This window comes from Ornithodoros turicata, chromosome 4 (assembly GCF_037126465.1).
Source record: "Ornithodoros turicata isolate Travis chromosome 4, ASM3712646v1, whole genome shotgun sequence".
Lineage (NCBI taxonomy): Eukaryota > Metazoa > Arthropoda > Arachnida > Ixodida > Argasidae > Ornithodoros > Ornithodoros turicata.
This window is the reverse complement of record NC_088204.1, coordinates 52,067,940-52,140,028: the sequence shown is the minus strand read 5'-3', so window position 1 is coordinate 52,140,028 and position 72,089 is coordinate 52,067,940. Positions and strand designations below refer to the sequence as shown.

General features: G+C 45.4%; 1 long non-coding RNA gene across 1 annotated transcript; it reads right to left on the bottom strand.

Moving 5' to 3' along the window:
* Positions 1 to 50,232: 50,232 nt before the first annotated feature.
* LOC135393167 (uncharacterized) lies at positions 50,233 to 55,591 on the bottom strand. The gene is made up of 3 exons (XR_010422501.1): positions 55,046 to 55,591; positions 54,724 to 54,860; positions 50,233 to 50,426 (listed from the first exon to the last, which is right to left on the bottom strand). It is a non-coding gene; the product is annotated as an uncharacterized LOC135393167 (long non-coding RNA).
* Positions 55,592 to 72,089: the final 16,498 nt, after the last annotated feature.

Here is a 72,089-nt window from a genome sequence, read left to right as displayed (position 1 = left end):
GTTTTCAGCGGTCAGGTACTCGCTTTAGGGAGAGAAAGGAGAAATGGATGAACAGTTATTGCAAATAGAGCCCACGCCGATGAAGCGGTGTAGTCCTGCTACTTTCTGTTCCCAAAATCTCTTTGTTTCACACGCACGGTTCCAGCAAGATACACTTAAAGGAAGCCTAACAAGATGGACAACGTTGCATAGACGACGGTACTTGCAGACAGACTGCATTCACAGCGTGAATCGATCAGAAACATACTGAACCATGTCGTAAATTAGCCTGCCAGCCTTACTGTGTCCGAGCTCACAACAGTGCACCAGGTAATTCACAACCGAAAAGCAATGTGTAACGACAAAATTGCACTACCAATAAGCAGAACTGCATTTACTTTTCAAACCACGACCAATCAAACAGGCACGTACCATTCTGCGTACGCTCCTTCTCCACTTCTCATGTTTCTTGTTGTCATGTTTAATTGTTACTGCTCACGTGTAAACGGAAATGTTGGGGGCTCACTTAATCACATATTCGTCCTATAGAGCTACATAACTGGCCTACTCCATTCCTGTTTCATTCGGTCGCGTGGGGCCTCGTCTCTGAAGAGTAGACGCCGCTGCTCGTGCGTGGGGCGCTACTCGTGTCGGACGATTCAACGTGTTAAAAAGCCACTGAAAGTATACTTACTATACGTCCTCGTTTGACTGCTAGATGAAAATTTCCGAAATCCATGATATGGACGCGTGATGATGATAGCAATGTCTCTTCGTTCGGGGATTGAGAGGAACTCTTATGCTGACTTCTTTTACGTCCGAACCGTTTTGTTGCGAACCGGTTACCGCTATTATTTTTTACGGCTGCTCCGGTTCGTGTTCAACAGTGTCACGAAAATTTCGGTTCCTGTTCGGTTTTGTAAAAAAATAACGGTTTTTAAAAAAGGTACGGTTTTCGGTTCGAGTTCGGTTCGATACCCTGATTTAAATTTTGTTAACTATTGATGATTTTGTGTCGAGTGGCTGTGTGAAGACGCAATGATGTTAGAGTGTTTGTCATTACAAATGTGGTCTAGAATTGTTGTAAAAAAAGAACACGTTTGGTTACCAAATAACCACGCTTCAGTTACTTTGACATTATTCGAGGAAATACATGCCAAGCAATTCAACAGGTAGTTTTTTCCAAGATGAAATCAATTGCAATATAGCATATGCTGAAGGGCACTCCCTAGGAGGGCATTAGCAAAGTCCAAAGGCAATGTCTTAATTAACTTTCATTAATTAACTTGTTAATTATAAAAGCTACAAAGTTGTCCCAATGAGAACATCTGTTCCTTTCGGTCACCTGATATCGTAACTGTTTTCAGATCAAAAATTCGTTACATAGATCGCCCGCAAAAAATTACTGAAGGAACGCCATTTTTTTCTTTATTTTGTTCATTGCGCATCTTCGCAGACGCGTATTTCCTTCATCCCCAACGTGAGAGGGGGAAGGAGCACAGTGCCGCCTCATGCGTCGAAGATGAGCTTTAACTTGCGGAAACAAAACAAAAACAAATGTATCGGGTGACCCTATCGGAACTGGCCTTATCTTGGGTTGCATGTTCTGTTTCTTTTAACCTTTTTCCAGGCCGCGAGAGGCGATAATGTGCTCTTTCTTCCTCTCACATTGGGGATGAAGGAAAGACGCGTCTTCTAAGAAACGCAATGAACAAAAGAAAGAAAAAAAATGGCGTTCCTTCACGAATTTTTTGTGGGCGATCTATCGAAGGGATTTTTGTTCTGGAAACGGCTAGGACATCAGGTGACCGAAAGGAACAGATGTTCTCATTGGGACAACTTTGTAGCTTTTATAATTAGCAAGTTAATTAATGAAAGTTAATTAAGACATTGCCTTTGAACTTTGCTAATGCCCTCCTAGGGAGTGCCCTTCAGCATATGTATTGCAATTGATTTCATCTTGGAAAAAGTGTTATATATATTTAAAAAAATCTCTATACACTTAGCTGGGACACCCTGTATGTGTAAAACGAAAGAATCAGCACGCCGTCGGTGAAGCAAGTATATGTTTTTACTTTTGGTGACTAGTGCCACGGGTGATGTATGCAGGAATGAAATGGATAGCTTATAGCAAATCACTGCACTAATCTCACCGTGCGCCAGAAAATTGCACGCCTGTGTTTTTTCCATAAAATATGTGCCACATAATTTCGCTGCACCTTAACGTCCTTCATAATGCCACATGCACGTCCCGCACAGTACTACTCATCACAAAAAAAAAAAAAAGAAAAAGGGAGAGAAAGCACACAATTTCCATGTTGAACCTAACACTGATGTCTTTGTTCCGAGCGCAAATCACGATTGGAACCACCTCCCCGTTTGCCTCGCATCCATTTTACCCACTAATTGCAATTACGTTGCATCAGTATAACATTTTGGGATCAAAGTGGATTTTCTTTACTAGTGAGATTTTAGACTATAGTCATAACAAATAAACAACTTTGTAATGCATTCTGGATGAATAAATACTGTGGAGACCAGAGCACAGCATCGTAGTGCACCAGCCTTACAGAGGGTACCATACTTTCTTACTGATAGGGAGAAACAGAAGCTCTCAATATATTAAAATAGGCAGCTACATCTACTAGCCAGCGACCGGTAGCTTTACTCAACGACTTTGTCTCTGACAAAAAATAAGGAGAGGGACAGCGAACGTTATCCGTCATGCTATGCACTTATTGCAGCAAATTTTAAGTGGTTAAGAAACCGCGATTTCAATCGCGAAGGAATGCTAATGTTCAAGGGTGGACAAGAAGCATGCCAACCCAACAAAATGCCCTAACTGCACGTGAAGTTATAAGGGACACCAGCTCCTTCGGTTTTACCTTTCTAGACATAGGTGAGACATTTAAGTTATGAACACTACAAACATATGTTACAGTCACTAAAGAACGGCGGTACATCCGGCTAAAGAAAGAAAGGAAGATCATTTAAGTGCTGCTGCAGAGTGAAGAAGTGAAACGATAAAGTGATGCAAGTCTGATCGATGGTAAAAAATTGAAATACTCACTCAGTGGCACGAGAAACCATGCAACAGAGATGGCCCCCTCCTGGGCTTTCTTTCAGCAAGTGACCCAAGGCCAAGCGTGTCTGGATGCCTTTCCACGCCACTTGGCCAGGAAGGATGGTGCGCCCAGAAGTGAACCAAACAAAGCAGGCAGGGGTCAAAAACACATAAAACATGTTTAATAATCACGACATCTTACAAGTAACACCACATCGACAAGTACGTACGCATATGAAGCGCATGATATGTCGTATACACATGTTCTTAGATCTTTTCACATAGAATACAAAATTTTCAGCACAACAGTTTAGCGTTTAGTACCTTGAAGCACTGAAGTGGGACCCAGAAGTAATCTAACACATCAGTAAGATAATTTACCTCCAGGCTACATCAGTGAGCATATACGCGCGGAGCTTGCTCAGTTTCTTCTAGCCGGCAGCTGTTTGCAGGCAAGTAACGGTACCTGGAAATAATACACGGGATCATTTTCCTTTTCGCGTGCAATAAGGCGAAAGTACCCGTCTTCTTGGAGTATAGTTTTTTATTAAGGAGTATAGTGTTAAGGAGTATAGTACTTTTATTTTTTGCTCCGCCAGTGGGGTTTGAATTTCTAATCTGCTTCGTGAAGTGCCTCCGTTTTGCCCAGTGAGGAAGACGTAATCGTGCAATGATTAAAGGAACTGTAAAGTGAAATTTGACCCCCCTGTTTCTATGTGCGACCTGGTAGTGTTTGCCCGTGTGATGCCTCACATAGAGCCTAAGCACTCAAAGCGCGTTATATAAAGCATAAATTATAAATATTAAATCGGACGGTAGGTTGCGCCCCGACACACCTAAAAAAAGTCATGATGTACTCCCATCACGTGATACCTATACACAATGAACTTATGACCGGCTACTAATCTCCAATAAACACTACTTTTACAATCACAAGAATTACTGGGACAATTCTTCAAAATATCGAAGAAACTGTATCCCAAAATATTGTCGCGGTTAGCGCCCTCTGTTTGTTCTCCTCGAAACCATATTGCACGGCGACGGCGTTTGCTGCGGCGTTGCGAAGTTTGCGTGCGCAAAAAATTTCATTTCCTGCCGAAATTGAATAAAGCTTTACCTGACAGCGATGCCAGGTATCTACTGGAACGTTCGCGGATACGTCAAGTGTGCTCTTCCGACAAGGGACGTCGTGTACCACAAGATTCCAACGGAAAATGCACGGAAACGAAAGTTGTTGCAAGCGCTTGGTCAAGACATTCGTGAGCCACGCCGTATTTGCTCAACCCATTTCTCTGACGAGTCGTACGAAATGGTAGCAGCGGATTGTCGAAAACTTCTCACACGGACCCAAGCCCCGACCAGAGGCGGAGAGTTTTCATTTCCCCGGAGGGGGCAAGGGCGCACCGCGAAATAAGTACTCTGGCAGGGGGGGGGGGGGGGAGGGTATGCTTATTAAGAAAAAAAAAAAGAAAGGAAAGGTAATCCAGATGGATGTCGGCTTGCTATTCCAAAAAAAGTGAAAGGGGGAAGTCAAAAAAGGCAAAGACAATAAGAAAACGAAAAGAAGGAAAGAAACGGAAAGAGAAATGAAGAACACAAAACTAAAGCTCAAGAATCACACACACTGGCGGGATCCTATGATGTATGCAGAACTGGTATAGAAATAAGAGGAAGGAAGAACAGAAAAGGCAAAACAAAAGAAAAAACAGAGAGAACGTAAACAGTGAACATGTGCACAACTGAACGCATTACGCCTTTGAAAACTGAGTGCAAAAAGAACAAAATGTATTGAATCCTCCGTGTTTGGCCCGAAATGCGCTATGGTCAATGAAATGGAGCAGCGGAGTTGAACCCGCTCCCAATGAATATGTACCGTTACACCTCACTGGCAGCTGCTGGTACCTTTTTGACTGCTCCGTTTCATTGATGTGATAGCTTTGGGCGAAATTCAGGCTACGTGTTGTGTCATCCTCTGTGTTTCTTCGCCTCACCTTCTACTGTGATAATGAGTATGGAGGCGGATACATGTTTTACAAATTGCAAGATGCATTTTTGGGTTGGTGCCTCCTCGCTCTTTTGACCCGAGCGCGCCGAGCCCCAAAGTATGGTGTCAGTCTCTTAGCGGGACTTCCCGGGGGAGGCGGCGCCCCCCCTAGTTCATGTTCCGGGGGGGCAGGGGCCCCCGCGCCCCCCCGCAGTCGGCGCCTATGGCCCCGACACCAGTGTTTCACCTTGTGACGCCTGACGATGCGAACACCAGTGCACACGAGGTATGTATTAACCGATACACAGGAATAATACATATATGTGGTTCACTTCAAACTCAAACTGATTTTTGTGATGGCTGCGCTGCGTAATGTACCAAACGCAATATCCCCCTTCCCCTAGGGAGCCCTGAGCTTTCGCAGGAGAATATAAGTGCCAAGTAAATTATGTGTTATACCGTATTCTTCATTCATATCAGCGACACAGGCTTCAATCGTGGCTGACAAGAATGTGAAACTCGGAAGTAAAAGCGTGCAAACGCGTGATTTACCGTTAACACCTCTCAACCTTTATCCAGTGATGAATTCAACACCTATTGTCCATACACCCTCATGCTCACAGGTGGGTCAAGCTCTTGTTTTGTTTAACATTTTAACTTCTGCATTCCTAGCAGGTGCATGATATGAGAATATCAATATCTGCACCACTGGTGAAACCAGCTGTTGGGTCATTCTGGAAATATGAAGACAACAGTTTTGAATTGCCTGCTGATACAAGTTTGCAGATACCAAATGCTCTTCTACTTTGAAGTGTTGTGCCCTCTGCCTCACCAGACCAGAAGAAGTACATCAAATGTGCAGCATCACAAAGTGCCCACAGATGTTCGCGTCACACTTCTCACCACAAAAGCCGAGTGCCCAAGTGAACACATTTTATCTTGGAAACGTCGGCCAGAGGTGAACAAGATGGCTGAGGGGAGCATGGTGTTGTCTGGCACAATCCTTTTCAATCGGACCAGTGCAGCCAAAGTGTGAATTCATAGCGCTTTGTGTTTTCACAGATTCAAATGACGCCTTGTAGTATTTGCTGTTGACCAGGTTCCCTGGTTACTCGAGCTGTTTAATATTAAAGTCACCACAACAGAGTTCACCTACAACACCTACCAGAAAGGTCTTCAGCCACAGTTTTCAAAGTACAGATTTCTTGAAATGCAACCGCTGCGCTGCTTCAGTAACGTCTGATTTCGAGGCAACAAAGGTATTCTTCTGCCGTCGGCATCGGCACGCATTTGCCGCAAGGTCACCTGAACCGAAAGAGCAACGCCATATTTCCGCTGCGAGGTTCTCAACATTTTTATTACACAAGAAGGTGTTTCTCACGATGTCCAGGTGACTGCTATGACGGTAATTCATCCTCCGTCGACGATTATGCTGATGATATCGTGTCATTCTGCGCCTACCGTGTTCACTCGTAAGAACAAAAGTTTTGCGGGCGTGACTGCTGGACTATCGCAAGCTCGAGGGCATTCAAGTTTGGAAAAATCAACATCACACGACGTGGACCTCAAAACAACATTACGCCTTCGCCACAGAACAGGAGGCGGATTAGAAAGGCGAGACTAGCCGTAGCCGACACGACCAAACCCAGTGTTGTGTCCGAGGGAGTACTGCGCTTTGCGCTCGAATGCAATCTTTAAAATTCTATTACTCAAAGAAAAAAAGGATTGAAAAAGAAATATTTCGTAATTGAGATGTACTCTTCCTAGGCTTTCATAAAATCATAAGATAACCCTGGGTTGAAATTCACTTTGCAGTTCATTTAACCGTACGCTGCGGATACACCTTTCGGCAATGCGAAATATGATCACAGCGCAATGTGAGGTGAGTGTTGAGAAAAATAACGCTTTATATACAGGGTGTCCACGCTAAGTGTGAACAGACTTTTTAAAAATATATCAATCACTTTTTCCGAGATGAAATCAATTGCAATGTAGCATATGCTGAAGGGCACTCCCTAGGGTGGCATTAACAGACTCCTAAGGCAATGTCTTAATTAACTTTCAATAATTAACTTTTTAATTATAAAAGCTACGAAGTTGCTTCAATGAGAGCATCTGATCTCTTCGGTCACCAGATACCAAAGCCGTTTTCAGAAGAAAAATCCGTTCGATAGATCGTCCGCAAAAAATTCGTGAAGGAACGCCATTTTTTTCTTTATTTTATTCATTGCGCATCTCTAGAGACGCGTCTTTCCTTCGCCCCCAATACGAGAGGATGAAAGAGCACACTATCGCCTCTTGCGTCCTGGAAAAAGATTAAAAGAAAACAGAAAATGCAGCCCAAGATAAGGGCAGTCCCGATAGAGTCACCCGATAGATTTGTGTTTTTGTTTTGTTTCCGCAAGTTAAAGCTAATCTTCGACGCATGAGGCGGCACTGTGCTCTTTCACTCTCTCACACTGGGGGTAAAGGAAAGCCGCTTCTTTGAAGATGCGCAATAAACCAAATAAAGAAAAAAATGGCGTTCCTTCACGAATTTTTTGCGGACGATCTACCGAACGGATTTTTGTTCTGAAAACGGTTTTGGTATCTGGTGACCGAAGAGATCAGATGTTCTCATTGGAGCAACTTCGTAGCTTTTATAATTAAAAAGGTAATTATTGAAAGTTAATTAGGACATTGCCTTAGGAGTCTGTTAATGCCCCCCTAGGGAGCGCCCTTCACCATATGCTATATTGCAATTGATTTCATCTCGGAAAAAGTGATTGATATATTTTTAAAAAATCTGTTCACACTTAGCGTGGACACCCTGTATACCTGAAACCCACTGCATTTGGACACATGGAACTTGCATCGATTTCCCCGTCGCCACTTGCAAATGCGGTCTGGGAATTTAAAAATGACGTTGGCGATGACAATGTGTGCGCCCTTCGCTATCGTGGGCTCTGCAAATGGCGCCGACGCGGCTACATTGCTGCCAGCAACATTGAGCCAATTGCGCGCTGGAGCCCTGTTCTCTTTCTTTTTGGCACGTGTTTTTCTGTCCGTTTATGTAATCTCTGTGTATATTTGAAGTCTGTCACTCCCCAGAGTAAGTAGCCTTAATAGTGAAGGGGCTGGCAGTGTAGGCTGGGCTCCAGTGTCGTTGCGTTTCTGCTGATAGTATACGCTGCACACGTGTTCTTTGTCATGTAAATATCCTGAACAGTAAACGCTCCCGTCTGTTCGTGATTGTTTTTCTTGCGTTTTTGTCTTCACAGCATACGGTACGCTAGACAATGACGTCCACTGTTTGTACGACATGTCGAGGTATGTACATACAGCAGCAAATATGGAAGTAATTGAAGTGTGGACCTGGCCTCTAATGAAATACAATCCGTATCAACACTGTGCCACCATATGCATGTATACATGTACAGCAGCCAACCATTTATTAAAATTCACTATACCCAGCAAGCGTAGCACAATGTCAGATACTGGAAGACAAGGTGAAAGTATGGCAGACTACCGTAAAATCTACAGCCATTTGACCGGGATCACGATTACGGACACACTACCGTCTTATTTACGGTGATAACCATCATAATTACAGCACATTTCATTGGTGCCGCATTACTTACACTATTTGGACCGTATTTCCAATTACGGTAGCATACCTGTTCGTTTTACGGCAAAAAAATGAATTTTGACCGTAAATTTTACGGCAATTGTTTACAGTGCACCACCTCTGAGTTGGCCCCATCGGGAATAGATATATTCAACGACTTTTGCGACAAAAACAAATCAATCGCGGATTTAATAAAATTTTGGGTAGTATTACGTTACGTACCCTGTATACCTGACAATAAGCACGCACGGTATTTTTAACATATTCATTATTTTGGTAACTCGAACGTGTTAACCATGAGGCGATTACGGCCTTGCACAATGCTGAAAATGGAAAATTTTACGAGTTAGGGAATAAAGGGAGTCTAAGCCGCAGGTCCGAAATTTATGTTAAATGATTGACATGTATCTGCAATGCAAGAAACACGCGTGGTAATTCGCTCATCTTAATTGCTTTTACTATTAGAGCGCGCCAAAGTTTTCCCACATAATTGTTCCGCCGTCACATGGATCTCGGTGAATGAAAATTGGATGAGTTTCGCCTTGACAGGGAACAAAGGACGGCTAAGCCACAAGTTCGGAATGTATGTTAAATGATCGACAGGTATCTACAACAAACACGCGTGGCAGTGTGCAAAACGGGGATTCCTGTGACGGAGAAGTAAGTCGGAGTGAAATGGAAAGTCGTCTCCTATTTACATATTAAGCGCACAGGAGGTCGCACAGTATTATCGCAAGAAATCAAACCGAACGGCCATAGCGGCGTGCACAACGACATAGCGCATGTACGGCATTATTAAGCCAAAATTCTGACTCTCCGAACCTGCCGTTAATCTCATAACTCTCTTTAAAAAAAGAAGAAGAAATAAAAAAGAGAAACGAAGCAGTCCGCAAATTGAACCGCGGTACTCGAAAGCTATGAACCACATCTACACCACTGAGCCAACACCGCCCCTTGATATTTTCTTGAGGGATCAAGGTACGCTTCGCAAACCACACTGATCCAGTCATAACTTCTTCTGTCGTGGGAACAAAACTGGAGCATCCCACAGTTGCGCACAAAACTGCAAAGCGTAAAAGACAACTTCACCTTTCATGCGTCAAAATAAGTCCTCCAGGAACAAAGTTGGGACGCTGTTGCGCTTCCATTCCAATTGTACACCACCGAGGGACCTCTCATAGCAACACCTATGTGTTGGCATTTATTTCTAAAGCTCAAGGTAAACAGATATTCTAACAAAACAGGTGGAATGCATTGCTTCAATGGAGGGCAGCGAGTGTGCCGGTCAAGCCAGCATTAAGAGGCGGTGTCCCTCAATTCTGGGAATGCGTTTTCCAATCAATACCGGACCTTCCACTAGTCAACAACAACAACTTTATTGCGAGATGATGAATGGGGAGTTTCATCCCCAGGAGCGGTATACTCTACCCCATTGGTGGTGGTGATGCGGGGAATGAAATAATGAGCCCCTCCATAATAAGGATAGAAGTCCTATGGTATCCAGAATGGTGAAGAGAGCTTTGAGGGCAGAGCGTTCGTGGGCTGGATGTGGCCAGGAACTAGACTCTCGGCCCCTCTCTCTTTCCACTAATCAAAATACTAGTCAAAATATATAAAAATGTAAGAAGCATCATAGAAGATAAGAGAAGCAAGACGAACGTCTAATGCTAACTAATTGTAATCGCATTAATTACATTAATCACCCTGACATTTTTATCATGCATTTACGCCAGGTTTTTGAAGTCTCACTTGAGGAAAATTGGCTATACAATTCAAACGTAAACTGAATCTCATTACTGGTAAACATGTACCTATTAGCAGTACGGTCTATCAGTGATGCCTCACGGTTCTCTAGCACAGTTAAGAAACTCTCCCGTAGGAAAAAGACTGCTATTTCGAGAGGATAGAGAGGTAGCAAGCAAGCTGGCGGCATAGATCCATAACTTAAAAACCCGAGACTGGGGGACAAAAAACAACAACGCAGACAAGGTCTGTTTTGTCTGTGTTGTTGTTTTTTGTCCCCCAGTCTCGGGTTTTTAAGTTATGGAACTGCTATTTCGACAGGCCAGGAGTACTGGGTCTGACAGAACCTTCACCAGATATCGTAACAGTGTAAAACAATGTAGAAATGACGTAAAGAATGATAAGCATCATTTTTAGCTTAGTGTCAATGAATCCCTGAAAATTCTAGATAATAATCTATCCCAGGCCCAAAGATAACATTTCCATCTTCCTCACAACTGCACAAAGTGGATCCGGACCTGCGGCTTCTAAAGCCCCCAGCGCTTCCCCAATTCGTTACCTCCATCATTGACCGGCTCCGGCTCAATGTCACATATACCGGCCGCCCCTTCTTTAAACTTATGAAGGGTTCCTCGCCCAGTTGTTCTCAGTTGGATGCGTCGCTGGAGGGCAGAACGGGATTTGCCGCTGGTTCAGAGACAAATATCGTCAGCATAGATGGAACAGCCACTTTCCTGCCGACGCAGCGCCGAAGACCAGCCATTACAATTGTAAATAAGATGGGGCTCAGAACGCTCCTGGGGCACGCCATGGGTCAACGTCACAAGGTCTGCGTCACCCTGGCTTCTGCGGACAGTTCGCGTCCGTGGAGAAAATCAGTCAGCCATGTGAGTGCTCTGGAAGACAGGGTGGCATCAACAAAAATCTTACAGTGTCGTACGCCCGCTTAACGTCGAGGAAGGCTGCCAGCACCGTCTTCTTGTGCACCTTTGCCTCTTCCACAGACGTGATTAAATCCAAAACCCAATCTACTGCTGCTATCTGCCGACGAAAGCCTGACATGTCTTGCGGTAAAACGCAGCGATGTTTGAGCCACCACACCCGTCAGGTGAGTATCATGTGCTCCATTAGAGAGTTTTAGTGGATCGTACGCTATTGCTTTGCGTACGCTATAAGATAACGTTGCCATCATTGCGCATGCGTACTGGTAGCGTACGGAAGTGCGCCTTGCGAGCGTACGCTATTTTTCACAAATAACGAGCGTACAGTAGAAGCGTACCGCGGAAGCGTCTCGCAGTGTTGCGACTTGTTCGAGATTTAAAAAAAAATGGCGGCAACGCAGCACCCACGAAACCGCTTCAGTGCAGGCGACGACATTTGTCTGTTGCGTGAAGTGACTGCGTTAAATCCTTTCGAAAATTGTGCCAGGTGGCTGGACGTTACGAATAACGTACGAGCGTCCGCCCAGAAAGATTTGAGCACCCGCGCTGTTCGAGAGAAGTTGGACCTCCTCCTCGGATACTTCATGAGGCAAGACAGAATAAATCTAAGAAAGTAAGTTTCAGTGCTTGTTTTTTCTTCTAGTACCCCTGTGCGGGAAGGATATGTCTCACTGTTTTCTGTGCCGCTAGATCTGGAACCGAGGAGCAGTACACAGAAAGGGAACAGCTACTGCAAGAAGTTGTTGATTTGGGCTCGGACATCAAATCAAGAAGTCAAGAAGTGGTCTATGCAGTGCGCCCGTCTCATCTGTGGCTAAGCCGCGAAGAGCTGTAGCTGCACAGAGGCAAATCGCTGTCGCAGCTCGTGACCGTGCTGCTCTGGACGCTGCAGTGTATGATGTGAGCCCTTCGGACCCCTGCAACCGAAGCACTGCGTCTGTGGTGCAAGGACAGGAAGAGGAAATTGAAATGTCCCTTCCCAGTGCTGAATGCAAGTCTTTGCGGTTTAATGACGAAAGTTTGCTGCATGATAACATACTTCACTTCTTATGTGGCTCTTTCTTTTACATAACGTGTGTTCAAAAATGGTGATTCCTCCCATCTGATTGCGATGCTTACTTAGAATGCTTGCGTATTGTTTGTACTTTCTTTACTTTCTTTACTTTATTTACTTTCTTACTTACTCACTTTGATTTACCTGTACTGCATCACTGACCACTTCCAGGTGCAGTGGAAGCAGCACTCCTGCTACCTTTCTACTGGCTCAAATCAGTGCTGTGGTAGCCACAATGCTGCAACAAAGAGGCAACAGCACAGTGGAGGATACGATTGCTGCGGCTAACATTTATGTATCATCGTCTGAAAATGGGACATCGTCATAACGTCATATCGTCATCGACATACATCGTCTGAAAATGGGACAGAAGCTGCCAGCTCCACACATACACCACCTGTCCAAGGGTGCTCAAGTTACAGAATGCTGCAGAGCCGAGGTTAGTAGCCATGAAAACTTGACAATTATATGGTTTGAACAGCAGTTCAAATTACAGCTTGTACTGCCTAGTCATGTCTCAGTTCATTTTAGGCATGTGACTACTGCAGTTACACTGAATTACATTGGAGATGTTCCTAGAGTGATTGTTTTACTGTGTGATATGGTTACAAAAGCGTCACCTATTCTTCAGCATGCTTGTATTTGTTACAAATTTTGTGAAGTTTGTGATGTGCTGCGAATGAAGACAATGATATCAGCAACCTCGTCTTATTCACCTCCCAGTGTTTCTGGGCAAAAACAGAAGTAGTAACACTCATCGTGACGATTACAAACTTCTCACGCAGTTCATACAGAAACACAGGAGTGATACTCTCAGTTATCTTTGTGTATCTGCTCCATATCTAAGTCATGTTATGTCCACACACTATGTAGGAAAATGCAGAGCAGATCTGATGAACCGTGAATTTCTTGAAAGACGTGCCGAGAGAGAGGCAGAAATCGAAGAAAAAAGAATATCCTTGGAGAACTGGCGTCTGGACCTTGAGGAAGCGAGGTTCCAGTTGGAACGTGAAAATTACATGGAGGAATCACGTGCACGGCTGCTGCAACTCGACCACCAGCAAGCCCTCCTTGAAGTTGTTAAATCCTTGTTAGCTAACAGCGAGACAGGATTTGTGATACGTTAGCAAAGTAATAAAATGAAGCTTCAATAAGCATAGTTTCCAAGTTCTTGACGAAGTTACCCATCACTTAAAAGGGTTGGGACACTTTAATAGATTTTGTTCATTACACCATGCACGGCGCGTGCTGTGATGTCAAAGCCAGTTGAGTTTCAGTATTCATGGTGCTAATTTTCGATTATAGGAATTGGTGTTTTGAGGCTGGAACACATAGAAAGGACAAATACAAACAAAGCCTCAAGTGCCTAAGAAATTAATGATGAAAGAAGGAAGTCACTGGAAAATGTTAGCCAGCTGTAGGACTAGAACCCACATCTTCTGAATTAAACGGTCCAGGACTCTTACCAATTGAGCTAAGCTAACACGCCTCTCCTGTGAAGTTGCACACCCTTCGAAATCACTGGAGAGGCGTGTCAGCTTAGCTCTATTGGTAAGAGCCCTAGACCGGTAATCCAGAAGATGTGGGTTCGAGTCCTACAGCTGGCTAACCTTTTGAGTGACTTCCTTCTTTTATAACCAATTTTGTATGATTGTATTACTTCTTTCCTGTAAAACTTGGAATGACATTTCACATCTGCACAGAATTGTCGTTTACGTTTAACCTGGGATGGCGTGTTACAACCCCTTTAAAGTGGCCAGAGTCACTACATCTTAGTAGTGGCAGCATATGTTACAGAAAAAAAATACTTTTCACCTCAGCAGTTACTGATACAACATGACTGAATTCCCCCTCTTTCTCATCGTGCCTCTAGAGGCCTGATGCTCTTTTATGGTACAATGAAATGAAATCGAGGTTGCTTTCACTCGTCTTTTCGGTATTCACTAAGCAGTGGTGGGAAGGGGAACCAAGTAGTTTTCAAGCGCAGGCACCTCAAGATCAAAAAAGTCTGTTACCTGGCTACCATAGAGGCAAGTGTGACAATTAGCAAATATTGTCGCGACTCTGTAAAGCTGACCTACATACTGGAGCATAAGCTTCTGTTTTTTGTTAAGTCCACAAATGCAAACTCCCGTACTGTTTTCCCAAATCCCCATTCGACTGCTTGCCTCACAGTGCTCATCTTTTTGTTGAACTCCATCTCATAGCCCTTCAGATGGGATCCAGCATATGGAGTCATTAGCAGGGGACACAGCGGATAAGCAGGGTCCCCGTAGATGACAAATTCATGACCTTGCACCAGTTCTCGAAGGTTCTCTACAGATGGGATTCTCGCAGAATTCCTGAAAGCCGTTAAAGCATAAACAATTTACACAAACTGTATAAGAACTCCATTTAAGTACTGAATTGCATGAATAGCATTCTTATGAGCGTAAATAGCAGATAAATTATTGTGTGGTAAGGAGGAGAACTAAATGACACATTAAAACAATGTTTGTGCGTCGTATTAGAATAATTTTTTTCGTACCTGCATCGTGCCTGTGCCACTGGTAAGGGCCATCAAGTTCGCATGTCATGCCATTTGCAGCAGCTACAGCCTGGAACTCTATGGCATGAAGACGCTTGTGGCTGGAGTAATACACCTTCTGGTTAAGGGAGGGTCGGCAGGTGGCACGCGCCGTCCCATCCACAAAACCCCAACAGTTTCTCAATGGGGCCCCTTTAGCGTGCACAGCCTGAAATTCAGGAAGAGTGTACAAAGAGGACACCACAATATATAGAATACCATACACACAGCTTAACTGGTGAAGACTGGACAAGATCGACGTTTAGGAATACCTGAGTTTGGATAACACACAGACAACACAGTCTGTCTATGAAGGCAACATTTCGTTGAGTTTGAGGTACAAAGAAGAATACAGAAAGACAGACACTACAGAAGCGAGACACTGAGTCCCGTTTGTATAGTGTCTGTCTTTCTGTATTCTTCTTTGTACCTCAAACTCAAGGAAATGTTGTCTTCATCAAATGCTCACCAGCTCGCTTGCATACTTCTGATCTGTTTGTACACAAAGTCAGTGGTTAGCTGTCGTCAATGTCGTACTTTGTGTGTTGTGTGTGCCAGTAGTTTATTCACAACAAGCTCGGGGAGGGGTGAGGGTTGCAAAAAAAGAAAAGACGGTGTAGTTATATTGTAACAGTGAGACACAGGACAAAAAATGGGGCTGTTGTCAAACCATTGGGGTGTTGGGGGTCTGTATACATGTGGCGTACTGGACACATGTGTGGTACACTGGTGTGCTGCCCAAACTCAGGCATTGCTTATCATAGGTATGTGTATACGATACATACCTCAGCAAACAACTCAAGGGTGTCCAACGTGAGCCAGGTGTGGTTGTTTAGGTTGCCTAACAGGTGTCCAAACGTTCCGTCTATATGGGCGAACACATGCTTGAGTACACTTGAAAGTGTCGATGAGTACACTTGAAAGTGTCGATGTGTGGTGTCCGAAGATTGTTTCTAGGTCACATAACCTGTTTGGATACTCCAGGCGCCGTAAACTCATCAGTAGCGCATCTGTTCCGGCCACCACCACACCCTGGTCGGAGGTGATTGTTGTCGGCATCCGAAGTGCAGACACGAGCAGTCCAAGATGTTCCTTCTCAAACCGAAAGTACGTACGGAACACTTGTCAGTGGAGAGCTTCTATGTTCAAACGACCACGCTCAGAGGTACACCGCGGTAGATCACTACTACTTACAATGCAATACAAGTCCTCTATTTCTCGCCAGCTGAGAGAAGAGAGGTACAACGGGTCAGTAAGCAGGCTCATTCAAAATGAACACAACCACAACACAAGCTCCTTGGACGGCGAGACGCGGCCGACGCGGCACACGCCACATTGCGCCCTGCGCATGCGCACTGCAAGAGGGACAAATAACCGGCTAGCGTCGACTACTTCTTAGGCTTCAGCGGCTCACTCGTGAAGGTCGCAAAGTAACGCATACTAAGTGCACAGAATAGCATCAAATACCATAAAAATAAATTAATACTTCTCGTTTAATAGCATCTCGTCAGTTGTTGTTATATTTGAGCTGTATTTCCCGTGCGACTCAGTTGCAGCCGACCGCTTTGGTGAATCTTGCGTCGAAAGTACCTTGCGGATGGGAGCACGGTTTACTATAACGTATATCTGCTCCGTCCGTAGTACAGAGCTTACCGTATTATTGTAGCGTCCACTAAAACTAAAACTTCCACTAAAACTCTCTATTAACTTTCCAAGGCAGCTAGTCGGCTAACTGGTCTAAAGGAGGAAAGCTGCGATGGCGGTTTACCTGGCTTCAACAGCGGAATAACATGTGCGCGCTTCCAACTGTCAGGTACTTTCCCTGACCTCCATTACGTATTACATTCCTCCAGCAGATACTTCGAACATATCTTGTCGAGGACGCGGTGAGCCCTATGTGTGACGTTACCTGGGCCGGGAGAGGACCGATCGCGAGACAGCAGCAGTGCACTTCTGAACTCGGTGAGTGAGAAATCCATATCCATGTGCGGGTTATTGACTGTGGGCGCAGCTTGAGTCCGTTCGACTAAGGTAGTCACACTGGAACAAAACCTCGTTGTACTTGCAGCCTTCGAAGCCCTGATATCCTGTTTTCAGTACATGACGCGATGTTTTATGCCAAAGGACTTCCAAGGCCGTAGTTCGGATTTTGGTTATTTAGGGGGCATTGAAGCGGAACCAAGCAAATAAAAAAAATGAATATTTTTAAAATGTAGGGCCAAAATGTTAAAGGTACTTTAAAGTGAAAAATAACCCCCATGTTTTTGCCCACTATCCTACAGAACATCATTGTTTAGTAGCACACAGAAAGCATTTCCTCTTAGTTCGGCATATCTTTTACATATAAATATTTTGAAGATTGCCGGAACATGGACGGTGCTGCCAACGAACAGCAAAAAAGAGGAACTCGGGTGTCGGGTACAGGCAGTCCAGGGATTGGTCAATCCCGTACTACGTGAGAAATAATTACGAAATAATAATAATAATCAATTAATTAATTAATAAATAATACTACGTGCGAAGCAGAAAGCTAAAGTCTGTGACTTGTCTGTCGCTGCTGTGTCACGTATTCGAAAGACCTACATAAGACTGGTGTACGGTGTGGTGTCAGGGTATGCAAAATTTGTTCATCTTCGACGACGGGCGTTTTCTACCACAAGATTCCACAGGACAGTGCGCGAACGAATGTGCTTCGAAGCAGTCGTGTCGTGTTCGCTGAGCTCATTTTGCTGCCGATGACTACGAAGATGCCGCAGCATGCGAATTGCGAAAGCGTCCCAAGCAACCTGCCATTCAGTCACCAGTTATTGTGCTTCACCGAGGTGACGAACTCAACAAAACGTCTGAGGTATGTACAGGTGTCACACATGTATAAATTATAATATAGCGATGAAGTATTGCATTTAACTAATGTTATCCCAGCTACTTGTCCCTTACTGGACATTGTCAATATCAACAAATTTCATTCTAGGGACATTCCAGTGTTGAAGTGGCGCCAGACTGCTTCGTTGTATGTAGAGATCTCACATTTCATCATCTTTTGAAAATTTCTGCTTTGAAATAGTTTTAAAACTGTTTCAAGTCGACTGAAATGATTTCATAGACGTGTGCATGGAAGTCACTGTATCGGATAACACTGATGCTGATGAACCAGAGAGATGCTTGAGATGCAGAGATGCAGGAGATGCTTGAGAACCAGAGATATTTTGTAACAATCAACTTCACTACTTTGCAGGAAACAACAACTGTACTCGAACTAGACCATGCATACTGCAGCATTGTCTCCACGACCACTATGGAGTCTGCATGTATGGAGAAATGTATAAAGGATTAATGCTCAACGTGCTCTGCATTTCTTATTACTCTTTTTTATGCGATCCAGTTTCTCGAATTAACATGACCGAAATAACTGAAAGCAGGTATGCAAAAAATGATGGTCCGGATTTGCCGTGGGTGACAGCTTTCCTGGCTGTGGCTTCGTCCCCCCTTCTTGCTTCTACCAGCTACAGCTGTATGATTGCTCAAGAGATAGAATAGGGGTGAGTCTGTCTCCAGATGTTGATTTTTTGCATTCCTTACATGTTGACACAAAGACACTTGAAAGGACATGATGTGGGCCAGTGAATACATCCACCTCCACTCCGCAGATTTTGCCAAGTCCACAGGGGGACCACTACATTTGTTACGTAGTGCAGACTTTATGACATTTTTGGAGGCTTTGGACAGGTGCAGAACATTAGTATGACGTCAACAGTGGGAGAAGAAACCGATGATAACTACTAACTTTTTTGAAGGGTGCAGGAATACTTCCTGTTGAGGCATAGTTATGACTAAGGAACGCTAACTATTTTTTTTTACAGATGCATCCTCTACACCTGAATGCATAGTGAAACAGCGAAAGTTCATTGTCTTTGAAGCCCCACTACTGGAATTGTTCAAAGTGTGTCGCAGCTACAGTGAACCATGCAGGTTACCACACCCTATTGGATCTAACTTTGCAGAGTTCCCCTATTTCACACAGAACAATCATTTCTCTTTATTGCTCTCCGGATCCTACCTTCTCAGATATTAATGTGGTTGTCCACGCCTTGCATGGGTACTGCTTTTTTCTACTCATGCTTTCCGTTTCTTGTTCTGTTGAATAAACCTTCAATTGTGAATTTGCAGCCACCATGTTGTCTGTACGTGTTCGCCCCTCATCTATGTTGATGTGCTATACCGTCCTTGTCAACATGCAAAATCTTTTTGTTGCCACACATCGTAACTTCAAAGAGTTTTGCTTTCGCTTACAAAAACGAAAATTTACTTTTAACTGACACTTGAGTTCCTTTTTATTGACCGTATTGACTTCCCACACTCTTTTACTTTTTGTTGACTTTAGTCAATCAAAAGCCAATTAACAAATAGTTGACACAAATTGACTGCATTTTAATTGCCAAGAGTCAACTAGCAGCAAATCGAATTTTGCATTACTTTTCTAAATTTTCCAAGTTTCTGCACATCTGGTACCAAGCAACAAAAATTTTGTCCACCTTTTTGGTTATCCAGTACAATAGTTTGTGTCTGTACGGTTGCATAAAGAAAAATTTGTACAATAACACAATATACTGTACATTGCACACTCACGATAATAATAATATCAAGTAAAGATGCTGCCACATATCGTCATTTCAAGCTTCCAGTAATCTGCAATAGCAAATTGCCTTTCGATCTCGAGGCAAAGGTTGTATGCTATGTTCCACTATACAAGAAAGCAACACTAAAGCAGCACCGTAACGGCGAAAACATGGAGATAGTTAGGAATCAGGAATTTACCCAGCCCATGTTTAAACATTTAAACATTCCGTAATGTGCTTAATGGAGTCGCCGCTTGTCCCAGACTGAGGCTGATGCAGAAACCAGATATGGCGAGCCTCTTCGATTAAATTGATTTGTCAGACTATTTGCTTTGGAGACTTGTTGTCCGACAGAGTGTATGTATGTGTGGAGTACAATATTTTACAAGCGGAACCTGAATATCCGTTGAAGTCCGGGCTGTCTTTTTAATGAATGGAAACAATCACTGTTTATACTTTTGCAATGAGTTTGAGCCATTTCATCACAAGGAGAGAGGTTACATGCAAGTCTGTGTTGCCTATGCTTAAATTAACCACTGAGTAATGCCGTACACTCTAAATCCTGTGACGGACACCGTGCCGGTTAAAAAAGTTCCCTCAGAAAGTGCAGCCGGTACACAACTGTAACCGTCTGGAAGCAACCGTAGCGGTTATCAAATAGCAAGCACAGCGATTACCGTCACAGCAAGCCGTCACGTCGGTATGAAACGGCTTTGTGCCCGCTGAATAAGATGTGTGTCTCCTGAACCGTGTACTCGTGTGCTTGTTGAATAATGCGTGTGCCGGCTGAATATGTGTACCTTTGTTGGAGCGTACTACGTCGCTCCACGCTCCACCGGTGAGGAGTGACATGGCACCGCGTATTCTTCCGCAGTGCATTCCTGCCCCTTTCTTGTCGCAGTCTGCGCTGCAACCTCGCCACCTCGCCTTTGAGAAGGATGATAACCATGCTTTTCAAGTACAGGTTTAATGTTTGCTTGAGGTAAGTCATCCTAGCTGTAATGCATCGTACGACGCCTTTACCATCGAGTACATTCTGTTGCAGACGGTGGACGCATTGCAAATGGCAGCAGGAGAGGATTGGCTACATCGGTGAAGCGATGATGTACGCTACTAGCGAGGTTAATTGTATTCTTTCGTTATAGGTGACCGTGGGACTGTATCGATTGCAAGGACGTGAGTTACAAAATGGTGTACTATTCCAGCATTCACGTTGGAACAATACCAGCGTGACATTCACTGTGGGTACAGCTTGTTTCCTGTCTCAACGGTCACACACACGTGTGCAAAATTGCAACTGCTTCTCACATCGAAGTGTGTCTGGTGCCACTTGCTTGGGCAATTATTCGTTCTGCCATTTCGTTTGAGGAACTCTGGTGTTCGTCACTAAGGATGATCTTGATTGAGGTTTGCAGCGCCAGTCTGTTCGAAGTTTCGAGGATTGTGTGTTCGACGTTTGGAGAACTGCCTTGTGCATCGGATATGGGTTGTGTGTCCGTGCAACATGTGCTCCGACTGTGTGTGTTGGGATTAGTGAATCGTGTATGCTTTCCATTCGGCAAACCATGATGTACTGGATGCAATTTAAAGGTACGTGCAAGCCAAATGTTGCGAGTGCAAATGAGTGCAAAATTTGGTGTTTCATGTCCAATGTTTTTTGAGCATTTTCTTCCTCTCTTTTTCTTTTTGTGCGAAGCCTGTAGGTCATTTTTCTGTGTCTTGCGTATTACTGGGAACAAGTAACCCTTCAATACGTCCTGTACACTGTGGTTCCTGGCCTTAGCAGGGATGTCGTACCAGTTGTTTCAGGAGGCACAGGGCACCTGCAGCTTTCGCAAGCACCGCGTCAATCAACACAGAGTCAATAAACACAGTGCCCATTCTCAACTGAAAACAGTCAATCACCAGTCCATAAAAAGGCACATAAAAGTCAGTGAATACAGTTCCTAATCTCAATCGAAAATAGTCAATCACCAGTCAATATAAAGGCACCGGCCAATTATTAATAAGAAAAAGATAGGAAATGAATCACCCATAGATTAAATGTAAATTGACATTTCACTGGCATACGTTGACTTTAGTCAATTGACGGTCAGTTGAAAGGGGACGTTTATTTCCGTAAGTGCTGCCACGAGTCAAAAGTGTCGGGTATAGTCCTACTTTTGGACGGAAACTACACGATGTGGTAACATCCACATATCTAAAATTTCAGTCCATCGAGATTTGTTGTTTATGTACAACTATCAATGTGTATTTCTTTCGTCACAATTAGCACACTTGAAGAAAAATTCGCATCTTCTTCAAGATAACGGGTCATTGTTGGATCATGTGCTGCATTGTTATTCCTGTACTCTTTTCATCAACAGAGAATACAAAAGCACACAAATGGTAAAATATAACCTGCTTGTTAAACTCAAAAAGGAAAGATAAAACTGTTTATACTTCTTTTGTTTATTTTGTTTCAGGTTTTACAACTCTATCAAGTTCGTCAAAACATCAGAGGGCAGAAAGTCCTACTCTGTCTCCTAAATCCCTGGACAATAAAAAAGAAAAATATAGTTTGAGTTGTGACAAAATTGCTTCTGCTCTTATATTATATTTCAGCAAAATGTTCTGATACGTCTGTTGTGTACACTGAAGCCAGTTTCTATTTGCAGGGCTGTCAAAATTACTTTACAAAAGTACAGAACTTACGCAAAAAAGAATACATGGGCACAACCATTCCCATTTACAGAGACTCTTCGGGCTAGTTTGGTTATTGAGTGGCTTTACTGTGTGTGAAAAAGTGTCAATGTATTTCACGTTAAGGCGAACTCACTTCTTAAGAAAGTCTATGGGGAACTTTTGTTCGTAGGGATCTCGTAAACCACGCTAAAGTTCCACACGAAACAGGTACGGGGGTGTTCCTCTCGAGTTTATCTAGGGAATCACACATATTTGGAGACCTGAAGCGAACCACTGAATTTTGGCGAATTAAAGTTTGTCAGATTTCCTATACATGGCAGTCAATGGGAGATATAACGAAATCGCTTCTCACATCACCCATGACTGCGATACCTGGGCCAAAAGGTGTCATTCCCTAGAGTAACAGTCTAGGAACCGATTTCAATCAACAAATTCGACAAACTTATAGTAGTTTTCCAGATCTCTACGCATAAAAATAGTGGTTTTGCCGTCTACTAGCATTCTCTGCACTTTGGCGCCATCCCGTGGTTTCTCTCCAAAGGAAAGCGCGCTCTTCCGGTTACCTCTTTCTTCGTGTTCCGTATCTCATTTTGCCGTCGCGGACACGGGGACCGCTGGGGCTCGTACGTGCGATTTGGGCTGTGCGCATGCGCCTGAGAGCCATTGCTTAGCATTCTTGCTAGCCTCGTAGGCCGCTTGTAGGTGCATCGTTTCCCGATCATTTGGTAGGAAGCTCGTTCTCCCGCGTCGGCGATTTGCGTCCACATTTTAGGTGTGGTTGAGAAACTGGTTGAGCCGGAATGTTCTGCTCGAATGTCTCAAGTCTGAAGCACTGGGAGCTGCTTTTTCTTGTGGTTATGACCATAGTGGAGTCAAAAATGAACACACATATTCGGGAATTGTTGGTTTTTCTCAAGCTTATTTGAGCTGTCAATGGTTGAAACGTTCTACTTCGGGTGTACAAAGGGGAAAAGAAATACGCAAGTACTGTGCAGTTCACAGCCTGCTTGCATATTCAGTGCGTCCACATCCAGAGGCGTCGGCAGTCGGGACAAGCCCAAGCCTAACCTAACCTTACCTACAGGAGAGCAATACGGTGCATGGTACTGTTGAAATAAAGACAGCCGTTAGAAAAGTGAGACAGCGGCGGGCTTTTTCGACGACTGCCATATTTCAATTGTTCATGTTCCTAGGCACTTGAGGCTCGTGTTGCATTCGTCTGTTTGTTTGGTTCAGCCTCAGAACCAGAGCCGTCCCGAGGCGAATTTTTGCTCGGGGCAGGGTAAACTTATTGTTGCAGGGTATTGTAAACAAAGAAAAGAAAACGCTCATTTTTTTATTATTATTATTTATTCATACTGCATGCGCTGCCAATCGGCATGCGTAGCAGGAAGGGCAGATACAACACACAAATTTTAAATGTGACAAATAAACGAGATCGTAAATTCAAATTCTCTTCATTCCTACTTTATATTGTCCAACAAACCTCGTAAGGCCTGCCCTTCGGCGCCCACTCTGGTGAGGGCTTCCGGGGCGGCTAACAGTTACTTTCCGTCATGGTTATGTGTTGAGAAGTGCGGCGAATACATATATGCGAGCCATCGACGTTTTTATTAGAAAATGGCTCGTCCAAGCAATCCGGTTGAGGTTATACCTCAGATGGGGAAGGGGACCCTGCGTTCTTCATTACCGTTAGGCGAAAAAAAATAAAAAACTGCGTCTGAACAGCACAAACTGAAATATTTCTTGATAATGTCATTACGTGCGGTAAAACAAATTTATAGAATAGCGAGTATTAGTACATCGGAAGGTGTTTACGGGGCCGATTTCATCTCAATTCAGGCAAGGCTGGCACCTAGGGCTCTCCGATATGCGTCATTATTTTTTTATATCAAATCACATCGTGTGTGATGAACAAGTTCAACAGTCCTTGAGCCCAAGGAGCAGTGGCCGTGAAAGAAAATAATGAAACGTCCCCGCGTGAACAACAGCGCGTGCACAAACTGCGCTCTCCTTGCAATTTGAGAGCACCTCATTCGCCCCGCAAAGAAGCCACACAGTTAACTTTTTCCCCCACATATTCTACGCACAACAGACTGTTACCGCATGCAAAAACTTATAAAAACTTTTGCGTACTTTGTTTTACTGTATTACAAATTACTGTACAAATTACAGTATCGCCAAAAAGCTGCCTAGTGTGATTTGTCTCAATATTTGCACACGATTTACAAATGAAGTATACATCTCGAACATAAAAATTTTGTATCAAAAGGATAGCTCTATTTTTTTCTCTTCCGGGCGGTGTATTTTATTTACTTATTAACCCTACTGGAAAGGTGGAATATGCGTTAGTATAGAGCATGCTTCGGCAAGATCCACTGTATTCGTAAACCTGTTCTTCAAGAACACCACATCCGACCTTGACTAAAAAATATCAGGCATGCACTAGCGTGTCAGCTTTGGGGTTGGATACCACTTTTATGCAGGAAACGACTGTAGAACCGCACATACAAAAAAAAAAAGAAAAGAAAAACGACTGCCAGAACGGCGGGTAATTCCGTTCCCACTGCTGGATCCCTCCGGTACAAAATACTTAGTGTGCGTTTCTCAACAAGGTATTCGCATTCTGCTTGGCATGGCAAAGAAGGGACTTCTAAATTATGTATTTTTTAGCAGTTTTTCCGACCCGCTTTTATGTTCGAAGGATTCCACAATAGTCGTACAAGACACATAACAATGATATGCAATGTCACAGAAGAGGAGCGCACCTTTGTTCGCTGAACGACGCTTACGTGAAAGAAGCGCGTATGCGCGTATACACGCATTACACACATGAGAATGTATATGAAACGTGCGCATAGAGAAACAAGCAGAGATACGCGCGGACAAGTGAGGTACATTCAGGTGCATTTAGGGTGCCTAAGGGGGAAGTGCCTAACAAAGTATTTCGTATAAAGTATGGTACATGCAAGCGGGAAGAACGCAAGTAATGTCCACAGCAGTTTTTACCATCAGAACTGTGGGGCCGGATTCACTGTCGAACTTATTGTACCAGACGTGCGATGAACGAATTTCTTGAACCGCCCTTTTACATTATTCCATTCCTCTTGATTGGCTTCCCGGAACGGGCAATGGGGTAGGGTGCCGCACCACGGCGGTGAAATACCCCATCTCATCGTTATCATCTATTGTTGTTGTTGTCCCGGAACTCCTTGACTTCACTGCTCGGGAGGCGCAGACGAACAGTCCAATTGCCTTTTTCTGTTAATATCCGGGCGGGGGCGACGCTGATATGACCCATTGAAAAATAAAACGTCAAAAAATAAATTGCTTAAAAATTCAACTTCCAAAGTAAACTTTTAAAAATAAATCATGCAAATACCAATGTGGTCGAAATACACCCTGAAAAATAAACTACGCAAAATGAACTCGCAGAAATAAATCCTTCAAAATCCATCCCCTCTAGTTTGTGGACAGCCGAAGCTTTCTACGTCCACGTTGGAAAATAATACGCTCTTCACTCTTGGAATTAGCATTCGTCTGAGAGCGACAGTTTCGCCCTACTGGAAGTGTGTTGTGTGCGCATTATCCGTGGCTACGTACTTCGTATATTTGTATTTTTACTCTAAAGGAGAACAATAAACAAGACGGATACGAAGTGTCAGCCAGCTTGAACCCACGTGTAGTCGTCCATGCCTCTACCATTTCCAGTTGCCATTACTACGTAGGCAGCACATATCTGAGTTTGGGAAGAAACAAGGGAACGGACACAGAAACGTACAAACTATCCCTTTATTTCATACGGCCATCCAGCGTATATAGGAACGGCATTGTTCCTCCAGCTCAACTCGGGAATGTGTGTGTGTGTGTTATTCTTGTTGCCAAGGTCGCGCTAAAGACTAGGAGGTGGTTGGTTCCAATCCTACCAACGACTTTGCGGTCTGAGGTTTTCCCTGGGTGTTCCGAAGACTTTCGAGATGAATGTAGTAGGCATAGTTCCCCCCGAAGTCAGCCCAGGACGCATACCAACCTTCCTGCCCCAACTCCTTCCTATTGTCCTCTCTCATCTGTACGCCACTCATGGACACAATTCCTTCGCGGCGCTAACACGGAATAAAAATATTATTGTATTCATGCGCGTCATCGTCTCACTCTAACTGGATATTTCGATTTCTCCAGCTATTATTGGCATAGTTAAGTATGGAACAGACGTGAATTGAGGATGCCAATATTATGGATTTGTACAGATGTGAATTGGGAACGTCAGTTGAACAGGATATCGTATTGGTCATAAAATAACGTACGGCAGAGTTTGCTGCTAGGCCTGACTACGATTTATTTTGACAGTGTAGATTTTAAGGGCGAGGAACCTTAAATTGTTTATTTTACCGGATGGGCGGCTGGAATTTTAAGCGTGGATTTTTTCATGTTTTATTTTTAAGTGTTTATTTCGGTGCACACCCGTCCTGGCCATGGCTCAGGCAAGGACGGCGGATATGCCACACGAGAGTATAATAGTGGATTATCCCAGGAAGACGTTCCTCGGAACGTCCTTGGGACACAGGCTCACCTGAAGGTGATGGGAACTGTGTCGTGTTTCAAGGTTTCACTCATATCGAGCAGAATCACTAAATCGACTAACTAACTAAAAACCAACTGACTAACTAACTAAAAGCACGGTAACGCTACGTTCATCTATTGTCGTTGGTCTACATCGCATATTAGACGAACACGCACAAGGAGTAATTCGGCATAATCAACCCTGTGCCTTTTGCGGAGAACTTGTGTTTCAGAAGGAAGTTAGAGTAGGACTAGTAGTCACCCTCGAGTATCAATGCTCTAAGGCTCCACTGTGTACGTTGAGGCATTACGTCCGCAGCCAGGAGGTGGCCGCAAAGGCCAGCATAAATAACGACATTGTAAGAGGGTCACCAAGGTAGAAATTTGGGGTAGTTGTTACATAGCTATGAGTAAAAGCTTGCAGCCAAAGAGAGGACGGAGACACAACAACTCGACAGCGGGAACTGCAGTTCCCGCTGTCGTGTTGTTGTGTCTCCGTCGTCTCTTTGGCTGCAAGTTTTTACTCATGTAAGGGGGTGCCTCGCGGTCGGCATTAGATTTTCACAAGCCAGGGAGCTAGCAGCAGTCATCAACATGTCCTTCTTGTCGTATTCACTCAATGCTAAGTGTGAGAGGCGCATTGGTGAAGATGTACATGGCACACCCTTGGATTCTATGCAAGCTGCTGCAGCGGAAGAAATAGAGCTCCCAGTAAAGCGCGGCGAGACAACTAATCCGGACGGGTACTGGGAAATCCCAGTAATCGTCGACGGCGGATGGAGCAAACGATCACTTGGGCATGGATATAATGCAAGTAGCGGAGTAGCCGTCATAGTCGGCTGATTCTCACGAAAAATACTTTTCATTGGTGTCCGCAATAAGTATTGTACAGTGTGCCGTCGCTCAGGGTCCCAGAACAAACCAGCGCATGCATGTGCACGCAATTGGACGTCGTCTTCCACATCTATGGAAAGGGACATTATTGTACAGGGATTTAAAGAAAGTGAGTCGATGTATGGCATCAGGTACACTACCTTGATTGGAGACGGGGACAGCAATGTTTTTGTGACAGTCCAGTCAGCTGTCCCGTACGGAAAGGACACCCCAAAAGTTAAGTGCAGCAATTATATGGTCAAATACTATACCAAAAAACTATTCAAGATAGCTAAAGCGACCAAGTCGTTTAATTCCCCCGATGGCAAGGCAGCAAGAAAGATACTGCCGCCGGCAAATATCAATGTTTTGAAGTATCTAGCGCGGTCTACTATAAGGCGTAACGCCGAAACAGTGACCATTGTAACCCCTGACGCTGTCAGCTGTCTCCGGCATGAACTGAAAAATGGACTATACCACGTCTTTGGCATGCATGACGGCTGTCCGAGTGAATACTGTCCCGTGAAACGGGGAGAAACTGTCGAACTACCGCAACGAACAGAAAAAGGGAGGCTGTTGCTTCGCGAAAATGTAATGGTGGAAATACAGAAGGCTGTATAGACACCTTTGCCGACAGATCAGACGTGCTGCTCCTGGATGCAACAAGTAATGCTGCAGAAACGCACATGAGCCTTGTTGCCCGTGCAGTTGGAGGGAAGCGAGTAGGCTATGCTAAAGCCAGGGAATGCGAACATCGATTGTAACGACCCTGCCCTCAGCTTCATCAACATGAGCATCACCGCAAGTCTCATGGGGATCGTCAGTGTGCCACGAGGAAGGTGGAACACTTGGTAGCGATAAAAGGAACCGGCGTCTTGCAAGCCAGGTCTTTCTGCTCCGGCTTTTGATGTTGCTGCCTCAGGGCTTTGATTAAACGTCTCACTTTTGTAGAGGTTGTCGTCATGCTTGCCCTAGAGGGTCACTACACGATGTGAAATAGCAGCCCTCGGGTAGAACATGCGCGGCCCCAAGTGGCACTCCGTTTTTATGAAGAGAACGGTGCGAAGGAGTCCCAGATCTGCGATCAAGAAGCTCATTCGATGCAAAGAGAAGGAAAGACAGCGACAATGTAGGAGGGCACTCAACTTCGGCAAGACTAGAGTGTCCAAAGATCCCAGGTTCCGAAGCACGGCGGGAGACAAAGACTACGGCGCACGGTCGGCGAAGCCAGATCTGGACAGAACGATACATATTGCAAAAGCAAATGAGTTTCTGTCTGGTATAAGGATAACTGTACAAGAAGCTGAGGACCTTGAAGAGGCTACTGTAGAGCAAAGCGAAACAAAACTATGGCACGAACAAAGAAGGATTAGGATCCCTTCAACATCTGTGTACAATATTTGCAGGCCGCATCGAGCATCTTTCAAGTACAATCGCATACTGAACGAAAAAACTGTATCCAAAGATCTTGAAAAACAATCCTCACGTGCAATATGGACTAGACCACGAAAGTGATGCGGCTGAAGCATTTCAGCTGAAATACCCGCATATCAAAGTGAAGAAATGTGTACTTGTTGTCGATCCTGAATTGTCATTTTTATGCACGAGCCCCAACAGGCTGATAAACGATGACGGAATTCTAGAAATAAAGTGTCCTTCGTCAGCTGAGAAATATGACACCATAGAGGAAGCTTCGAGACATCATGCAATCGGAGTTAAACGCTACAAAGGAAGCCCTCAACTACCCCGGTCTCATAAATATTTTTATCAGATACAGACGCAGCTGAACATAACGCGACGGTTCTGCAAGCTTGCCGTGTGGTCACCATCAGACCTCAAAGTCCTCGACATTCATCGGGATGAAGACTTCTCGGCGAAGACTCTTCCGGAGCTGAAGTAGTTCTATTTAGAATACTTACTACCAGAACTCGTCGATCCAAGGGGAGAAAGAACAATGACACTGAGGGGGGGGGGGGGATGAAGCAAGCATGTACGATGAACTCCGTGATGTGCTATAGATGCATGCAAATTTGTTGTTGTTTGTTTTGAAACATCTCATTGTCATCATCATTATTATTTGCATGTAGTTGCAGACAGACCTGAGGCTAATAAAACGTCAGTTCTGTATATATGTAAAACTTTAGAGCTTTGAATGGTGTGAATGCTGTTCTGATTCGCAAATAACGCAATAACGTGCAACATTACCTGCGGCAGCTCAGCTTCACTACGCTCATTTATTTCATGTCACTACTGTCACTGCAAAGCCTTGACCTTCAAAGAAAATGTAAATTTTTGGATCAGTCCTATAATGCATATTTTGCGGTGGGTCAGTTCAATACGTGCCTTCTTTCGTGATACCACGTGATGATACTCCTTCAACTGGGAGTCTCCCATTTATTGAAGAAAAATTTATTCCACGGACAAAACACCAAAGAGCTGCAGCGCTAAGACCCGCAGTTAATCAGTTCATTTCATGTTTCCGAACATAAGTGTCGCGATGACTGCTCTCACCTGAACGCGACGCTGTTATGGTAGTGAGGCGAAACTATCGCTAAATCGATTATCGATATATCGATATTGCAGAAAAATTATCGGTACTTTTACGGTAGTACAGAGTGGATTGGATAATAATGTCGAACTCTTTCTTCTTTTTGTTTTTGTTTGTTTTTTCCTAGATTTGGTTCTGATTATCGGTATCATATCACTTTCATCATCTTTAAACAAAGTTCCTGTTGTTGTTGTACCTCTCCATTTTTCCACTCTCGCGTCAGCTATCGGCAGTGATTTCCCCAGAAATTCACTGCAGGGGGGGGGGGGGGGGGCATGCTTGGTGAAGGTTACACTTAAGGATTTTTTCTTAGACACGGAAAGAATCGTGGCACAACGGTGACATCTCTGCGCAGCTTTCCCGTTTTATTTGTACATGTTGTTGCGTTAGAATACAGTACATTAGAATACAGATTCATTATGAACGGCTTTTCAACATTAAGATGCATAATCACACGACCGACAAAGAAAAAAAGACTGGCACCTTGTCTCAAGAAGCTCAATGAATACCTAGCACACAGAATGCATGGTACGATCATCTGCATGACTGTGGTCCTACAGCCCAAGTTTGACAGTACAGGATGTAATTCGCTGCTCCGGACTCTCTACCAGAACGTGTTGGTGGCCGAGCTGGGTGGGGTCACCTGAGAAATTTAAGGGGGGGTTGCAAAAATGCAGGGGGGTGTAGGAAATCCCTGGCTATGGGTAGTAACACAGCGCAAAGAAGAAACTTAGATAAGGACGACAAAGAGACTGGGTCCTGCCTGAATGCTTTGTTTCACCGCTTCGTCACGTTTTATCATTTGCGCTAGAATTGTGATTGTGCTACTATACACATTTACAATTATTTCGATATACAACTTAATGGAAGTTGATTTTGTAATATATTCCTCGGGTTGTCTTTGTTGAATAGCTATCCCAGGCAGCACACCGATGTTGGACTGACAGCGGCCTAGTGTTCGTTTGCCGACACCCATCATGTCGGCCTAACATCCGTTTTGAAACATCCCCCGAGGGGATGTATACAGCTGTATACAGGGCTGATGCCACAATGAGGCAGTGGGCAATGTCAGTTGTGGATGAGCGACCGATGGCGGGCCGATACCTCTGTAATCCTGGCTCTCGGAGGATCCGCTGCCTTTTGCCGCAGTCTGGGACGACACGCGACTATCCAGTGGATAATCATATATGTGGACTCTGCACTACATTATAATTTGTGAGATGTACCAGAAGTGTGTGAGCTACCTGTGCTCAAATTGTTTGTCCCAAGCAGCACCACGATGTGCTCCTGCCTACACCTCTGATATCGGCCCAACATACACTTTGCAACACCGCCCAGAGTTGGGCAGATATCGGGTCAGGATATTGGTCCGATATCATTTCGACAGGCTGCCGATGTCATTTCGACATGCTACCGATTTGTGACCGATGTTATGCCAACATAATTTTGTATTTGTATTCGTGTGTTGGCGATCGTAACTAAACGTTAGACTGGTTATTTGCGACGAAACTACGTTTTATTTCTGCCATTGTTTCTTACTCGTTTCATTTTCTGATGGTTTCCTTTGTTCCTCGTATTTCCCGTGGCGGACAATGAGCGCGGCGTTACAGAAAGCAAGACGAAAAAAAGTTTAAAAGCTGCTGGGACCACGAAGTGCAAGAAGCTTTCAAAAGGAACCGGCATTCCTTTCGAAGCGAAAACAGATACTATATATTTCATGTCTTACGAGCTTCCGCAAATTCGAGAGCCCTGCTCGTCTCGGAATCAAAATGCTGGAGGTGACGTGTCTCAGTTTAATTCGCTCAAGCATGCAAACGAGGCTCAAGTGAGGAATCGCTTCGAATAGTAACTGGACATCAACGTAACGAATGTGTTTCGTGCTTGCTTTTGGCGCGGGACACCAAGTAAGTCGATGGAAAGCCAGTGTTAGCGTCATGTCGTTGGCTTCGGTCAACACCGAGCCGACATTGCCAACTTCAGTGTGAGTTGATTTATTCCAAGGATTCTGCTCAACACGTCCATTGTCAATAGGCGATATAACGGAATTTCCTGCAAAAATAAGGGTGTTCCGTTCAGTTTGGCGTCCAAGTAGCGCGTAAAGACCACACCCGGCGCTGCCGCGTATGTTCATACTCTCTGGTTTCTCGGATCAATGTAAAAGACTTCCGGTGTTCCGAGCTGTCCGGTGCTCAACGCAAACTACGAAATTCCTAGTGTGCACAGCACGAACAAGTTTGAGTAAGCAACGCCTTCCTGCGAGACTATTCTAGCAATAATAATTCGGGGCTGTATGTCGCGAGACAACTGCGATCATGAGCAACGACACAGTGGTCGCGTCCGTGGATTAATTTTGCCCACCTATGAGGATTCTTCAACGTGCGCCGAAATCTCATGAGGCGAATTCAGGGACATTCCCTCTGAACACTGGCTTCACCTTACTTCAGAAATGCCTTGTAAGATAAGCAATGCCATGGGTCACAACAGCTGAAAGGAGGAACTGTTGGGTAGGGCGGGAGAGTAAGCCGGAGGCCGCGTGAAACGACTTATCATTGTTCCGCTATCCTTCCGCCAGCGCGGTTATCAGTTTATTTTTTGTTTCCCTGATTTTTTCACCAGACGCCTGCAAAACAAGCTGAAGAAGCAAACTTGTTTCGCCGCTTCGGTTGTACGCCGATTTAAAAGCTCGCAGTTTTCGGGCTACGGGAGTACAGCTTAGGAAAAAAGCGTCTGAAACGCTCGGATTTTGTATTGAACTTCTCTCAGCCTCCCCTGCTGCTTAGGGAAGGACGTGTTGAGCAGAATGCCTGGAATAAATCAACTCACAGATTGTGTTCAAGAAATGTTTCCGGAGGGCCGCAGGGGAGGCTGGAAGAATTTAAATACAAGATTCCAGCGTTATAGAAACTTTTGTCCCAAGCTGTGTTGACGGCATAGGTGGATAGAATACAAAAAGCCCATCACAGGCCTAATCATGAACTGCGCACAGCAAGCGTTATCGTTGTTCTCAAAACTGGCGCGCGCAGGGCTGCGTGCGCATTGGCCGTCGCAGTGCATAATTTGGACATAGCGCGTGTTACATGATATAGAAAATTTGAAGATCCGGCCCCTTAGGTCATGTCTCAGTAATCGAAAACAATCTTTAAAGATATGGATTAAAAAACGGGGATATTGTGTTCGGCCCACGTTGCAGCAAGCTCATTTGCAAGCGGCTTTTTAAAAGCGATATCAGGTGGTCGTGCAACCTTCAGGACACTTACCAAACAATGCGGCCTTTCTAATACGTGGCTACAATTCTGCTATCCTCGTGCTTCCGAAAATCCACTAAAGAGAAAGTTAGTGAGCTAATTTTGGAAATATTCATCTGACACACGTGTGGTTTTGGTCATGGAATTTGGACCACGCTGCGTTCGTGTGTATACGAAAACAGAATGAATATGCCACTCATAATTACGGAATCCAAAGTGTGCGATATTCGATATGTTATTTTACCCACACAGTGGCTATCTCTCCCTTTTATCAATGCAGCTTTTTAAGTGACCAAGAGCAAAACAACAACTACGTTCTTGCGCACAGTACATACGCCGTGGCGGAGATGATACGACCCATAGTATGGGCGTGCTTGACGAAAACAAAAATTCGCTAGAGTCGCACCGTTGATTGCAAGAAAGTAAATCAAAAGCCCACAAAACAATGTGCTATAAATAAGCTAAGTGGTTAGAAGCTTTCTCCGATCCTTTGGGGTTGTTCTTTCTTCTTTTTCTGATGTCGCTGAGAATAGTGGCGTTCAATTGTAGGAGGTTTAGCGGTAACTCCAAGCAGTTTTCGGTGCTGCAATGGGCAAAAAGGTTTCTCGCTGACGTTCTTCTTCTGCAGGAGACCCGCCTGTTGTCGGCTCGCGCGCTCAGGCTGTTAGAGGCGGATCATACTGTCAGGGTTTTCTTCGGTCACGGGTCACCGCATCAGGCAGGAGTAGCAATTATATTGTTCCCCTCTTTCCTTGGTAACGTCCGTTGGTACGACCGTGACAGTGACGGCCGGGTGGTCATGGTGGAGGCGGGTATGACGGAGTGATTGGTGCGGCTTATTAATCTGTACGCTCCCGCACGGCGCGGAGAGCGTGCGCAGTTTTTTCGCAGCCTCCACTGCTTTTTCCTAGGTATCCGCAATATTGTGCTTATGGGTGAGTTTAACTGTTGTACCGACGGTTCCGGCAGTAGACATCGGCCAGTGAACCCCGAGTTGGCCTGCCTAGTAGATGGTCCCGGGCTGGTCGACACGTTCAGCCACCTGAATAATGGGCAATAGCAGCACACGTGGTCCAGCACCGTGGTGCACACAGCCGCATAGACCGTTTCTATGTTTCTCGCGGGCTGAGGGAGTGCTTTGTTTGTCCGTCCGGGGATTTGTCGAACCATGAGGGAGTCCTCCTTCTCCTTGGTGGGTTTCGGCACCTCCGTGGTGGTTCGGGTTGTTGGAGGCTGGACGTCTCTCTGTTGAGTGACGTTGAAATTCGCGGCAGTGTAAGTAGTTGGCTTGAGGCTCGGTGTGCTATGGCGTCCTTCTCGCAGGAATGGTGGGAGGAGACGAAAATTGGGGCCGCGAGGCTTTTTCGTCAGTGGTGGGCCACTCGGGCGCGGGAGAGCCGAGAGGAAATGCAACACCTTTGGCAAGTGCTGTCAATTTTGCGTCATCCGGGGTCGTGGGGCCCTGACAACGACGATGCTATCCAGGACGTTCTGAGACGGCTTGCATCTCAAAAGATGCGTGCCTGGGAACACCTTGCAGCGTTGCAGGCAGCTGAGCGCTGGTCGCAGGAGTCCTGCTGCTCTGGCCTTCTTCTTGGCCGCTTCTTTTGTCGCCCTCCAAACGCTGTTGCGGAGCTGGTGACCTCTGGCGGGACTGTTCAGGCTAGTCCTGAAGCCGTTCGATCATTTTTTTGTGACCACTTTGCCGCCTTGTACGGCGCAGTCGTGCCTGCTGATGCCGAAAGGCAAAGTTTTCTGCCGACTCACAAGCACTTCGTGCTTAGCGCAGATCCGTTTACTCTGGACGAGTGTACGGCCGCCGCTAAAGCCCTGCGAACTGGAAGGTCTCCTGGCTCCGATGATCTCCCGGCCGAATTTTCTAAGCGCTTCTGGCTTACGCTCTCTGGCCCGCTGTCAGCGTTATTCAATGGCTGCTTGGTGGACGGCCTCCTCTGCCCGTCCATGCGAGAGGGTGTGGTAACGTTACTTTGCAAAGACCCGTCTAGGAAGCCGGACCCGCACGCGTTTCGCCCCGTTTCCCTACTTAATACGGACTACAAGATAGTTTCAACATCAATTCTGTGTAGAATTTCCTTAGTCCTGGGTCTTGTAGTTCCCCCCTGTCACGGCTGTGCTGTTCCTGGACGGTCAATCAACTTGCACACACAGGCCCTGCGTGACGCCATCTACTGGGCGCACAGCCGTCAGCAACCCGCGGTACTGATGTCTTTTGACCAGAATAAGGCGTTTGACAGGGTGCATCATGGTGCATATGTTCAGTGTGCTGGAGGCGGCTGGCTTTCCTCCCGTAGTGGTGGGCTGGATTAAGGCCCTATACAGAGATTCCTCTGCCGTTGTCGGCGTGAACGGGGGCGTTTCCGGTAGGTTCCCCATCACGACCGGTGTGCGACAAGGCCGTCCCCGGCGTTGTATGCCATGGTGTTTAGTTCCTTCCTAGAAACCTTAGCAACCTGCCTTCGACCTGTTATGATTCCGTTGCCAGGCTCGTGGAACCTTCCTCTGTTAGCGTATGCAGATGACCTCTCCTAAATGCTCAGTAATGAGGAGTCGATAGGTCGTGTTCTCGTTATTTTAGAGAGGTACGGTCGAGTATCGAATGCACGAATCAATTAATGGACAAAAAAGCGCTGCGCTGTTCATTAACGTAACTCGTTCCCTCCTGTCCATCTCCGTTCGGGATCCCTGTTAGGAATGAGCTGCGGATTCTCGGTATCCACTATAACAGGACTGGGGTCTCTCCTGTTTCTTGGTTGTGTGTACACGAGCGCAGCGTCTCGGTTCTCACTGATTTGAGGGACCTAGTGCTCCCCATCACCTGTAGAGCTCGCCTGGCTGGTTCCTGAGCAAATACTGGTATCACGGGTCAGTTTTCCTTCCTCCTCGTCAGGTTTTCCTTGCAGCAACTGTACAGCCTTTCGGTTCATCTGGGGCAACGGAGCTGAGGGGGTATCCCGGGCACGTATGTACCAATTTTCGACGGCCTTAGTGACCCTGGCCACCCCGCCCATGATCTCCTGCAATACTACTTGGGTCCAGACGTAGGTCTGTTTCTCCCGCTTGTGCACAATAGACCGCGTTCTGAGTTTGTGGCATCGCACTTGAGAAAGTACGTTTTGAACGTCCGTCGCCTACGCGCGTCATTCCCGTCGGAGGATTTCTGTGTCTGGTCCGTCAAGCGGTTTTACGCCGCTCTTCTGGAGCTCCTTCCGACGGCAAGCTCGACTGTGCCTCGCCCGATCGCGTGGCTTCTTATTACGGACGGCTGGTTGGATGCGCGCCGTGCAAGCTTGCAGTGGCGTCTTGCGCACGACGTTTTACCTCTCAGGGACAGGATGTCCCGCTTCGGTTTGACCAGGCCTTTTTGCCTTTTTGGCCTTCCCTTGAAACGTCGGAGCACGCTCTCCGCAACTGTCTACTCCCGGATTTTCTGTGGCACAAGCCCGAGGTGCTTTACAGCATTCCGTTCATTCGGTGGGGCACGCTCCAGTTACTCAGCCCGCTCCCAGTTCCGGTCGGCGATAGACGTCAGTTTATCCTCCTGGCGGTAGAAATAAACTACCAGGTCCGAATAGCACGCTGCAAAGCTGTGCACGGTGGCCGTGGTCGCACCGCCGTTGAGGTACTGAACAGGGACAGAGCGGGCATCCGTAGAGTGCTTTACAGGGAGAGAGCAGTCCTTGGGGCCGTCCAGTTTAGAGGGCGGTGGCAAACATCAGCGACCCTCTTCGAAGAAAGCAATGGTAGGTATGTCATCCGCTTCTAATATCCTTCGTGCTGCTGTCCCACGTGCAACTCTCCGTGAGTATTGGTTTGTTGCGAGGTGGCATCTAGCATGTACATCAATCCCAGACCTGCCGTGAGCTCGTCTTCGAGTGTTGGCGTTGCGATGGTTGTAGACTGGTGCGTTTGTTGAGTTAAAGGGAGCCAGCCAAGAGATATGGCTGGTCTCCCACCATGTTGACAATACATATATTAGCGTCCCTCTTCTATTGCACAATATAGCACCTATACAAGGGGTGCTGAAAAGTTATCGGCCGACAAGGAAGAATGCGGCCTAGAGTCAGAAACCTTTATTACAATTCGCCATGTTCACCTCGAAGTTCTTGGCACTTGGCTCATCGTTTCTGAAGCTTCTTTATCCCTTGAGAAAAGAAATCCGACGTCTTCTGTCCGAAATATGCTTCGGCTGCTCATATCACGTCCGAGGCCTTTGAGACTCTCCTCCCTTTCAACTTTTTTTTTTTTGAAACCAAGAACATAGCTAGGGCACGATAGGGCAAGAAACGGCGAGTAAACGGCGAGTACATTGTCTTGCCTGCTTTGTGACAGGTGCATTTCTGCAAAAACGAGAAAGCCTTTTCGTAGTTTCCCGCGCCTCCTTTACTTTCAAAGACTCCTTTAACCGGCAGAGCAAACTACAGTAGTATGCTGCGTGGCCTGTTTCACCCTTCTGCAGTCTGGGCAGTTACCAGAACACCTTCCTTGTCTCAGAAACTCGCGGCAATGACCTTTCCTGCTGATCGTTGAGTATCGCATCGAGTATCGGCCTCGGAGAGCACGTGTACCGGCATTCCACGGACGGCTGTTTTGTTTAAGGTAGTGATGAAACCATGTTTCATCATCTGAGTCGCTCAATAAAAGTGTCATTACAACGCTCAAAATGCTGCAAAATCAACTGGGAGGCACCCATTAGAAGTTGTTTGTCATCGGCATTCAAACGTTTCAGCCAGGTCCCCCAAACTCACATCGGAAAAGCGTACAACAAAGAAGGCCGCCACTAGATACCCCACTGTTGCCGTTCCGGATCACTTCAGCGCGCTAAGTTTAGCGGCAAAATGTTTTTGTGGTTTCTGCGAATGAATCTAGTCTTTATATGTCCAAATACAACGCGTATAACAACTTTCTGTGTCGTGTTTCACTTTTTGGTCCCGTTTTTGAACTTATTGAACGATCGGAAGGATCTAGTGCACGGCTGCATGCATCACATAGTGTACCTGTCGTACACCAGGCGCCGCAGGCGCAGTCGTCCATTTCTCCTTCGGTGACTTGGCCTGGCTTGGATTGTGCTTCAACTGGATCTTTAGCGCGCTACAATCAAACGCAAAGCAACGTCTGGTAACAATGGGGTATCTAAGGGCGGCCTCCGGCATTGCACGCATCGGGATAGGAACAAATACATGGGAAAATGGCGACTTTGGGGGACCTGGTTTCAGCAACCGCTTGGCTGTCAGCTTCCGCATACCCAACTAACCGTCTAACTAGGTCTAACCGTAGATGTTCAGGGAAGGGCTTGAACGGCCTGCACGGGAAGTTCTGAAGTACCCGAACGCCACGTTCTCGGTTGCGATCAACACCCCATCTAACTTTACAACCCCCCTCTTCTCCGTTGTGGAATATTTAACTTGACTGAAAATAGGACTAGGACCACTTCTTTTCCTCATATACATTAATGATCTACCCCAATCCCTTTGTTGTTCCATCCGTCTATTTGCTGACGACTGTGTCATTTATCGTCAGATAGAGTCCGAACTCATTCAAAATGATCTTTTTACAATTTCTCAGTGTTGCAAAACATGGCTCATGTCACTAAATGTTTCGAAATGCAAAATTATGACTTTTGCACGTTCTCAAACTAGTCCGAACCCATCCTACTCACTTAACAACACTCAGCTCTCATGCGTTTCAACATATCTGGGTATCTGGTATCAAGTATCTGGGGCTGCATTTGGATTCGAGTATGCGTTGGGCACTTCACATCCAAAAAAGTCGTCGCCGACGCCAATAGGAGCCTCGGGTATCTTCGTAGGCACCTTGTCCTTGCACCACCTTATGTAAAACTGCTTTCATACCGTGCATTCGTGCGGCGAATACGCATCGGCCATATGGGATCCCCATCAAGAGTACTTAATTCAAGCATTAGAGTCAATTCAAAACAGGGCGATACGCTTCATTATTTCCAACTATTCTAGAGACGCAAGTGTTTAACGTATAAAGAATAACCTTGGAGTTAATGTTATCTCATCAAGACGGTTAATAGCCAGGCTGTGCCTCTTCCATAAAATTTATCACAACACAAACGGTCGCGATTGTCTCTTAGTCCCTGCTAACTATATTTCATCTCGTCTGGACCACATCCATAAGATAAAGCTACTCCATTGTAACACCACTTCCTTTCTAAAATCTTTCTTTCCTAACACAATTAGTGACTGGAATCTCTTGTCTGAACATGTTGCTTGTACACACGACCCTGCTGGTTTTAAGGCTGCCCTCCTCCAATCCAGGGCTTTAGGTTCATCATGCTACACATGGTACACATGTTCCCATGGTACACATGGCCTTCTTCCCTTATCAACTTGATATTTCATTTTTCACTTTTTGTAATACTTTTGTTGTACGTTTCTATTGTACTTTTCTTATGTGCTTCTCTCCACTCCGTTATGTTATACCCTGGGGGTCTTTAACGTACTTAAATAAATATATAAAAATATCTTGACCTCCATGGGCTATTTCTTCGTTCGAAGTCCTTTCTGGGCTTGGTTGACTTTTACCGGGTAGTGATCTTGTGCTGACCGGTGACACGAATCCTTCCGATGGCGTATTGCACTAGGAGGAAGCTGCTAGCCCTCATTTTTGTGTTACAAGTCTCCGCAGAAGAAGGTGCCGACAGAATGTGGTTTGTTTGGTCCACGTGTGCAGTCCGTTCAGGGGGGGGGGGGTCTATTTTGACAGGAAAGGACGCCTTAGTATCCTGTTAAATAATTCCTTAGTGCGTATTTCTGGGATAGTTAGGAGTAAGGCGATGTGGGGTCAGAGTTCAGAGTAGAGGTCCGTTCAGGGAAGACAACGTCAATCCATAGGAAACCAGGCGTGCTCCAGAAACGATTAAAGCAGTGGAGCATTTTCGCCCATGCCTAAACTTGCCAACCGGAACGATGTGTTCGTGTTCCGTTTTTCAAGACTATTACTGGAAAATATGAAGTGGTTCAAGCAACGTATGTCTTGACATGTGTTGACCCAAGTCATTTTATTGATGGCAGGTGGTGCTGCAATTGCTCACTTGGCTACAGTTCTTCTCACGCAATTTCCCACTATATCCCTGCACCACAGTCGTCTCGCGACGTAAAGCCCCGAAATATTGTTACGTCCCTTTCTTTTCCTTCTCTCTGCAGCAGTGTTGAGGATTTGAAATCCTGGATTTGACTTAAATCTACCAAAGAGGCTGCAAGATTTGATTTAGATTTGATTGACGGCTTCATTATGAACATGATTTGGATCTGGATTGAATCACACTTTTGCTCAGGGATTCGGATTGAATCACAGTGTTGCTTAGAGATTTGGATTTGGATTGAATCACGTTTTTCCTCAAAGATTTGGATTTACCACTGATCTCTATAGGATAGGCTGGATCGCGCATAGGGTGCTCCACAACGTGGTCACCGGCCGCCATATTGGTGGGCCCAACGCATTCTGTCGTCTGCATTTAGTTCAAGCGGGGCTGCCCGTATTTTTCAAAATTTACTTCAAACTAAAGGACATGTCATGCCAGTTTGTTTCAGCTTCCAGTACACTTCACACAGACAGAGAAAGAGGGATAATTTTTCGCATGTAAGCTCTTTATTTTGAGGAAAAATATCTTTATTCGTATCGCATGCATCTGAACTCGGACTTGTTTGCATTGCTACTTCGCTGATGCCATTACGTACTAAGAAAGTAATTGTGGCTGCTCCTACAAATCTCAACACCATGTATTTTCTATAAACAATGCGCTTGTGCTTGCAGGTTCCCCTCACAGTCGCTCAGCTGTGCCGAAGAAGCGGATGAGGAACCTGCGCCAATATGCCAATTTGTTCCACTGTTCTTTTAATTTGTGAGGTACGTGGAAGTAAATAAACTGTTAATAAATAACTGTGTTAACCCCGTATGTGCAGTCGCTCCCACAGCGTATGTGATAAGTCATGCATGAGTATGCTCTTCGTGCACAGCGCATCGATTTCTGTAATGAAATACGCTGACAGCTGAACAACTGCAAAGCACTCGTGACAATAACGTTATTTTAAGATCAGGAATGGGTAGTTTCATCGCCAGGGTCTATACCCCACCCAATATTGCTGGTGGTGCGATGTGGTACGTGAATAAAATAATGAGCCCCTTCAGAATAAGGATCGAGGTCTTATTGCAGAACACACACAGAGGCACTCGTAGAACACCTCTCTCCCACGCGCCCCTCTCCTATGCGCGATCCAGCCTTTATACATAGAGATCAGTGGGATTTACATAATTCGCCATGAAATTCAGCCTCCATGCATGAGCAACGTGCATGGTTTTGCGACTGCGGCCCAGCGCTTGCTCCCGCTTTGGCTGCCTCTGTTATACTGTGTAATATAGTGCTGACACTAAATCCAATACACTTCAATATTCGGCGAATAAGCCACTGAGAAAAGCTCGGCGACTCTTCATAGAATAAAAAGTTGATCTTCGGTGGTGCTGCCAGAACACTGCAACGACAGTTTTGCACGCTGTTTACGTCAATTTACGGCCTATACTAAGCGCTGTACTAAGCGCTAGGACCCATCTTATCCTTCCACCTCCCCACTAAGTGCTGTATCATTATGCTCCTCTCCCATCTCTTTATTTCACACACTTCTTTGCATTCGTTCGTACGTACTGCACATCAAGAAATGTATCATGTGGCAGGTGTACCATACCAAGACCAGCGACAAGGCAGTAATACGCACTGCGTTTCCCGCAGCACAATATTCGTCCGACAATCAAGTTCCCATTTCTTTTTACCGCAGTATCTGCTCATTGAGCTCCACTAAAGTAGATGTCTCCCAGGTTTCGCCTCCTTTTCTTAGTTCCGCAACTGTTAGGAATTCGTGTTAGTAATTCGGTGTTGTTGTTGGTTTTTAAAAGAACTGTAAAGTGATATTCAACCCCGGGTTATCTTATGATTTTATGAAAGCCTAGGAAGAGTATATCTAAGTTACGAAATATTTCTTTTTGAATCCCTTTTTTCTTTGAGTAATCCAATTTCAAAGATTGGATTCGGGCGCAAAGCTCAGTACTCCCTCAGACACAACACTGGGTTGGCTCGTGTCGGCTCTGGCTAGTGTCGCCTTTCTAATCCGCCTCCCGGTCTGTGGCGAAGCCGTAATGTTGTTTCGAGGTCCACGTCGTGTGATGTTGATTTTTCCAAACTTGAATGCCCTCGAGCTTGCGATACTGCAGCAGTCACACCCACAAAGCTTTTGTTCTTACGAGTGCACGCGGTAGACGCAGCATGACACGCATCATCCGCCGAATCGTCGACGGAGGATGAATTACCGTCATTGCAGTAATGTTGCCGCCGTGGGAAACACTCTTCATGTGTAATGAAAATGTTGAGAACCTCTCAGCAGAAATATGGCATTGCTCTTTCGGTCGAGGTGTCCTTGCGGCAAATGCGTGCCGATGCCGACGGCAGAAGAACGCCTTTCTTGCCGCGAAATGAGACGTTACTGAAGCAGTGCATCGGTTGCATTTCAAGAAATCTGTACTTTGAAATACTGTGGCTGAAGACTCAGTTGTTCCAGGTATCCTACTGCTACGTAAGAGAAGGCGACGAGTACGCTGTTAAGAGGAACACCGGCCTCGGTGGCTCAGTCGGTAGCGTGTTCGCCTTCTGATCCCGAGATCGCGGGTTCGAACCCGGCCGAGGACGCCAGCAACTTGGTGGCAGGGTACAAGTTGCTTAGACACGCCGTCTTCCGCGAGGGACGTTAAATACGGGGTGCCGTGTAATGAGCTTTCATTGCACGTTAAAGAACCCTCAGGTGGGCAAAAGCAATCCACAGACCGACCGCTGTGGCGTCGCTCATGATCTCAGTTGTCTCGCGACGTAAACACCCAATTATTATTATTATTGTTAAGAGGAACAGCAAAGTGAACAAGTGAGTTAATCCATGTGTACCTTCGGATTGCTATTAGTGAAATTAGATATAGTAATTTTACGCTGTTCATGGTACATGCAGGAAGTTTCGGTACGTTGCCTACAAACAGTTTACCAGGTGGCTCTGGGGACCATTAGGAAAGAAAGCACTGCAGAAAAGTCCTTGAAGCGTGTGCTGTACATGCCGTAAGGGAAAACTTTCCCTCTGAAGCATACAAAGGCTTTTGCCTTTTTGACGTGTGATGCAGTAGATGCTGTCTAACCATGTGTTTATCTGCTTTCACTGAGATGAAGCTCTCACTTTTCTTTCAGGTGCTTGTAGGCAGCATTGAAGGCCTCCCATGTTGACAGCAGTACACTGGATGGTTTGGTCGTGAATACTGCTTGATCACAACAGTATCCCTTTCACGAACAATAGAGGTCTGCCAAATACCCTTCTGAAATAACCAGACAGCCACTACACAGTAAAATACATTCTACAGACATCAAAGCTTGTAATGTTGCTTTATTGATCACCGTGTTTATGAATGAGCATACAAGTGATAGCAGTAAACAAGCAAACAATGAAGGAGAACATCCCCGTACAGTGTTCATATAAATTTGCAAGTGGTACCGCATACCAACCAGTAACACAATGTATGTATGCTTTTTTTTCCCTTCTGTTCAGTGCACAGGTGTCTGCCACAACCACGTTCCAGTCCATAAGCTCTAAGAGAACATAGGCTATCGCCTTGCCTATAATCGATATATATGAAATAAACGAATGCGGTTGACCACGAAAAATAAAGGTATTCAATAAGGATCAGAAGTGGAGACAGTGCTTCTACAGGACAAGGAATAAAAGGGAAACTTTATTACAAACTCTTAGTTTTTAATAAAGTTCCCCTTTTATTCCTTGTCCCGTAGAGGCACTGCCATCCACTTCTGATCCTTATTGAATACTTATATACAGGGTGTCCACGCTAAGTGTGAACAGATTTTTTAAAAATATATATAACACTTTTTCCAAGATGAAATCAATTGCAATATAGCATATGCTGAAGGGCACTCCCTAGCAGGGCATTAGCAAAGTCCAAAGGCAATGTCTTAATTAACTTTCATTAATTAACTTTTTAATCATAAAAGCTACAAAGTTCTCCCAATGAGAACATCTGTTCCTTTCGGTCACCTGATATCGTAGCCGTTTTCAGAACAAAAATCCGTTCGATGCATCGCCCGCAAAAAATTCGTGAAGGAACGCCATTTTTACTTTATTTTGTTCATTGCGCTTCTTAGAAGACGCGTATTTCCTTCATCCCCAACGGGAGAGGGGGAAGGAGCACAGTGCCGCCTCATGCGTCGAAGATGAGCTTTAACTTGCGGAAACAAAACAAAAACAAATGTATCGGGTGACTCTATCGGAACTTGCCTTGTCTTGGGTTACATTTTCTGTTTCCTTTTAATCTTTTTCCAGGACGTGAGAGGCGATAGTGTGCTCTTTCTCCCTCTGACATTGGGAGAGAAAGAAAGACGCGTCTTCTAAGAAGCGCAATGAACAAAATAAAGAAAGAAATGGCGTTCCTTCACGAATTTTTTGCGGGCGATCTATCGAACGGATTTTTGTTCTGAAAACGGCTACGATATCAGGTGACCGAAAGGAACAGATGTTCTCATTGGGGCAACTTTGTAGCTTTTATAATTAAAAAGTTAAGTAATGAAAGTTAATTAAGACATTGCCTTTGGACTTTGCTAATGCCCTGCTAGGGAGTGCCCTTTAGCATATGCTATATTGCAATTGATTTCATCTTGGAAAAAGTGTTATATATATTTTTTAAAAATCTGTTCACATTTAGCGTGGACACCCTGTATATATATCGATTCAGCTGTGATCGTATCAAGGCTCAATTTCTATGCTCCACATTGCAACACTAGAACCAAAAAAACATTTTATGTATGTGGTAACAGTTACGAGAAATCGCCTTCTTTGAGGCTTCACATTGTATATAATTCCCATTCCGGGGTTTTTGATCTGTTCAGCGGTGACCTATTTGGCACCGTACGCCAAATTCGATGCCTTCTTCATGATGTGTCCAAAGCTAGGCCAGTTGTTGCCTCGCCATCTACATGGTTTTGTCTTTGTCGTAGTATTTATGTTTTTGTTTTATCTTATGTAATTATGGTGTTTTAATTCATTTCTTTGTATTGCCTGTTTGTATGGTGCACCATTAGGGAGGGCCTCTGGCCATTCATGGGCACCAGAAAACTAGAAATAAATAAATAAATAAATAAAACATCTCGAGTTCATGACTTTATCAGTATAAGAAGGCCTCAGGTGGGGTCATGCCAATGGCATCAACAGAGGCTTCTCTTCAGAGGCATCCCTATCGTTGACAAAAATTTTCGACCTTTTCTGTGCACATCCATGTTTGCGACTTTCTCAATTTCTTATTATAAACTTTCCATGTTTTTCTTCATACCAGTCCAATTCTAGCCATTGGTAGCGTGTAGTTGTAGGGGCCTGCAAAAGGCACAGGCCTTTTGCAGGCCGCTACTATTTCACTGTTGTAGCTCACATCTTTGCAAGTTGTTGGTGTTTCACTCAGGAGGTGATCTGCATCCTCTGCGAAGATAAGATATGGTCATGGCTAAGTGTCTTCCCTACGCTCTTTATATCGAAACATGGTCCCTCATGGCTGTCATGGACGTTGAAAGCGTGCCGGATCAAACCTATACACATTATCTCGAAGCTTGTATACACTGCAGTTTCCTGAATGATAGGTCATTTGTATATGTAAGCTCACACTTCTCCACATGCTAAGCAGAAGCTCTGCATTTCCGTCAGAATTGGAACTGCACCTATAAAGGTGGTTACAAGTGCGCTGCATCCACGAGTTTAGCTCAGCACATGCACGGGACTAGACCGCAGCTTAAAGCTTTTTCTTAACCCTCTGTTACAAGATCCTCTTGTGGACTACATGGCCACTAAGCATTCCCGAGCATGGCAATTGCAATTGTACAAGCTTGTTCTTTTTACCTTTTACTACATGTACCTTTTATGTCATTGTTGCAGATAGAATTATTGTAACAGAAAATTCGACTATGCAAAGCCTGTGTGCCTTGTTTTGCATTATTTTTTTGTGTCCTCAATACTTTCTAACAAGAATTTGGATTTCCTCCTCACAACCTCCTTTGTTCCCTTTCTCTAATGTACATCAGTATAACTATCTGTACCATGTGTGTCTGTATCATGCCTAATGAAGGACAGACACTATTCGAAAGCTTGTGTTTCAGTTATGTGTTTCAGTAAGATTATTTGGATGTTTCAGTCTCTGATGGCTGTGAGTTCTGATAATCTTACCTGTGTCGCCAAAAGGGAGCCTGCGACCTTGCTGGTAGGTGTTGCACGTGAGGTCTGTTGAGGCGACTTTAATATTAATCAGCTCGAGTAACCAGGAAACCTGGTCAACAGCAAATACTACAAGGTGTCATTTGGATCTGTGAAAACATAAGCCGCTATGAATTCACACCTTGGCTGCACTGGTCCCATTGAAAAGGGTTGTGCAGAACAGCAGGATGTTCCCTGCAGCCATCTTGTTCACTTTTGGCCGACGTTTCCAAGATAAATTGTGTTCACTTGGCCACTCGGCTCTTGTGGTGAGAAGCGTGACGCGAACATCTGTGGCAACTTTGTGAGATGCACCGGAAGTTCTGGATATGATGCACATTTGATGTACTTATTCGGGTCTGGTGAAGCAGAGGGCACAACACTGCAAAGTAGAAGAGCGTTTAGTATCTGCAAACTTGCATCAGCAGTTGTTTCAAGCAGCTTGTTTCAAGTCATGTATCAGCAGGCCATTCAAAACTGTTGTCTTCAGATTTCCAGAATGACTCAACAGCTGGTTCCACCAGTGGTGCAGATATTATCATATCATGCACCCGCAAGGTGCAATGCAGAATTGTTAAACAAATATGTTAAAATGTTAAACAAAACAAGAGCTTCATCCACTTGTGAGCATGAGTGTGTATAGACAATAGGTGTTGAATTCATCACTGGATAAAGGTTGAGAGGTGTTGACGGTAAATCATGCGTTGAAACGCTTTTACTTCCGAGTTTCACATTCTTGTCAGTCACGATGGAAGCCTGCGTCGCTGATATGAATGAAGAATACGGTCAGTATTTGTAGCGCATAATTTATTTGACACTTACATTCTCCTGCGAGAGCTGAGGGCTCCCCAGGGGAAGGGGGATAGTGCGTTTGGTACATTACGCAGCGTAGGCATCACAAAAATCGATTTGAATTTGAAGTGAACCACATATGTGTATCATTCCTGTGTATCGGTAAATACATACCTCGTGTGCACTGGTGCTGGTGTTCGCATCGTCAGACGTTACAAGGTGAAGCACTGGTGTCGGGACTGCGGTCCGTGTGTGAGGTTTTCGACCGTCCGCTGCTACCATTTTTTACGACTCGTCAGAGCAATGGGTTGAGCAAATACGACATGGCTCACGAATGTCTTGACCAAGCGCTTGCAACAACTTTTGTTTCTGTGCATTTTCTTTGGAATCTTGTGATACACAACGTCCCTTGTCGAAAGAGCGCACTCGGTGTATCCCCGAACATTACAGTAGATACCTGGCATCCCTGTCAGGTGAAGCTTTGTTCAATTTCGGCAGGAAATGAACTTTTTTGCGTACACAAACCTCGCAAAGCCGCAGTAAACGCCGTCGCCGTGCGATATAGTTGGGAGGAGAGCAAACAGAGGGCGCCGACCGCGCTGACAGTATATTTGGGATACTGTTTCTTCAATATTTTGAAGAATTATCTCAGTAATTCATGTGATTCTAAAGTAGTGTTTATTGGAGATTAGTAACCGGTCATAGGTTCATTGTGTATTACCTAGCTATCACGTGACGGGAGTACTCCCATCATGACTTTTTTAGCTGTTACGGGGCGCAACCTACCGTCCGATTTATTTTTCTAATTTTGTTCTGTGTAATAATTAACGTGTTTTGAGTGCTTAGGCTCTATGTGAGGCATCACACAGGCAAACACTACGAGGTCGCGCACAGAAACAGGGGGGTCAAATTTCACTTTACAGTTCCTTAAACTGTTGAGAGAGGTCAGCCAATATTTGGCTTGCTAATTCGGTAATTCGGTATTCTATGTAAACATCCGAGCTTAGAAAACTGCGGTTGATTCTGAAACCATTCCACGGCTGTTGAGCAGTTTTAGTTCCTCTTCCGGATTTGTAATGAATTTGAAAAATCGGGATTTAAAAACGGGATTTGATTTGCCGTGCTGAAAACAAATCCGGATTTAAAGTAATTTGATTTAGTCGAATAAATTTCAATCCGGACTTTATTTGGATTTGATTTAGCGCCTTCAGCAAACTGCGGATTTGACTTAAATCCGATTTGTTCCATCAAATTCCAAACACTGCTCCGCAGACGCTTTTATCATCAATATCATCTACCACACACTACATTCTTAAAACTGAACTTCACGACATCGCATGTTCGTATAGCCAACCATCATCCCGAGTGACAACGTTCTTCCCATCTAATTTCATGGGGCTTACACCATTTTTTGTGACATTATGCAGTTCATAATTGTCACAAAAATGGCATACGCCCCTCATTTTCAGCAAATCAGAGGAAAGAACGATTTTACTCGGGATGATGGCTGGCTAGAAGCGTGCTACGCGGTGAAGCCCTGTTTTTAGAGTGTAGACCCAACCACAATGGCGTAACTTTCTGCTTCTCGAGCAGATAATTTTCTTACATCATCATCATCACGATCTAGTTGTCGTTTGCAAATTCGTCATCACCTATATCCATTGCGTCTGTTTGCTCTTCTGAAAAATTTTTGGGATAATTTTAAATACGGTTTTAGAGCCTACCACGCATATGAGACGGATGCCGACGTCCGCTGGGATCGCGCCAAACGACCGATGCCTGGGCATCATTTCCTCGTGTTATCCAATTGAACGCATGTAGTTGTGGGCTTCGCTCGCAATGGTGAGGTCACGTCGCCAGATTTTTGTCATTTACTTTAGAGCATTAGCGGGACTCTTGACGTTGCCTTCTATAATTTTTGTACCGGTACCAACGTGTCCTGGTGAGCACCTCTGTTATTTTCCTGCGAAGAGAAGCCCCCTTTATATTTTAAAGGAAAAGAGCAACGCGATGGTGCACCGAAATGAACACAACTACTTCTCCCTATTTTTCTGGTGCTGTCACTCGTCGTTGAGGCATGTCGTGGCGCAATCTCTCTAACAATCGCATGTATTTATGGTCCTTCAAAAAGCCAGCAAGCATCAAGTACACGGCAACATGCATGCAGTATGCATCATTTGATGTTGTTTTTAAGGTTCACATTATGTGGAGTTACACAATGCTGTGCAATGCAATAGTTTTTGGAAGAACTCAAGACTGTTGTTCTCCGAGAAATGTTTTCTATCGAAAACGTCCGGTGTTGAGGAGCGAAAGGGGCCCATATTCTCCGCATATGCAGGAATGTCGAAGGACGCTATTTCATATCAGAACGGTCGCGAGCACTTCAAAGCTGAGACTGCTTCTTTCAACTACTTTAACAGATATCACCTTACGTTCTCAAAAGTCACACCACCGCATAGCAAAAATACGCTCCCTGACTGTAGTTACGCGTGTGACCCATGTAGAGCTTACGAATGACTTATTCGTAAGCTCTACATGGGTCACACGCGTAACTGCACAGCTGAATACGACAATCTATGCTTTGCGTATATCACCGTCTTGATAAAGGAGCAGTCCTGTGAAAGAAATTCCGGTTACATCGAACTTCTCACGCTTGGACACTTGTTCAGGAGGAATCGGAGCTACCGTCTCCGTCGTAGCCTTGTACCTTTTGTTTCAACAAATTGCCACCGCCAAGATGATCTTTTTCACAGCCTAGCGTCCCTGAACGATCCACGTCTTCCCGTGTTCCCGTAGTCTTCCCGTAGGTCAGTCAAAGTATCGCACATACCTGCATGCAGTAGACACCGGTGTTTCCTGTCAACGAAAAGGGCGAGCAGTGAATAAGCAGTGTTGTACCCGCTACCCGAAAAAGGTAGCGCAATACCGATACGCGCTACCTGAGCAAAAAGTAACGAAATCCCGATATCGTTACACGTACCTAAAAGTAGCGGAATACCGCTACCGTTACCCGTAAAAAGTAACGCGATACTTCATGCGCTACTTTTTAGGAAAGAAACAAACAGTATCGTTGATGACGTACTTCAAACGTCTTAAAATAATAAATAATAAAATAAAACAATAGCTCATTTCAAAATAATAGATAATAAAATAAAATAATAAATCGACGTCCAATGGAGGTTACACGTAGGCCGCATGAAGGCTAAAATTTGGAAAACCGTTTTTTTACAGATTTACTAAAGCCTACTCGATATCCTGCATATCTTTTTCTCTTCCTCTCAAGCAAATAAAGCACAACGCAAGTCTACCGATAAAAGGCTCAACAGCTTTGTCACAAAAAGAACTCGGATTGCCCGGAACGAGAAGTTAGTAAACATACCATGGTGTGCTTTTTCAAATTGGACGTTTACTCTCTTGACGCACAGATAAAGCTTTCCCACCTAGGCGCGTAGCAGACATCTGAACACCACGCTACTGTTTTCTTTCTCCTCCTTATAGTCAAAGATGCTTGCTGTAGCAGGCCATGGTCCCTCCATTGCAGCCGACAAGAAATGGCAACGGTCAAGCACCTAAGCGTACGTGGTGCAATGTCATGTGGAATGTCATGACTCATAGCTAGCGAAGACGGCACCAGAATGCAGTAGGAGTGACGTCAGTTTGCAGACAACCAAAATACACCAAATCTTCAAGAAGGATAATCCCAAATAGGGAACACGTGGAGGACACAGCCTCTTTGTAAGATAACGGCTTCTGTGCCCTCCTTTCGGCTATTTGCCCGGTCTTCGCAGAATGAGTTGTGATATCGGGCAGCTTGTTCGAAGGCAGGCAGTGGAGGATTGATGATAGGTCGAAGTCGAGTTGTCGCGAACCCCGCTCGGAGAGTAGCGGTAGCGGTAGCGCTCAAAGATTGTGCTACCGCAAATTTGTAACGGAAGTACTTCTTTCGTTACCAATTTAAAAAAGTAGCGCGATCTCTACTGCGCTACAGAAAAAAGTAACGGATACGGTAGCGCCGCTACTAGTAACGGCGCTACGTACAACACTGTGAATAAGTGAGGTGGTGGTGTGACGGTCCGAGTTTTTTGATAAAACCGGTTTCACATACTTTTTCCAATTTTCTAACATCGAAGGGACAGCGCGCCCTGTTGCTTTCAAACGGTCGCAAAAGCTCGTGTTCCCCCACAGTTGAAAGCAATAAAATTTTAGTTGACATGTACGCAGTGTCTCTCCGTGGGAAGGGTGACATCTGCTCCCCCTTGGACAGAGTTGTTTTCCCTAGAGGCGGCTTTGTGTGAACGGCAGCATAACTGTACGTTGAAGGAAGCAGTGGCAATTACAGCATTCTTCGAATGAAGTGTCGGACGTAGATGTGCTTTTGGTGGGGCGTACGTCACTGGCCCGGGCTGTGACATGGCGCGGGAAGGTTGTATAAACCATGGGGAACCTTGAGAAGAGAGAGTGAGACAGTCGCCGAAACAGTCAGGAGTAGTTCGCGTCGAGTGTCGGAACCAGCGAGTCGCCGATACGTGATCCAGAGCGGGAGCCCGGACGGATGCCCGGGGGGAGATGGACGAAGGCGGCGCCTTGATGTCTGGAACCCACCTTCGACCTGACGGTTCGCCCCCGAAGTCTACTTCCACCAGCGCTGACGTCCGGGCAACCGTAGTTATGACCTAGAGGCCCAGCTGGCGGTGACTGACCGGAAAGAGGTGCACCCGACGACGATGTGGCGAGCGAAGAGACGGATCGACGAGGGCGGTAGCCGAGCTGCTGGGACAAAGCCTCCAAGTGGGACGGTAGGCCTGCCGCCAAGTCGCCGTCTTCGCTATTGTTCGACCCGGCCGTGGACTAAAAATGGAGACCGGAGCGGATGAAGATTGACGGAAGCAGCAACCGAAAGCCACAGCATGGAAAGCCGGCCACGTAGGTCACTGCCGAAGTCGTCTTCAGAGCTTGTCTGCCACGCCATCATCCATGGCCTGGTGAAGATGTGGTGTCGTCGGGGTGCGCAAAGTCAGGGTCAGTCATTTTTGCCGCCTTGTTGTGTCTGCCTCGTTTGTACATGATTCACGTGTTCATTTCCCGCGCGTTTTTGTATAATTCTTCATTTGAAGTATATCATGCGATATAGTTAAGTTGGGTCCACTTTATCTCATCTGTATCATTGTCGCGATTCCTGTAATCTTTCATACAAAGTGAATAATACCGTTGCAGTTGAGCTTTCATTAAAATCACGTTTTCTTGTTGTTAACGAAGTGTGTGATTGTGTAGGTGCTCACGTTGAGTGTATCCCCTTTTCTTTGTTAATTTTGTGATCCGTCCCCTTTCGGCATCGGAAACGAGGGACGTCACATGATGGAATAACCACAGGATGTTTTGTTGTCTTATTAATGTCACTGAAGTGAAGTCTTCCACGAACGCGTAGAATCCCAACGTTGTCCAGGCACTAGTGAGGATGCCAAGAGTGCTGTTTGACCCGAGCGGTTCCGATGTACATAACTTTAGGAAATCTTTGGTGAACGTATCCCTTTGGGCGTTATCCGCTCAATAATTCTCTGCGACTGCTAATTCTTCAGAAGTGAGTGGCCCCATCTATCTGCGTGATCCGCTCCTGCAGTTGCTAATGAACGGTTTGATCCATGCAGTGGTACGGGTCACTTACGTTAGGGAAATGTAGTTTTAGAGGCATAATATGGTATTTGTCACTGGTTCGGTAACAACTTGGTAGAGTCCTCGCATTCCTCATCTTCTCCTCTAGTGAGTAAACTTCCACGTTCACTGGTGGTGAGCGCTCAGCTAACTATTGTGGTTGTGGGATTCGCAGTCATTTTTGACCATTCCACCACACTTCTGATCAGACTGTCGATTTCTTGGCCACGCGTAAGCAGTGGCTCGAGTTAGCGGGTTCATGTGGGCTGCTCAATATCGGGGACGCGGTTGATGTCAAATTGTTTCCATGGGCCGTCACTACACAAGATCCAGTGCAGTATCGCAGTCGACTGCGACCAAAGATGGATTGCCAAATAGAAAGGAAGGAGCATGTTTGTGCTGTAGTTCGACAGTCGTGCGTACTGAGCCCATCAGTTCTAAACGTGAGAATGACATTTTCTCTAAAGGGGCAACGCGTGACACCATCAGTGCTATATGCGTTTACATTGTGGTGTTTCTTTTCTCAAGTACGCGAGTGCACTGTAAGTACGGGGTATACCATCGAAGAAGACGAGTGGAGCTTTGACAAGGGTCTTCGTCCCGGGGGTTTCCCCCTGGAGCATTTGGTGTGGAATAGGGCAATATAACACGCGCCCAGCGTCCGTCTGCCGTCTCTGCTGACTCTGTGGTAACACACGCTGTAAGACAAACGTCGATCCGCATGAGGTCGAACCGGACGGGTGTGTTCCCATTACCTACCCCACCCTTCTAATGCCCCACCTACGAAAGATCAAGCAACTCCCCAAAACACCTGCAAGAAAGGCAAAAAACCCAGAAAAGCAGCAGAAAAGGGTGTCACGCGCCCCCTACTGTACAGCCCCCTCCACGATGTGGGAAATCATGAGGAAAACCCTGGGCCCGGGACGGAGGAATATCCAACCCCGTGTTGAATGGATGCAGACAGTGACTTCCACATTATTGTTTGTTCGCTTTCAAGAGAACTGTGAGAGGCCAAGTGTTTCACCTTATAGATGAGCTCAGTCTTTGTTCGAGTTCAGAGTACGGCGATGTATTTTACGTGGTCAGATTCTGAAGAATGGAACACGCGCCTCATCTGTTTGGTGGAGATTTTTGACCTGATCAATAAACCGAGGCCTCAGATGCAAGTAAGAAATATTATTCATTGACCCTTCAAATGCATACAAGGATCTTATTCAGGTTGTTTCCTCAGATCCGATTCTGAGGCTTGGCGATTTTTGCTGCGCCGTTTGAATTAAACACCGATGCTTCCCACTTTAGAACAGGAACAGTATTGTAACAACGGCATGACAAAGAACCAAAAGCAGGGCGGCTCAGAGTAATTGGGTATATACTGCACCTGCTGCGCTAAGAAGACCCCAAAATCGCTACGTTCCTGCCTTCTAACATTGTCTACCAAGAGATGTTCGACTTTTTGTTTTGTTTTTCCTACTTTTAAAATTAGGAAGAAGGAGATGTTACATACAGTTCGCCGAGAAGGAGGGGTGATGAAGAAGGTAGAAGCAGGGATCCGTCCGGCCAGTCAGGCAGTGCGACCCTCCACAACAACGCCGATTCTGCCTGCAGTCTTCGTAGACGTACTGTGTCTGTAGATGACCTCACCTATGGAAGGTTTCAGATTTTCTCAAGGTGCTGTTTCTCGAGCTTCCCCCGATAACCGGACGTTGAGTGAGAAGCGTGATGGCTCCGTCATAATTCGCCTCGGTTGTTTGCAGTCTCGATATAGCGGTGACTGTAGTTCCGACCAATAGCGACCGAAGATAGTGGAACTTGTCAGACCTGCTTACTTTGTGATTGTCGTGTACATTTGGCTTGTACTGCTCCCAGAAGGGCTGCCATTCCGTGAGGCCTCCTCAAAACTCAGGTAGTTGACGACGCTGCAGTTTGACCCCAGAGGTATTATTCGGCATCGAAGATGCCGGAGAAGACACAGCAGTAGCTGCCGTGGAAGTGGAGGGTTGCGTAGTCCGCAGTCGTTCAAAGTTGAGGTGCAAATTCGCAATGACTGCTGTTACCCTGTTCGTAATGCAGCACTGACGCGTACTCAGCCTCGAAGTTTTCGCAGGCGTTTGTCGATCAAGCGATCGGAGCTCCTTGCTGCAGATGACCAGCTTCTCCAGGAAAACATTGAGTGCCTCTGCTGTTACGTTTGCGCCTCGAATCGCGGCAGTGGCTTCGTTAACTATCGTGGTGGCTTTTGTGCATCTTGCTGATCGTTTGACCTTGATCCGATCAAGGACATTACTGCAGTTAGGCATGGCGAAAACCTTTCCACGCTGGTCTCAGGCTACTAATTCCAGGGTTTCGGCACCAAATGTTGTGGAAAGGTGACTCCAAAAAAGCTTCCCAGCTGAAGAATGAGCCCAAGCCACTCCGTGTTCAAAACCCAAAGAAACCTTTGTACACGTCTGAACAGTACAAGCATCGGAATAACACTGTATGTAGAAGAAAAAGGGTGCTCGTGAGCAGAGGAAACTTGTCGTTTTCTCCCTGTTCCTCATATTTTCGTTTTGAGTGGTAGCTTTCCGACAGCCACCAAGACAAGCAGTTTTTTCGATGCTCTACGTTGCATTGCTGGATCGTCGTGAGCCCCTCACGTACTGACCTCCGTCAGGTGCACACAGTGCTGATTCTCGGCACATTACGATACAGCGTGCCTGCCCATCCTACACCGTCGCAGCGTATCCGGAGAGCGTGAACTGCTCAATATTCAGGCCCGAAGTCTTCGCGTCCGCTCTGGAGTTCCCAGAACGACAGAAACCTACTCTGTCCTGGCAGAGGCAGAGTCATACGGAACATTTGAAACCGTCAACTCCGGATTTATGCGCAGTATCTCACGCGGCACTCCTACCATTATTTTCGGCTTATCGAGCTGGACTGTCCGGACCCACCAACCAGACCTTCGCCAGCTCTGTTCGCCACCTGAGAGTGTACCTCCTCACGACGGGACTAATCGGGGGAAATCTGCGGTGGTGAGCGGACGTGTCCCAGCTGTGCCCCTGATTAAACGCCCAGTCCACGCCGTGTGCTGTTTTGTGGTTTTCATAGGATTTACTTGTCTACAAGAAATTTAACGCCGGATATTCGACTAAAAGTGCTAGTAAGCTTTCTCAGATTTATATTTTTGGGCATTATTCAGGCATTTCGGCACGCACGGCGTGGGGAGGCCGTAGTGGAATTAGGCTTAGTCGAAGCGAACGCAGGGCACCTCCCCCCATGCATTTGTTCTTTTAGGGCCTTAAGCTTAACTTTGTGCTTATTTTTGGGAGTTGGGGGATTTTTCTATTCTTTCGGGGGGGCTTTAGCTGGCATTTTTTTCGTATCAGGAGGGCGCGTAACTATATAAGACAGAGGGGGAGGATATGTTTCTTGAAAGGGTTTAAGGGTTTTCTTAAGGGATTAAGGGTAACGTAATGAGTTATAAGGAATATAGCATGAAGAGAAATCCGTTTCAGCGTATCAGTAGACTTCAGCGGTCGCCGGCAAAGAGTGACGACGGACGTAGCAGTGGTCAGCCAGTTAATAGGGATATGCCTAAAAGAACCTCGCTATCCAGGTCAAGGCCACAGACGGAAACGGAAGGGAGAGGAGTGGGAGTGCTTAAAGGGGGAAGCAAGACCATGGAAGCGAGGCTGACAAAGTTAAAAGCGGAATATTTAAAGGAACTGTAAAGTGAATTTCAACCCAGAGTAACCTTATGAGTTTATGAAAGCTTAGGTAGAGCACATCTCAGTTACGAAATATTTCTTTTGGAATACCTTATTTCTTTGAGTAATCGAATTTTGAAGATTGCATTCAAACGCGAGGCTGAATACTCCGTAAGCAACAGCACTGGGTTGGTTCGTGTCGGCTATGGCTAGTCTTGCCTTTCTCATCCGCGTCCCTGTCTGTGGCGAAACCGTAATGGCCGAAATGTTTTGGATTACACGCCGTGTAATGTCGAATTTACCAAACCGGAATGCCTTCGAGCTTCGGATAGTCCAGCAGTCACACCGGCAAAACTTTTGTTCTTATGAGGACACGCCGGGGACACAGCATGACAGGTTCTTTCGCCAGCCGCGTGGGTCTTCCTGTGTAATGAAAATGTTGAGAGCCTAACAGCGGAAATGTGGTATTGCTCCTTCAGTTCAGGTGTACTTGCGGCAAATGCGTGACAATGCCGACGGAAGGGGAATGCCTTGAATGCCTTTGTTGCCGCAATATGAGGCGTTACCGAAACAGCGCAGCGGTTGCATTACAAGAGATCCGTACTTTGAAATACTGTGCCCGGACACTCAGGTGCTCCAGGTGTACTACTGCTGCGTGAGAGAAGGCGACGACTGCTCTCTTATCAGGAACAGCGAAGCGAACAAGTGAGTTCATTCACGTGTGCCTTCAGTTTGTTGTTGATAGTATTGACAGTACATGCAGGAAGTTTCGGTACGTCGCCTACAGTTTACCAGGTGGCTCGGGAGACCATTAGGAAAGCACTGCAGAAAAGTCCTCAAAGCATGTGCTGTACATGTGATAAGGGAAAACTTTCCTTCTGAAGCACACAACGTTTTTTGCCTTTTTGACGTGTGATGCAGTAGGTGCTGTCTGACAATGTGTATGTTGTTCCCTTTCACTGATGTGAAAGGGCATTTCGAGATGAAAACAATGATGTAGATTCCTTCGGGGTGTCACAACTAGGGGACGAGTTGTGAGGTTCCCAAAACGTACCATATTTTACAAATGAGGCAACTTTGCGATTTTTTATCTCCTCAAAAGCAAACCTTAGGATCTTCAGAACTCAGCAATGCTACCCACCCCAGACAATTCGTGAAAAAAAAATTAGCTGAATATGTAAAATAGTTATGAAGATACGTAGCGTGAAGTTCCGTAGGAAGCGCAATGGTCGAAATGCCCACATCTGAATGATAATTCATTAAAAAATAGCCACCAATTATTTTCAACTATTTTCAGCGCCAATATGCCTGCTAGGGACAAGGCTTTAATATATGTTTGAAAGAAAAAAAATGGAGAGGTCGACCGGACCACCCTGTCTGATCCCGCGTGAAATAACCCAGCTGGTTCCACCAGTGGTGAAGATATTGTCATATCGTGCACCTGCAAGGAATGCAGAAGTTAAAAGTTTAAACAAAACAAGCGCTTGCCCCACCTCTGAACACGATGGTGTATGGACAATAGGTGTCGAAATTATCACTGGAGAAAGGTTGAGAGGTATTGACGGTAAGTTATCCGTTTGCATAATTTTACTTCCGATTTCTACTTCCTTGATTTCGTTCTAAAGTATTTGCCACTGGTGGAATAGAACCTATAGAAAGGCGCACACGAAGAATACCGGTGGGGTGAAGCCCAGTGTTGCTGTACCGCTCTTCCATGGAGGAGCGTCGAATCACTCAAAGGAAAATATCCGTCTTCTAATTATCTGTGCCACCTGGGGATGAGAAATTGTGTCCACTGAAACATCATACAGTATGGATTGACGTCGCACTGTTGCTTCAACACGTCTTTGGTGCGGAGACTCCCTTTAAAGCGACAGTCACATGCAGCTGCTTGCATTCCGAAACTATCGGATGGACGTAGCACCCGGCCGATAATATTCACAACGATGAAAATTTCATATCAGGCAACGTCATACTTTGCACGGAATTTGAAGAAACCTGCAGCAAGAGCGGGTGGCGGATGTTGAGAGTACGGCGGAAGTCTCTTACCCCCAAAACCATCAAAACCTCACACAGAATCCCGGCGGAGGAACCAATCACTGCACGCGGAAAACGGTCGCTTCGCTTTCGCTTCAAAGTTCGCGCTGTCGATGTTTCGCAGGGCGAGATTGTGGAACCTCGTTCCTGCTGTGCAGATTATTATGCAAGATCGACCTATCGTTTGCTGGCTTTGTTAAAACTTCATAACTGGAAGCGTAAAGATAAGCGCGTACAGGCGACACAAACAGGAACACACACCGGCTCAGCTGTAAAACACTTTTTTTTTATGTACATGATGGCATGTTTCCAGGTGGCAAGCTCTGGTTTGGCAGCATCTCTATCTTTACTTCTGGAAGCAATGGAAAAGGACCGTAAAGTGAATTGTATAACTATATAAACTGCATGAAGTCAATTGCCTCAGGACGAGAGACTGTTCTTCCTGTGAGCACCGTCCTCATCATTGGCAACATATTTCTGAAACCCTGTTACATGGATACTTGAAATGCGCAAAGGCACTGGTGTGTATTAACGTTTAAGTTTTTTTTTTTTTTTTTTGCAATGGAATTTTAAAGATTGCTGCGCCAAGCAAAGCTCGCGCGACCATGAGCAGGCGACCCGCGCGCCATCTCTTGAAAATGCGAGCAACTAGGCTGGCCGGCGGCTATCGCGGCTGCGATGTGTGGTGCGGTGGAAGAACAGAAAGTGACTCGGACTTCATGCGAGTAGCTCATGCTTCCTGAATGCCGCTTCTTCCGAATTTGCACACGGCAGCGATAGAAAAGCGACTTTTGCAGTTTTCATTTTCTGAACACCCTACTTCCGCCGTCACAATGAATCTCTGTGCAACGCGTGAGGCATCCGTCCAGATATGGTGGCCGCTGAATGGCCCCTCTTACACCCTGTGTAAACGCGAAGGGGAACTGGACCATAAACTGAAGCTCGGAGAACCCAATAACACTTGGTGAGCTTCGGTTGCTGAGTGCGAAAGAGTAAGCACAAGTCACTCTGTTGTCCGCTTCGTCACATCTAGGGGAACGTGAGGCACAGTGAGGCATGGGGCAGCAGTGATTTATCCAAACCCCCTACACCCCTAACACCCCCAAATGTACAGTGACACCCCCAAACTTTTTCGCCAGTGTACCACCTACAGGGGGTGCCCTTGCGATTTCAGCTTTAGACACATATCGGTAATGATAGGTTAAGCTGTAATGAGGTAACTATAATAATGACCCCCCCCCCCCCACACACACACCGTGCTTGAACTTCTGGATAAACCACTGTGGGGCAGAGTGTTACATTGCCAATACCTGCCTCATGCGGTCCAATATTCCTTGATGCATGTGATTTCATATTGTTAATTACGTAAATAGTAATTAAATAGCAGAATTATTAATTGCAACTCACTGATATTAGTTACTATATTTTGTGGAATATGTATATATATATATATATAGATATAGATAACTGAGAGATCACGGTTTCACTCAAACGTTGCCTGCCTTACAGCGCTGACGAGAGCCATGCAAGCAGCTGTCCGGTGTTGGCATGGCATGTTTGGGCTACTAAGATTAGCAGGCACCTCATAAAAAAGTTCAGTGGCGATTTAACGGTAACTGCGAGAGAAATGCCTGTCCATACGTAACTTCCGGGTATTCACTTACGGTCTAAACCAAACTTCGATTGTCCACTTCCGGTTGCTCACGTTCCGTCTGTACCTGACTTCCGGTATCCACTTCCAGTCCCACTCGACTTCCGGTTTTCCACTTCCGGTCTAACCTTTCCGGTTGTACACCTCTGTTCTATACTTCACTTCATGTTCGAATCTTTCACTTTTATTACCGAAGGTAAACGCAAGCTACCTGAAGTAATGTTGAATATCATATAATTATTTTGAATTACGTTTATGTGTTTTAATTACTCTCAATTCCCCTTTAATTGATGTTAATTACATTTAAATTACCTCCTGAGGACATCTTTGCACGTTTGAGGGCATGACCTTTTTGCACAAAATGTTTATTTAAGAAGTACAGAGTTGGCATGTCACGTCATTCTGTATACTTTTTAAATATTTTGTGCAAAGAAGTCCTCAAATGTGCAGTAATGTCCTCATTGTCACAAATGTGCAGTTTTCACCCCTTGTAGAGCGCATAAGTACTAAGTAGGCATCGAGCAGTGCGAATAAAGGAAGGAGGTTATATATAAACTGATACAATTCATCTTCTAGTTTATATACAGGACCTATAGATTCTATCGTGACTAGAGTCAAACTTGTGCATAGGAAATAGATAGAAGCTGTATAGGGTTTTTAACTGGTAACCTCTGTACACTTTCTATGCAGGATGCAGGAACTAGAATGTATAGACTTTCTATAGAGCCTGTATAGAGGTTATAATAGGCGCGGAGGTTCCTATTTATAGATACGTGGTACTTGTTTTTCTATCTTTTTCTTTTTGCTGCGCATTTGAAGAGCAAGTAAGACATATTATTTTATGAACATGGATATAAATGTTAACAGCAATATTGTGACTTATAACTTCAGGCAACGCGAATATTTATTCTTTACTTTTTAATATTGCACTTGACACACTGCTGCTTCTACACTGTCAGGGAAGAGAAACAGGTATACAGTCAACCCTCGATTTGTGAACCTTCGATATATGAATTTCCTCGTTTTATGAACATTAGCACGAGGAAGCAAACTTTTTACATGCATTTTCCCCTCGTTTTATGAACCTCCATATTCGAATAACGAATGGAATTTCTGGGAACTAACTAGGACTTGGCCTGCGTTTTTGCCCTCAATTTATGAACCGATTATTCCGAGGTCAATAAAAACCTTCAAAGGGATTATTCGTGGTCTTATGAATGACGCCTGAACAGACAAAACGTTTTCCAGGTATTACACCCTCGGTTCTTAACCCCCTCGAAATCCGAACAACAAACGGGCTTTTGCAGAAGTGTTCCTGAGCTCAATTGATGAATAAGGTGTCCGGTGTCACCAGGAGATTAATAAGCGTAGGGTAAAAACGCCAGAGGTAATCCGAGACCAGTTGAGTGCGAAGGTGCTGACATCTCTTCTTTCCAAGATTGACATAGCGGAAGGCATGGTCCAAAGCAAAATTAAACTATATAGTATTGCATAATGAACAGAGTGTGAATGCGCTAACATCTCTACTTTGTGAGACCGATATAGCAGAAGGCGTGGTCGAAAGCACAACAACTTTATTTTTGGCTTTGGAGAGTGGGGAGGTTCATCGCCACAGGCGCTACTCTACCCCATTGCTGGTGGAAATACGGGGAATAAAACAACGAGCCCCTTCACAATAACGATCGAACTCCGATGGTGTCCAGAAATGTCAGAAGAGCTTTGAGCGCAGAGCGTTGCTGGGCTGGATTAGGCCAGGGACCAAGCAATTTCGATAGGGAGAAGGGGCGAGAGTCCAGCTGACGAAGAGAGATCACGGGTCCAAAGCAAAATGTAAAGTATAACTGTAAAACTGTATCGTACTGCTTCGTACATGCCCAACGTGCAGCACCACATTAATTTGGTGTGGAGACTGTGTTCATTTAGTTCCGGAGTAGTTTAAATAATAAACGCAGTCCTCAATGCATCCTCATTGCGTGCCGTCCTCACCCGTGCGGTTGCATCTCAAGCAAAGCCGACTCCACATATGGCGAAGCCATCAAGATCGCGGGTTCGATCCCGGCCGAGGGCGGTAGCAATGTGGGGGAGGTAAGCATTGCTTCCAGCACCGTATGTCAGAAATTTTCGGCGCACGTCAAAAGTACACCAGGTGGTCCAAATTATCCGCAGTCCTTCCCTGCGGCACGTGCAACATGTCGCCTCACTGCGCAGACAAACCTTACGTGTAACATCACAGTACCATTATTATATATTTCGTTGGTGGTAACCGTGGTACAGGGAGCATCCCGATGAAGACTACTGAGGGATGATCGCATGCTTTCTGTGGCGGGTAGTCCTCTTGGACTACCCAAATCCCAGAGCAAGAGGGTTAGCACGCCCCTCCCTCTCTTGTGCCACCATCATCTCTCGCCTCCCTCTTTCACCCTCCCTTCTTCTCCCTCCCCTGGGTGCACCGAGCCGCCACTTCAGAGCAGGCTGACAGCACTTTCCGCCTACATCCCCCCCTCCCCATCTCGCTGCGTGCCGTAGTAGTATCTGTTTCTCTGCAAACACGACTCAAGTTTGGGGTAGTGGCCCTTATGAAAAAGGTTTTCTAGATTGTATAGAGTTTGTAAACAAGAACATAGAATAAGAGCATTAATCCTGAATAGGGAGTGTATACAGCATTTATCTGGCTTCATTGTGGTTCCTTTCAATAATTGGTGATAGAAACAGATACAAACTGGATAGCAAATTTGAATAGAAGCTGGAAACGATATTTTATAGAAACAATTTTAGGTAGGAATTGGAGAGCATATTACAAGTCGTATACAATATGAATAGAATCTCGTTTCATTTTCGACAGAGCTTCGACAACTGGTTGCCTATGCATTGTTTGCCGATGGCAGTAGCTCGATAATCTTCTTTTGTATTTCAAAAGGCAGGAACTTTCCATTTATTTTACCGTCACATCCCACCCACTGCGTGCCATCCCACTCCAAACCGAAAAAAAAAACGCGAAGAAATACGTAAAACAAACAGAAGCAAGAGGGAAACACTTGCACACGCACAAGCCTGTGACGTGTTTGCAGAGAAACAGATACTGGTAGAACACGTAAAGAAATGGCTAGGCCACATGTGGAGCCGTCCTAGCTCGAGATGCAACCACACGGGGGAGGAGAGCACGCATAGATTGTTATTTCGGTAGCGAATAACAGTCACTAAAAATATTTCCTCCAACTGGTTAATATATTACTGCATTAAGGACTGTGTTTATTACTCAAATTACTCGAACTAACCCAGCACAATCTCCACACCAAATTAATGTGGTGCTGCACGTTGCGCATGCATGGAGCCAGCCGCGTACTATACGATTAGGTACTGCGATCAGTGAGTTACACTTGGTTTAAACGATGGTAGAGACAGTTGAAATAGGTACAAAAATTGTACTTCCGCCCTGGTTTACCTTTTTTTATACATACGCTTTTTATACCTTTTCCTCTGACAGTGTAGAAGCAGCAGTTCGTCAAGTGCAACTTTAAAAGTACTAAACGGTAAATGTTCACGTTGCCTGAGGTGATAAGTCACAATATTGCTGTGAGCATTTGTATCCATGTTCCTACATGCACATATCACACTTATTAGTTGTTCTTCAAATATACAGCAAAAAAAAAAAAACAAGTAACACATGTCCGTAAATAAGATCTTTCGGGGCAGCTAATATTGGCTCTATAGAGACTGTATAGAAAATGTATACATTCTAGAGTCTGAATCCTGTATAGAAACTGTATACAGTTTACTGTTGGTTGCACGTTGTCAACCATGTACATAGTTTTGGTTTTTTCTCTTCTTCGTAAGCTGACTAAATAAAAGCGAACTGCAGGAGCCGTTTTTTTCAGTTCCTGCGAGCCGACGAAGTTGTTGGGTTGTCAGCTTCTTGCGCGCGTCTTAGGTCACCTGCGACAATTCCATGTTCCTGGATCAACAATAGGTTATGGGCCCAGTTAAAAACCCTATACAGCTTCTATCTATTTCCTATGCACAAGATTGACACTAGACACGACAGATAGATTCTCTATAGGTCCTGTATGGAAACTAGAAAATCATTTTCATAAGGGGGGCCGCACCTTACGTGGCGAATTTCCCCATTCATTATCATTAACTTATTTGTTGTTGTTGTTGTGCGTGGGCTCTTCGTTTTTAGGGCGAGAGCAGTACTATTTTTTAAATGTGATGTGGGCAAGCGTTCGTTTGTCTCCTACAATTGGCAATTCGCCGTATTTCCCTCCAATTTGTGTTTATACTTATTTATTTATTTTTTACGATTTGGAGTGGGAATTGTATTTCACGTACAAAAGAAGGCTATCGAGCTACTGCATGGGCTAGGTGCAAACCATGCGTAGCAACGGGTTATCGAAGCTTTAAACTGTATCGAAAATGAATGGAGGCTCTATTCATATTGTTTACGACGTGCATCGATTTTCCTGTATACAGTTTCTATAGAAACTGGTCTCCAAGTATTAGTTAGCAATGGATCAGGATTAGAATTCGGATTTCAGGATTAGAAATGGATATAGAATTCCTATAGCTTTTGTACCTGCCCTGTTTGCAATCTGTTAATTTTTCTCTATCCAGTGTCTATACGAAGAAGTGCCCAATTATTCAAAGGAACTACAGTAGATAAAAGTTGTATACACCTTAAATGGGTCTTAAACTACCTTTTCCACAGTTTTCTATATCATTTCTATAGAACCTAGCTTTTATTTTTCATAAGGGATGGGTACGGTTGCTTCCGTAGGCGCGTCATGCTAAACCCGTTCTGACTGACAGCAACGCTTCACTGGATCTGCTGCTCTCGTTTCGCCCTAGCACTATATGCACTCTCCACAAACTCATATTGCAAACTCTAGCACAACTCGCGGCAACTGGTCATTCTGTGGCGCTTCAGTGGATCCTGGAACACGTAGGCCTCCTTGGTAACACCCGCGCAGACGCAATAGCAAGAGACGCAACATCTACCAGAGCTCTCCCTGCCACCCCTCTGCCCCTAACGATCTCTGTCTACACCCTGCACATTCGCTGGGGGCGCTGTGTCCGTACCCGGCAGTTCCGAACGGACTCTACCCCGTATCATCATTTCGTACGTCTCGCTGACCCCCTGCAGGACTTTACTATTTCCCAATTGCGCAACTTGTTGTGTGGAAGCCGACATCGAGCACTGCCTCCTATCCTGTAACCGGTACTCTCGCAAAGACTCGTCCTCCAACGCCACTTGCGACAACTTGGCTACCCTAACGTCTCTTTGGCCACCCTGCTGGGCCCGGTCCTGCACAACCAGGGGGCAGTTACGACTGCCCTCTTTAGCTTTCTCCGTGCCACCGGCCTCTCGACCAGCCCTCAAGCCCTTTTTGTGTCTGTCTGTGTGTATGAGCGTGTTTCTCTCTTTTTGATCATTTTCCTTCCTTTTTTACGATTTCTTTCCTTTTTCGTTTTCTTTCCTTTTTCCGTTTTCTTAGCACAACTATCTGGCCGACATGTATCATCAGCACTACAACTCAGCTTCATGTTGTGCATAGCACGGACTTTTTGAAATTCTAACCGGTTTCCGTCAACACCCCGGTACCTGCCCACGATTTGCTGCAATCTGCACGGTTCTTCGCAAGCCAATGTGCAACGACATTAACGGCACCATCGGACTGTTTAAGACCATGTTCATCCCACGACTTCTTCAGTAGGCACGGTTGCACCCGTAGGCACGTCATGCTAAACCCGTTCTTCTATATCCCACAGGTTCGTAACTTGTACGGCTCTTACAAAAGTGATGACATATTCTTGCTGGAGCTGTCGTGGCCCATCTTGCTCAGAAAGTTCCACGTTTCTTTTTACGTTTCACGTTTGAAACATGTGCATGTCTCGATAACTACTTTTGAGTGTATAAATTTTAAACTGGCAGTCTACTACAACAATGCGGAGACGTCGAGCTAATCACTCAAAACGTGGAGTTGGGCCTGTTGGTACTGTATACTGGATTAAAAGCGCTAAAATCAGATGAGGACAACACACGCGGAAGGCGCACTAACAACAATTTATTTGACATGAGACGAACGTACTAAAAACAGGCTCAGAAACTCCCTCTCCTTTTTCATCAAACCAATAGACGGGCAGCTGACACATCTAGCTCCCCCCTCTGCGATCAAAAAATTGTCATGCTCATGTCAATGCTCAACAGGAGAGGGACCGGGTAGGTTGTACTATAAAACATAGGGATAACTTTGTCAGGTGTTGCAAGGAAGTAATCTACGAGATTCCCTTATCGTGTGCGTGGCAAGATATGTCAACGTGTCAAGATGTGCCAACACCCGTTTAAGGGAACATAGGTATAACGTTTCGGCGCGTTCTGGTACCCTGTTTGCCCATGTGCAGCAATGCGACTGACATCCTGTGTTTACGGGAACGGAGATAAAGGCAAGGTTCCGTGATAGCAGGGACAGGGAAATTTGGGAAGCTTTTTTGATCGCAGAGGGGGGAGCTAGATGTGTCAGCTGTCCGTCTATTGGTTTGATAAAAAAAGGAAGGGGGAGTTTCTGAGCCTGTTTTTAGTACATTCGTCTCATGTCAAATAAATTGTTGTTAGTGCGCCTTCCGTCTGTGTTGTCCTCGTCTGATTTTAGCGCTTTTAATCCGGTATCGAGCTAATCCTTGTTCAACTTGCACTTGCTGTATGCACTTGCTAAACAAATGGGTGAAATGTGCGATATGTTGAAAGACGTCAAGTCCCAGACCACCTCGCTGAACCGCAGTCATGACGATATTCTGAGTGCAATTTGGTCGCTCCAAACTGGTAAAAAAGATATCACTAGCCAGTTACCTGATTTAAGCGCACGTTTAACTGCAGTAGAGGCAATGAACACAACAGTAGAAGGAAGGAACTAGGAAATACGAGCCCTTAAGCGTGAAAACCTCAACCTTCGCGGTGGTCTTGATGATAAGGAAAACCGTACACGCAGAGATAACCTAATATTTCGCGGGATTGACGACGCCCAGAATGGGAGCTGGAAGGAGTCCGAGTCCAAGCTTGTTGAATCTGTCACCCAGAAATTAGGGCTGTCTGTTTCAAGCGATGCCTTCGAGCGCGTGCACCGTATTGGAACATTTTCAGAGAGAATAATACGAGACCAGCTATCGCAAAATTCAAGTCTTTCGAATTCCGGGATGTTATTCTGGAAAACAGGACCAAAGTGAGGGGTAGTCCCTACGGCATTCAGCAGGACTTTTGTGCACCAACACGGTTGGCGAGAAAGAATTTTTTTGAATACGGCCTCACGCAGAACAAGCAGTTCAAACTCCGCTTTAACAAGTTGTGGATCCATGGCAAGTGTTACATGTACGTCCATGTACACTGTAGTATTTGTAGCGTCAACATCACGCCTCATAACACATCTACTGCTGTCACTGTTGATACGTCACAAGATGTCCGAAACAGTAATTTCGCCGGAGCTGCTGCAGCAAAATCGTCCACAAACCCTCAGTCGCGGGATGTCTCGAGACAGCAATATCTATCATCCAGAACTTTGAGCTCCCGCTTATGTCCTCGAAGGTTATCTGTTGTGTACACTAACATACGTAGTTTGATGAAAAAACGTGAAGACATTTGCACAGTTACAGACTCAGCCGTTGCCGACATCATCTGCTAAATGAAACCTGGCTGTCTGCCAAATAGCTAATTCGGAACTAATTATTATCTTCATCGTGCTGATCCACCAAATAGAACAAGAGGAGGTGTATTGGTTGCAGTGTCTAGTTTCTTTGTTACATCAGCTGTGCACATCGACACTAACAATGAAGCCTTGTGGATAACTGTAGGGGGCTCTTTTAGACCCTTTGTTATCGATGTGTGTTACCGACCGTTTACGTATACCAATGAATTTGTAAATGATCTGCATGACGCCTTAAATCTCATTATGGTACGTTTTCCAAGCATGCATTTCTTGTCGGTGATTTCAATTATCCGAGCACTAACGGGTCCGCATGTCCGCCGCGTGTTACTTACTCAGGCGAGGCCGGCAACTTTCTTGCGCTGTGTGACGACTTTAACCTAACATGTACGGTAACAAATCCAGTCAGCACCTGGACTGGGCGGTCACTTTTATAATGCATTTCTTCATAGATTACCCACCCATTTCTCGCGCAAAATATTCAAAACGTTTACCTAATTACAAAAGGGCTGACTTTGACAGCATTAATCAGGAGTTAGGATATTTCTGTGACGCATTCCTCCTTGATTTCTCATCCCGTAGGATTCCCGAGAATTGGCGCATATTTTGTGAAGAAGTCTCCCACCTTGTTGGAATATAGTTGATAAACGCGATCGTGCACCTATTGCTCCGACTGATAAAAATGAGCGGCCCGTGCCATCCGCTAGAACTGTTGACGTATTCAGTGACTTCTTTACAAGGGTATTTTCGCTTGCAAACGCGATCCTTCCATCAACCCTGCCATCGCGTAACTTTTTGAGACGCTTACTTCTAACCCGTTTGGTATTGTGAAGGTCATAGATAGGCTGAAGCTATGTTCTATAGTGCCAGTATCGACAGCATCAATGCAAAATTCTTGAAAAGTACCAAAGTGTACACATCCTTGCTGCTTACGAAGCTGTTTGAACAGTCTCTGGAGGCGGGTGAGCTCCCAGGCGCTTGGAAAACAGGAAAAATTGTCCCAGTCCACAAAGGTGGAGATAACAGCATAACTACGAGGGGTGTTCAAGTCAAACCGGGACTTTTCATTTTTGGCAAAAGTAAAATCAACTTACTGGCGAGAAATTAGTTTTATTGTTCAACGTAATCTCCAGCTGCACTAATGCACTCGTCCCAGCGTTTCACGAGGACTTGCATGCCAGCAGCGTAGAAATCCTTACCGGCGTGTAGCAGCCATGATCGGGCCGCATTCTTGACCTCGTCGTTGCAGCTGAAGGGGCGGCCCCCAAGGAACGCCTTCAGTGGCCCGAAGAGATGGAAATCGCTGGAGGCGAGGTCTGGACTGTAAGGGGGGTGTGGGAGCAACTCCCAGCCAAGTTCCTGTAAGGTGTGTGTCGTGAGATGCGCGGTATGCGAGCGTGCATTGTCCTGTAGGAGGAGGACTCCTTTGGTGAGGAGCCACTGCCGCTTTTGCTTCAGCGCCTTATGCACATCCCTGAGAACCTGGCAGTAATATGCAGTATTGATGGTGGTACCACTGGCCAAAAAATCAACATGAACAACGCCAGCCTTGTCCCAGAAAACCGTGGCCATGACGTTACCCGCAGACGGGGTGCTTCGGCACTGCTTCGGGATGCTTCCTGCACTGATGTACGGCCGTCTCGGAACCGTTTGCACCACTCAAACGCTTTGCTGCGGCTAAGTGTATCGTGGCCATACTGAGCCTGAAGTATTCTGTGAATGTCAGATGATTTTACGCCTTTATTCACGAGAAACTTCGTGACAATTCGCTGTTCGATGTGCGTGCTCACCACGTTGTCGGCTATCTTGTCCAGCGCCTGTCTACTGTTTTGCACAAACTTTGGACCACCACGTGGTGAACGTGGAGGCCTGTCGCGTGTGAAAATGACGAAAAGAAGTAGCGCGAGCCATTTGTACACTCAGGAGACAGAAAGTCCCGGATTGACTTGAACACCTCTCGTAGTAACTAATGGTCCCATATCACTCACCAGTGTCCCATGTAAGATTATGGAGCACATCATCTATTCGCACCTAATCCGTCGTCTTGACTCTAATGCTTTCACTACACCTTACCGGTTTTCGGAAGCACTTCTCGTGTGATACACAGCTCGTATAATTTATTCATGATCTTAACTGATCACTTGATACCGGCTTAGAAGTTGACTGCATATTTCTTGATTTCAGTAAGACATTTGATAAGTCACCTCATGATCAGCTGCTTTTCAAGCGTTCTAATCTCAACATCGACCCCATGATCCAATTCAAGCCTTTGTTATCCCCCGTTCGGAGTTCTTCGCTGTAAATGATACCCACCGCCGAATTCATGAACAAGCCTCGACTCGACGCTCCGCCTCGACTCCAACGAGTGGAGAAAGGTGCCATTCCTCCACTCGAAGATCCCATGCGTTTCATGAACCCATTTCGGCGCTTCTTCCGCCAAGGCGCTCCTCGAGAAACCGTCCTCGAATGAAGCTGTAGTCTCGTCCCCAGCCGTCTTTTGGGACTCCTCGGAAATGTTGATTTTCGTGCATAACGCACAATTATGGCATGAAAAATAAATGTATTTCTACTTTATTTCGACCAACATGCATTACAAATACAAACACAAATCATGGCAAGTGTTTGAAGAAGGGTGCAGGTGTCTCGAACAGGGAAACAGGCAGATAGGTTTTCTAGTTTTCGGGTCCGGCAACTATACAACCACAACGGCAGCAGTGGGCAGCAGGTAGCTTAATGGCATGGTCTCCTCGTATCAAATAATACGAAATATGATGTCACTGACTGTAACTATTGTATGTTAGAATACGTAGCGTGAATGCTGTTTGTTAGCGGATTGTTACGTTTACCCAACGCCTAGAAGGTAGCTTTAAAAAAGTTACAACAACGTCCCGAGAGTTCCAGGCTGCTCCAAAGAATCGGGGAGATCATTCTCGCGGAGGCACCGCGAGCATGTCGTACAAACTTGTATGGCCCTCATTCGCGCTCTGCACGGTATCCCACCCAACAAACGGAATTCCCACTATCGGGACATCTTCCAGTTACCCTAAAAAATGCGGGCGGGATGTGACAGAACTATGGCGACCGTTTGAGACGAAAGGTGCATGCTTTTTCTTCGAAAAAAAAGAAAGAAAAAACAATGAGTGAAATATCTGTTGCTCCATTTTGGTGATATAGTTGGTGCAGCTTGATACAGTACAACGGTTACGGAGAAACAGAAGCATTGGGAAGGCAGATTCAGATGTTTATTTTTTTTACATGTCCAATAAATGCACTTATTGCTTCTTTTATTTTTGTTTATTTTTTTGCGCCACTTTTTGCGTGAAAACATCTTTCAAAGATGCCCTCTTTGTGCTAAGTAGAGCGACAGAAGGAAAATTTACTACACCTTGTCTTGAAAAGTATGCTGGCGAAAAACTGTGGGATTTTTTCCACAACGCGGCACACTGTAGAGGCTCTGACACATTCATAAGGTCTCCCGCGACAGTCCGAGAAGTCCTAACGCCATAAAATCACACGTCGACGGGCAGCTGTAGCACAGGAGGTACAGTCTAAAGTCTGTACCTTACAACGTACCTCCTATACTACCACCAGCGGCATGGCCGAGTGGGCTAAGGCGTCCGCTCGTTGGTGGTAACCAAGGTCGTGCTGAAGACTGGGAGGTGGTGGGTTCGAATCCTACCGCCGGCTGTGCTGTCTGAGGTTTTCCCTGGGTTTTCCGAAGACTTTCCAGACGAATGTCGGCACAGTTCCCCCTAGGGACGCATACTAACCCCCCTGTCCCCCACTCCTTCCTGCTATCCTCTCT